The sequence below is a fragment of the Pan troglodytes genome, chromosome 13, assembly GCF_028858775.2.
Source record: "Pan troglodytes isolate AG18354 chromosome 13, NHGRI_mPanTro3-v2.0_pri, whole genome shotgun sequence".
NCBI lineage: Eukaryota > Metazoa > Chordata > Mammalia > Primates > Hominidae > Pan > Pan troglodytes.
Genome location: NC_072411.2, coordinates 7,899,712 through 7,971,800, shown reverse-complemented (window position 1 = coordinate 7,971,800; position 72,089 = coordinate 7,899,712).

Below are 72,089 nucleotides of genomic sequence, written 5' to 3'. Positions count from 1 at the left end.
GCGTTGTAGATATTTCCATGGATATGCAGATGGCGGTGTGGATATTTCCATGTTTATAGAGATAGCGGTGTGGTTATTTCCATGTTTACAGACATAGCGGTGTAGATGTTTCCGTGTTTACATAGATGGCGTTGTAGATATTTCCATGTTTATACCGATAGCGGTGTTTGTATTTCCACGTTTATACAGATAGCGATGTAGATATTTCCATGTTTATACAGCTCGCGGTGCAGATATTTATACCTTTATACAGATGGCATTGTAGATATTTCCTTATTCACACAGATGGCGGTGTAGATGTTTCCATGTTTATACAGATGGCGGAGTAGTTAGCTCCATGTTTATGGAGATGGCAGTGTAGATATTTTCATGTTTATAGAGATGGCTTTGTAGATATTTCCATGTTTATTGAGATAGCAGTGTATATATTTACATGTTTATACAGATGGCTGTGTAGATATTTCCACGTGTATACAGACGGCATTGTAGATATTTCCATGTTTATACAGATGACTGTATAGCTATTTCCATGTTTTTACAGATGGCAGTGCAAATATTTCCATGTTTATAGAGATAGCGGTGTAGATATTTCCATGTTTGTACAGATGGTGGTGTTGATATTTCCATCTATACACAGATGGCCGTGTAGATATTTCCATGTTTATACAGATGGCGGCGTAGATATTTCCATGGATATGCAGATGGCGGTGTAGATATTTCCATGTTTACACAGATAGCGGTGTAGATATTTCCATGTTTACACAGATGGTGGTGTAGATATTTCCGTGTTTATACACATGGCGGAGTAGATACTTCCATTTTTATGGAGATGTCAGTGTAGATATTTTCATGTTTATAGAGATAGCGGTGTAGATATTTCCATCTTTCTACAGATGGCAGTATAGATATTTCCATGTTTATACAGATGGCGGTGTAGATATTTCCATCTTTACAGATAGCGGTCTTGGTATTTCCATGTTTATACAGCTCACGGTGTAGATATTTTCATGTTTACACAGATAGCTGTGTAGATATTTCCGTCTTTCCTCAGATTGCGGTGTAGATATTTCCATCTTTATACCGATAGCGATGTACATATTTCCATGTTTACACAGATAGTTGTGTAGATAGTTCCATGTTTACAGGTAGCGGTGTAGATATTTGCATGTGTATAAAGATAGCGGTGAAGATATTTCCATGTTTATACAGATATCGGTGTAGATATTTCCAAGTTTATACAGATGGCGGTGTACATATTTCCATGTTTACACAGATTGCGGTGTAGATATTTCCAAGTTTATGCAGATAGCGGTGTAGATATTTAAATGTTTTTACAGATAACGGTGTAGATATTTCCATGTTTATACAGATAGCGGTGTAGGTATTTCCATGTTTATAGAGATAGCGATATAGTCATTTCCATGTTTATAGAGGTACCGGTGTAGATATTTCCAAATTTATAAAGATAGCGGTGTAGATATTTCCATGTTTATACAGATAGCGGTGGAGATATATCCATGTTTATACAGATAGTGATGTAGATATTCCCATGTTTATATGGATAGCTGTGTAGATATTTCCATGTGTATACAGATGAGAGTGTAGATATTTCCTTGTTTATAGAGATGGTGGTGTAGATATTTCCATGCTTATACAGATGAGTGTGTAGACATTTCCATGTTTATACAGACTGCGGTGTAGATATTTCCATGTTTGTAGAAATAGCGGTGTAGATATTTCCATGTTTATACAGATAGCGGTGTAGTTATTTCCAGGTTTATAGCGATAGTGGTTTAGATATTTCCATATTCACACAATTATCGGTGAAGGTATTTCCATGTTTATACTGATGGCGGTGTAGATATTTCCATGTATGTAGAGATAGCGGTGTAGATATCTCCATGTTTACACAGATAGTGGTGTAGATATTTCCATGTGTATAAAGATGGCGGTGTAGATATTTCCCTATTTATACAGATGGTGGTGTACATATTTGCATGTTTATGCATATCGCGGTGTAGATATTACCATGTTTATGCAGATGGCGGTGTAGATATTTCCATGTTTATAGAGATGGCGGCGAAGATATTTCTTTGTTTATAGAGATAGCGGTGTAGATATTTCCATGTTTATAGAGATGGCGGTGTAGGTATTTCCATGTTTGTTCAGATGGTGGTGTAGATATTTCCATGTTTATACAGGTAGCGGTGTAGATATTTCCATATTTATACAGATGACTGTGTAGGTATTTCCATGTTTATACAGATGGCGGTACAGATATTTCCATGTATATAGAGATAGCCATGTAGATATTTCCCTGTTTATATGGATAGCGGTATAAACATTTCCATGTTTATAGAGATAGCGGTGTAGATATTTCCATGTTTATACAGATGTGGTTTTAGATATTTCTATGTTTATAGAGATAGCGGTGTAGATAATTCCATGTTTATACACATAGCGGTGTAGGTATTTCCATGTTTATACAGACAGCAGTGTAGATATTTCCATGTATATACAGATAGCGGTATAGATATGTTTATATAGGGAGTTGTATAGATATTTCTATATTTATAGAGATGGTGGTGTATATATTTCCATGTTTATACAGATGGCGGTGTAGATATTTCCATGTTTATAGAGATGGCATTGTAGATAGTTCCATATTTATACTGATAGCGGTGAAGATATTTCCATGTTTATACAGATGGCGGTGTACATATTTCCATGTTCATACAGATAGCTGTGGAGATATTTCCATGTTTATACAGATAGCGATGTATATTTTCCCAGGTTTATACAGATAGTGCTGTGTACATTTTCATGTGTATACAGATGGCAGTTTGGATATTTCCATGTTTATACAGATGACCGTTAAGATATTTCCATGTTTTTACATATGGCGGTGTAGATATTTCCATGTTTATACAGATTTCGGTGTGGCTATATCCATGTTCATACAGAAAGCGGTGTGGATATTTCCATTTTTATATAGATGGCTTTGTAGATATTTCCATGTTTATACAGATGGCAGTGTAGATATTTCCATGTTTATACAGACGTTGGTGTAGTTATTACCATGTTTATACAGATGACTCTGTAGTTGTTACCATGTTTATACAGAAGGCACTTTAGATATTTCCATGTTTACATAGATAACCGTGTAGATATCTCCATGTTTATACAGATAGCGGTGTAGAAATTTCCATGTTTATAGAGATAGCGCTGTAGATGTTTCCATATTTATACAGATAGCGGTGTAGTTATTTCCATATATGTACAGATAGCTGTGTAGATGTTTCCATGTTTATTCAGATGTTGGAGTAGATATTTCCATGATTACACAGATAGTGGTGGGGCTATTTCCATGTTTATACAGATGGCAGTGAATATATTTCCATGTTTTTACAGATAGTGGTGTAGATATTTCCATGTTTATACAAATTGTGGTGTAGGTATTTCCATGTTTATAGAGATAGCGGTGTAGATATTTCAATGTTTATACAGATGACTGCCTAGGTATTTCCATGTTTATAGAGATGGCGGTGTAGATATTTCCATGTTTATATACTTAGCCATGTAGATATTTCCATGTTTATACAGATAGCTGTGTAGACATTTCCATGTTTATAGAGATAGCGGTGTAGATATATCCATATTTATAGAGATAGCGGTGTAGATATTTCCATATTTATACAGATAGCGGTGTAGGTATTCCATGTATAGACAGATAACGGTGTAGGTATTTCCATGTATATACAGATTGCGGTGTAGGTATTTCCTTGTTTATATAGATAGCTCTGTAGATATTTCCATGTTTATACAGATGGCAGTGTAGATATTTCCATGTTTATACAGACGGCATTGGAGATATTTCCATGTTTATACAGATGGAGATGTAGATATATCCATGTTTATACAGATGACTGTGTAGATATTTCCATGTTTTTACAGATGGCGGTGTAGATATTTCCATGTTTATACAGATAGCGCTGTGTGTATTTAAATGTTTATATAGATAGCGGTGAAGATATTTCCATGTTTACACAGATAGCGCTGTGTCTATTTAAATGTTTATATAGAAAGCGGTGTAGATATTTCCATCTTCATACAGATGGCAGTGTAGATATTTCCATGTTTATACAGATGGCATTGTAGATATTTCCATGTTTATACAGACAGCGGTGTAGATATTTCCATATTTACACAGATATCGGTGTAGGTATTTCCATGTTTATAGAGATAGCGGTGTAGATATTTCCATGTTTGTGCAGAAGGCAGTGTAGATATTTCCATGTGTATATAGATGGCAGTGTACATATATGCATGTTTATACCGATGGAGGTGTAGTTATTTCCATGTTTATACAGATGACTGTGTAGATATTTCCATGTTTATACAGATGAGTGTGTAGATATTTCCATGTTTATAGAGATGGCTGTGTAGATATTTCCATGTTTATACATATTTCTATGTTTATACTGATGGAGGTGTAGATATTTCCATGTTTATACAGATGACTGTGTAGATATTTCCATGTTTATACAGATAGTGGTGTAGACATTTCCATCGTTACAGAGATAGCGGTGTACACATTTCCATGTTTACACAGATAGCGGTGTAGATATTTCCATGTTACAACAGCTAGTGTTGTAGATATTTCCATGTTTATACAGATAGCGGTGTAGATATTTCCATGTTTATAAAGATAGCGGTGTAGATATTTCCATGTTTATACAGATAGCGGTGTAGATATTTCCATGTGTTTACAGACGCCGGTGTAGATATTTCCATGTTCATACAGATAGAGGTGTAGACATTTCCACGTTTATAGACATATAGGTGAAGATATTTCCATGTTTATAGAGATAGCCATGTAGATATTTCCATGTTTATAGAGATATTGGTGTAGGCATTTCCATGTTCATAGAGATAGCAGTGTAGATATCTCCATATTTATACAGATATCTGTTTTGATATTTCCATGTTTATACAGATAGCGGTGGACTTATTTCCATGTTTATACAGATGGCGGTGTAGATATTTCCAAGTTTGTACAGATAGCAGTGAAGTTATTTCCATGTTTCTATGGATAGCGGTGTAGATATTTCCATGTTTATACAGAAGGCGGTGTAGGTATTTCCATGTTTATAGAGATAGCGGTGTAGATATTTCCATGTTCATACAGATGGCAGTGTAGATATTTCCATGTTTATACAGATGGCATTGTAGATATTTCCATGTTTATACAGATGGAGGTGTAGATATTTCCATGTTTATACAGATGTCAGTGTAGATATATCCATGTTTTAACAGATTATGGTGTAGATATTTCCATGTTTATACAGATAGCAGTGTAGATATTTTCATGTTTACAGAGATAGCGGTGTAGATCTTCCCATCTTTGCACAGATTGTGTTGTAGATATTTCCATCTTTACACAGATAGCGGTGTACATATTTCCAAGTATACACAGATAGCTGTTTAGGTATTTCCATGTTTACAAAGATATTCTTGTAGATATTTCCATGTTAATATAGATAGCGGTGTAGATATTTCCATATTTATAGAGATTGTGGTGTAGATATTTCCATATTTATACAGATAGCGGTGGAGATATTTCGATGTTTATACACACAGTGTTGTAGATTTTCCATGTTTATACAGATAGCGGTGTAGGTATTTCCATGTTTATAAAGATAGCGGTGTAGATGTTTCCATGTTTATACCGATAGCGGTGGAGATATTTCCATGTTTATACAGATGGCGGTGTAGATATTTCCATGTTTATATAGATAGCGGTGTGGGTATTTCCATGTTTATACAGATAGCAGTGTAGATATTTCCATGTTTATAGAGATGGATGTGTAGATATTTCCATGTTTATACAGATGGCAGTGGAGATATTTCCATGTTTATAGAGATAGTGGTGTAGATATTTCCATTTTTATACAGATGACTTTGTATGTATTTCCATGTTTATACAGTTGGCGTTGTAGATATTTCCCTGTTTATACAGATAGCCATGTAGTTACTTCCATGTTTATACAGATAGCAGTGTAGGAATTTCCATGTTTACAGAGATAATGGTGTAGATATTTCCATGTTTATTTACATGGCAGTGTAGATATTTCCATGTGTATACAAATGGCTGTGTAGGTATTTCCATGTTTATACAGATAGCTGTGTATGTATTTCCATGTTTATAGAGATAGCGGTGTAGATATTTCCATGTTTATACAGATGTCAGTGCAGATATTTCCATGTGTATAGAGATGGCAGTGTAGATATTTCCATGTTTATAGAGATGGCTGTGTATATATTTCCAAGTTTATATAGATGGCAGTGGTGGTAATTCAATGTTTATAGAGATAGCGGTGTAGATATTTCCATCTTTGCACAGATTGCGGTGAAGATATTTCCATCTTTACACAGACAGCGGTGTACATATTACCATGTTTACACTGATAGCGGTGTAGATATTTCGATGTTTACACAGATAGTGTTGTAGATATTTACATGTTTATACAGAGAGCGGTGTAGATGTTTCTATGTTTATAAAGATAGCGGTGTAGATGTTTCCATCTTTTTACAGATAGCGGTGTAGATATTTCCATGTTTATACAGATTGCGGTGTTGGTATTTCCATGTTTATAGAGATAGTGGTGTAGATATTTCCATGTTTATGCAGATGGCAGTGTACATATTTCCATGTGTATACAGATGGCAGTGTGGATATTTCCGTGTGTATACAGATGGAGGTGTAGATATTTTCATGTTTATGCAGATGACAGTGTAGATATTTCCATGTTTTTACAGATGGCGGTGTAGATATTTCCATGTTTATATAGGGAGCCGTGTGGCTATTTCCATGTCTATACAGATAGCAGTATAGATATTTCCATGTTTACAGAGATGGCTGTGCAGATATTTCAGTGTTTACACCGATGGCCGTGTAAATATTCCATGTTTATACAGATAGTGGGGTAGATATTTCCATGTTTATACAGATGACTGTGTAGGTATTTCCATGTTTATACAGATGGTGGTGTAGATATTTCTATGTTTATAGAGATAGCCATGGAGATATTTCCGTGTTTATACAGATAGGGGTGTAGACATTTCCATGTTCATAGAGATAGCTGTGTAGATATTTCCAGGTTTATACAGACCACGGTGTAGATATATCCATGTTTATACAGATAGCAGTGCAGATATTTCCATGTTTGTACAAATGGCGGTGTTGATATTTCCATCTATACACAGATGACCGTGTAGGTATTTCCATGTTTATACAGATGGCGGCACAGATATTTCTATGGATATGTAGATGGCGGTGTAGATATTTCCATGTTTATACAGATAGCGGTGTAGTTATTTACATGTTTATATAGATAGCGGTGTAGATATTTCCACATTTACACAGATCACGGTGTAGATATTTCCATGTTTATACAGATCGCCGTGTAGATATTTCCATGTTTATACAGATCATGGTGTAGACATTTCCATGTTTATACAGATCGCGGTGTTGATATTACCATGTTTGTAGGGATAGCGGTGCAAATATTTCCACATTTATACAGATAGCGGTGTAGTTATTAGCATGTTTATACACATAGCGGTGTAGATATTTCCATGTATAAACAGATGTCTGTGTATATATTTCCATGTTTAAACAGATGGCGGTGTAGATATTTCCTTGCTTATACAAATAGCGGTGTAGATATCTCCATGTTTATACAGATAGCGGTGTAGATATCTCCAAGTTTATACAGATAGCGGTGTATATATTCCCATGTGTATAAAGATAGCGATGTAGATATTTCCCTATTTATACAGATGGCGGTGTAGATATTTCCATGTTTATACAGATGGTAGTGTAGATATTTCCATGTTTATGCCGATGGCGCTGTAAGTATGTCCATGTTTATACAGATAGCAGTGTAGATATTTCCATGTTTATACAGCTCACGGTGTTGATATTTCCATCTTTATACAGATGATATTGTAGATATTTCCATGTTTATAGAGATGGTGGTGTAGATATTTCCATATTTATACAGAAGAATGTGTAGATATTTGCAGGTTTATACAGATGGCGGTGTAGATATTTCCATGTTTATAGAGATAGCGGTGTAGATTTTTCCAGGTTTATATAGATAGCGGTGTTGATATTTTCATGTTTATACAAATAGTGGAGTAGATATTACCATTTTTATGCACATAGCGGTGGAGATATTTCCATGTTTATACAGATGGCGATGTAGATATTTCCATGTTTATACAGATAGCAGTGTAGATATTTCCAAGTTTATACACATAGCGGTGTTGGTATTTCCATGTTTTTACAGATATCGGTATAGACATTTCCATGTTTATACAGAAAGCGGTGTAGGTATTTCCATGTTTATAGAGATAGCGGTGTAGATGTTTCCATGTTTATACTGATAGCTATGTAGATATTTCCATCTGTATACAGATGGCAGTGTAGATATTTCCATGTTTATACTCACGGAGTTGTAGATATTTCCAAGTTTATACAGATGACTGTGTAGATATTTCCATGTTTTTACAAATTGCGGTGTAGATATGTCCATGTTTATACAGATGGCGGTGTGGATTTTTCCATGATTATGGAGACGGCGCTGTTGATATTTCCATGTTTATACAGATAGCGGTGTAGATATTTCCATGTTTATTTACCTCACGGAGTAGGTATTTACATCTTTACACAGATGGCATTGTAGATATTTCCATGTTTATTCAGATGGCGGTGTAGATATTTCCATGTTTATACAGAAAGTGGTGTAGGTAGTAGCCTGATTATGGAGATGGCAGTGTAGATATTTTCATGATTATAGAGATGGCATTGTAGATATTTCCATGTTTATAGAGATAGCGGTGTAGGTATTTCCATGTTTACAGAGATAGCAGTATAGGAATTTCCATGTTTATACAGATGGTTGTGTTGATATTTCCATGTTCATACAGATAGCGGAGTAGGTATTTCCATGTTTATACAGATAGAGGTGTAGATATTTCCATGTTTCCACAGATAACATTGTAGATATTTCCATGTTTATAGAGATAGCGGTTTATGTATTTCCATGTTTACACAGATAGCGTTGTAGATATTTCTAAATTTACAGAGATAGCGGTTTAGATATTTCCAAGTTTATACAGATAGCGGTGTACACATTTCCATGTTTATAGAGATAGCAGTGTAGATATTTCCATATTTAATGATATAGTGGTGTAGGTATTTCCATGTTTATACAGATAGCGGTGTAGTAATTTCCATGTTTATAGACATAGCGGTGTAGATATTTCCATGTTTATACTGATATCCGTGTAGATATTTCCATGTATGTACAGATGGCAGTGTAGATATTTCCATGTTTATAGAGATAGCGGTGTAGATAATTCCATGTTCATATAGATGGCCGTGTAGATATTTCCTTGTTTATGTAGATGGCTGTGTAGGTATTTCCATGTTTATGGAGATGGCAGAGTATATATTTCCATGTTTGTAGAGATAGCGGTGCTGATATTTCCATGTTTATAGAGATAGCGGTGTGGGTAATTCCCTGTGTATAGAGATAGCGGTGTAGATATTTCCATGTTTATACAGAGAGCAGTGTAGATATTTCCATGTTTATACAGGTAGCAGTGTTGGTATTTCCATGTTTATACAGATAGCAGTGTAGATACTTCCTTGTTATACAGTTCGCGGTGTAGACATTTACATCTTTATAAAGATGGAAGTGTAGATATTTCCATGTTTATACAGATGGCGATGTAGATATTTCCATGTTTATACAGATCGTGGTGTAGATATTTCCACGTTTATACAGAAAGTTGTGTAGATATTTCCATGTTTATACAGATAGCGGTGTAGATATTTCCATGTTTACAGGGATAGCGGTATATATTTTTCCATATTTGCACAGACTGAAGTGTAGATATTCCCATCTTTACACAGATAGCGGTGTACATATTTCCATGTTTACACAGATAGCTGTGTAGATACTTCCATATTTACACAGAGAGCGTGGTAGATATTTCCATGTTTACACAGATAGCTGTGTAGATATTTCCATGTTTATAAAGATAGTGTTGTAGATATTTCCATGTTTATAGAGATAGCAGTGGAGATATTTCCTTGTTTATACAGATTGTAATGTATATATTTTTATGTTTATACAGATAACGGAGTAGCTACATCCATGTTTATACAGATCGACATGTAGGTATTTCCATGTTTATACAGATAGCAGTGTAGATATTTCCATGTTTATACAGATAGCGGTGGAGATATTTACATTTTTATACAGATAGCGGTGGAGAAATTTCCATGTTTATACAGATGTCGGTGTAGATATTTGCAAGTTTATACAGATAGCGGTGTAGATATTTCCATGTTTATACAGATAGCGGTGTAGATATTTCCATGTATAGAGATGGCGGTGTAGGTATTTGCATGTTTATAGAGATAGAAGTGTAGATATTTCCATGTTTATACAGATGGCTGTGTACATATTTTCATATGTATACAGATGGCAGTGTAAATATTTCCATGTTTTACAAATGGAGGTGTAGATATTTCCATGTGTATACAGATGACTGTGTAAATATTTCCATGTTTTTACAGATGGCGGTGTAGATATTTCCATGTTTATACAGATAGCGTTGTAGATATTACCATGTTTACAGAGATGGCTGTGTAGATATTTCCATGTTTACACAGATGGCAGTGTAGGTATTTCCATGTTTGTACACATAGTGGTGTAGCTATTTCCATGTTTATGCAGATGACTGTGTAGTTATTTCCATGTTGATACAGATGGGGGTGTAGATATTTCCATGTTTACTGAGATAGCCCTGTAGATATTTCCAAGTTTATGCAGCAAGCTGTGTAGACATTTCCATGTTCATAAAATTAGCCGTGTAGATATTTCCATATTTATACAGATAGCAGTGTAGATATTTCCATGTTTATACAGATAGCGGTGGAGATATTTCCATGTTTATACAGATAGCAGTGTAGATGTTTCAATTTTTAAACAGATAGTGGTGTAGACAATTCCATGTATATACAGAGAGCGGTGTCGATACTTCCATGTTTGTACAGATTGCGGTGTAGGTATTTCCATGTTTATATAGATAGCCGTGTATATGTTTCCATGTTTATACAGATGACTGTGTAGATCTTTCCATGTTTATACAGATGGAGGTGTAGTTATTTCCATGTTTATAGAGATATCATTGTATGTATTTACATGTTGATACAGATAGCGGTGTAGACATTTCCATGTTTATAGAGATAGGCATGTAGATGTTTCCATGTTTATACAGATAGCGTTGTAGACATTTCCATGTTCATAGAGATAGCGGTGTAAATATTTCCATATTTATACTGATAGGTGTGTAGGTATTTCAATGTTTATACAGGTAGAGGTGTAGATATTTCCATGTTTATTCAGATCTCGGTGTAGGTATTTCCATCTTTCAACAGATGACAGTGTAGATGTTTCTATGTTTATATAGATTGCAGTGTAGATATTTCCATGTATATACACATGGCTGTGTAGATATTTCCATGTTTATACCGATATCTTTGTAAGTATTTCCATGTTTAAACAGATGGCGGTGTAGATATTTCAACGTTTATAGACATAGCATTGGAGATATTTCCATGTTTATAGAGATAGCGGTGTAGATTTTTCCACGTTTATACTGATTGCGCTGTAGATATTTCCATGTTTATAGAGATGGCGGTGTAGATATTTCCATGTTCATAGAGATAGCGGTGTTGATTTTTCCATGTTTATAGAGATAGCGGTGTGGGTATTTCCATGTTTATACCGATATGGGTGTAGATATTTCCATGTTTATACAGACGACTTTGTAGGTATTTCCATGTTTATACAGATTGCGGTGTAGATATTTCCATGTTTATAGAGATAGCAGTGTAGATATTTCCATGTTTATAGCGATAGCGGTGTCGATATTTCCATATTTATACAGATAACGGTGTAGATATTTCCATGTTTATACAGATAGCGGTGTAAATATTTCCATGTTTATACAGATCACGGAGTGGTTATTTCCATGTTTATAGAGATAGTGGTGTAGATATTTCGATGTTTATACAGATAGCGGTTTAGATATTTCCATGTTTATACAGACTGCGGTGTAGATATTTCCATGTTTACACAGATAGCGGTGCAGATATTTCCATGTTTGTACAGATGGCGGTGTTGATATTTCCATCTATACACAAATGACCGTGCAGATATTTCCATGTTTATACAGATGGTGGCACAGATATTTCCATGGATATGTAGATGGCGGTGTAGATATTTCCATGTTTATGCAGATAGCGGTGTAGTTATTTCCATGTTTATGTAGATAGCGGTGTAGATATTTCCATGTATATACACATGGCTGTTTAGATATTTCCATGTTTATACAGATGGCGGTGTAGATAATACCATGTTTATTCAGATAACTTTGTAAGTTTTTCCATGTTTATACAGATGGCTGTGTATATATTTCGATATTTATAGAGATAGCAGTGTAGATATTTCCATGTTTATACAGATGGCGGTGTAGATATTTCCATGTTTATAGAGATAGCGGTGTACATATTTCCATATTTATACAGATAACGGTGTAGATATTTCCATGTTTTTACAGATAGCAGTGTAAATATTTCCATGTTTATACAGATCACGGTGTAGATATTTCCATGTTTATAGAGATAGCGGTGTAGATGTTTCCATGTTTATACAGATAGCGGTTTAGATATTTCCATGTTTATACAGATGGCGGTGCAGATATTTCCATGGATATGTAGATGGCGTTGTAGATATTTCCATGTTTATACAGATAGCGGTGTAGTTATTTCCATGTTTATATAGATTGCAGTGTAGATATTTCCATGTATATACACATGGCTGTGTAGATATTTCCATGTTTATACCGATATCTTTGTAAGTATTTCCATGTTAAACAGATGGCGGTGTAGATATTTCAACGTTTATAGACATAGCATTGGAGATATTTCCATGTTTATAGAGATAGCGGTGTAGATTTTTCCACGTTTATACTGATTGCGCTGTAGATATTTCCATGTTTATAGAGATGGCGGTGTAGATATTTCCATGTTCATAGAGATAGCGGTGTTGATTTTTCCATGTTTATAGAGATAGCGGTGTGGGTATTTCCATGTTTATACCGAAATGGGTGTAGATATTTCCATGTTTATACAGACGACTTTGTAGGTATTTCCATGTTTATACAGATTGCGGTGTAGATATTTCCATGTTTATAGAGATAGCAGTGTAGATATTTCCATGTTTATAGCGATAGCGGTGTCGATATTTCCATATTTATACAGATAACGGTGTAGATATTTCCATGTTTATACAGATAGCGGTGTAAATATTTCCATGTTTATACAGATCACGGTGTGGTTATTTCCATGTTTATAGAGATAGTGGTGTAGATATTTCGATGTTTATACAGATAGCGGTTTAGATATTTCCATGTTTATACAGACTGCGGTGTAGATATTTCCATGTTTACACAGATAGCGGTGCAGATATTTCCATGTTTGTACAGATGGCGGTGTTGATATTTCCATCTATACACAGATGACCGTGCAGATATTTCCATGTTTATACAGATGGTGGCACAGATATTTCCATGGATATGTAGATGGCGATGTAGATATTTCCATGTTTATGCAGATAGCGGTGTAGTTATTTCCATGTTTATGTAGATAGCGGTGTAGATATTTCCATGTATATACACATGGCTGTTTAGATATTTCCATGTTTATACAGATGGCGGTGTAGATAATAGCATGTTTATTCAGATAACTTTGTAAGTTTTTCCATGTTTATACAGATGGCTGTGTATATATTTCGATGTTTATAGAGATAGCAGTGGAGATATTTCCATGTTTATACAGATCGCGGTGTAGATATTTCCATGTTTATACCGATCACGGTGTAGATATTTCCATGTTTATACAGATCATGGTGCAGATATTTCCATGTTTATACAGTTCGCGGTGTGGTTATTACCATGTTTATAGGGATAGCGGTGCATATATTTCCACATTTATACAGATAGCGGTGTAGATATTTCCATGTATAAACAGATGTCTGTGTAGATATTTCCATGTTTAAACAGACGGTGATGTAGATATTTCCTTGTTTATACAAAAGCGGTGTATTTATTTCCATGTTTATACAGATAGCGGTGTATTTATTTCCATGTATATACAGACGGCTGTGTAGATATTTCCATGTTTAAACAGATGGCTGTGTAGATATTTCCATGTTTATACAGATGACTTTGTAGCTATTTCCATATTTATACAGATGGCTTTGTAGATATTTCCATGTTTATAGAGATATCGGTGTAGATATTTCCATGTTTATACAGATACCGGTGTAGACATTTCCATGTTTATACAGACAGAAGTGTAGATATTTCCATGTTTATACAGATAGCGGTGTAGATATTTCCATGTTGGTACAGATGGCGGTGTTGATGTTTCCATCTATACACAGATTGCGTGTGGATAATTCCATGTGTATACAGATGGCATTGTAGATATTTCCATGTTTATACAGATGGTGGTGTAGATATTTCCATGTTCATACACATGACTGTAGAGGTATTCCCATGTTTTTACAGAAGGCATTGTAGATATTTCCACGTTTATAGAGATAGCAGTTTAGATATTTCCATGTTTATACAGATGGCGGTGTAGATATTTCCATGTTTATAGAGATAGCGGTGTAGATATTTCCATATTTATAGAGATAACGATGTAGATATTTCCATGTTTACACAGATAGAAGTGTAAATATTTCCATGTTTATACAGATCACGGTGTAGATATTTCCATGTTTTTAGAGATAGCGGTGTAAATATTTCCATTTTTATACAGAGAGCGGTTTAGATATTTCCATGTTTATACAGACCGCGGTGTAGATATTTCCATTTTTATACAGATGGCGGTGTTGATATTTCCATCTATACACAGATGACCGTGTAGATATTTTCATGTTTATACAGATGGTGGCGCAGATATTTCTATGGATATGTAGATGGCGATTTAGATATTTCCATGTTTATACAGATAGCGGTGTAGTTATTTCCATGCTTATATAGATAGCGGTGTAGATATTTCCATGTATATACACATGGCTGTGTAGTTATTTCCATGTTTATACAGATGGCGGTGTAGGTATTTCCATGTTTATACCGATATCTTTGTAAGTATTTCCATGTTTATACAGATGGCAGTGCAGATATTTCAATGTTTATAGACATAGCAGTGGAGATATTTCCATGTTTATAGAGACAGCGGTGTAGATACTTCCAGGTTTATACTGATTGCGCTGTAGATATTTCCATGTTTATAGAGATGGCGGTGTAGATATTTCCATGTTCATAGAGATAGCGGTGTTGATTTTTCCATGTTTATAGAGATAGCGGTGTGGATATTTCCATGTTTATACAGATAGCGGTGTAGGTATTTCTATGTTTATAGAGATGGTGGTGAAGATATTTCCATGTTTATACAGATCACGGTGTAGATATTTCCATATTTATACAGATCACCGTGTAGATATTTCCATGTTTATACAGATCATGGTGTAGATATTTCAATGTTTATACAGATCGCGGTGTTGATATTACCATGTTTATAGGGATAGCGGTGCAAATATTTCCACATTTATACAGATAGCGGTGTACTTATTAGCATGTTTATACAGATAGCTGTGTAGATATTTCCATGTATAAAGATGTCTGTGTAAATATTTCCATGTTTAAACAGATGGCGATGTAGATAATTCCTTGTTTATACAAATAGCGGTGTAGTTATTTCCATGTTTATACAGATCACTGTGTAGATATTTCCTTGTTTATTCAGATAGCGGTGTAGTTATTTCAATGTTTATACAGATAGTGGTGTAGATATTTCCTTGTCTATACAAATAGCGGTGTAGATATTTCCATGTTTATACAGATCACGGTGTAGATATTTCCTTGTTTATACAAATAGCGGTGCAGTTATTTCCATGTTTATACAGATAGCGGTGTAGATATTTCCATGTATATGCAGATGGCTGTGTACATATTTCCTTGTTTACAAATAGCGGTGTAGTTATTGCCATGTTTATACAGATAGCGGTGTAGATATTTCCATGTATATACAGATGGCTGTGTATATATTTCCATGTTTATATAGATGGCTGTGTAGATATTTCCATGTTTATACAGATGACTTTGTAGGTTTTTACATGTTTATACAGATGGCGGTGTAGGTATTTCTATGTTTATAGAGATAGCTGTGTAGATATTTCCATGTTTATACAGATAGCGGTGTAGATATTTCCATGTTTATACAGATCGCGGTGTAGATATTTCCACGTTTATGCAGATCGCGGTGTAGATATTTCTATGTTTATACAGATAGCGGTGTATATATTTCCATGTTTTTACAGATACTAGTGTAGATATTTCCATGTTTACACAGATTGCGTTGTAGATATTTCCATCTTTCTACAGATTGCATTGTAGATATTTCCATATTTATACAGATGGCGGTGTAGATATTTCCATGTTTATATAGATGGGGTGTAGATATTTCCATGTTTATACAGATAGCGGTGTAGATATTTCCATGTTTATACAGATAGCAGTGTTGATATTTCCATTTTAATAGAGATAGCGGTTTTGATATTTCATATTTATACAGATAGCGGTGTAGATATTTCCATGTTTATACAGATTGCGGTGTAGATATTTCCATGTTTATACAGATAGCGGTGTAGATATTTCCACGTTTATACAGATGGTGGTGTAGATATTTCCATCTTCCTACAAATGGCAGTGAAGATATTTCCAAGTTTATAGAGATGGCGGTGTAGATATTTCCATGTTTATATAGATGGCAATGTAGATATTTTCTAGTTTATGTAGATGGCGTTGCAGATATCTCCATGTTTAAAGAGACGGCGGTGTATATATTTCCATGTTGTTGGAGATAGCAGTGTAGATATTTCCATGTTTATAGAGATAGCGGTGTAGTTATTTCCATGTTTATACAGATATCGGTGTAGATATTTCCATATTTGTACAGATGACTGTGTAGATATTTCCATGTTTGTAGAGATGGCGGTGTAGATATTTCCATGTTTATACTGATCGCGGTGTAGATATTCATGTTTATAGACATGGCGGTGTAGATATTTCCAGGTTCATAGAGATAGCGGTGTTGATTTTTCTATGTTTATAGAGATAGCGGTGTGGACATTTCCATGTTTATACAGATAGGGGTGTAGACATTTCCATGTTTATAGAGATGGCGGTGTAGATATTTCCATATTTATTCAGATAACGGTGTAGAGGTTTCCATGTTTATACAGATCATGGTGTAGATATTTCCATGTTTATACAGATCGCGGTGTACTTATATACATGTTCATAGAGATAGCAGTGAGGATATTTCCATGTTTATACAGATAGCCTTGTAGATATTTCCATTTTTATAGAGATAGCAGTTTAGATATTTCATATTTATACAGATAGCGGTGTAGATATGTCCATGTTTATACAGATTGCGGTGTAGATATTTCCATGTTTATACACATGACTGTGTAGATATTTCCATGTTTATACAGACGGCTTTGTAGATATTTCCATGTTTATAGAGATAGCGGTGCAGATATTTCCATGTTTATACAGATAGCGCTGTAAATATTTCCAGGTTTATACAGATCGTGCTGTAGATATTTCCATGTTTATACAGATACCGGTGTAGATATTTTCATGTTTATACAGACCGCAGTGTAGTTGTTTCCATGTTTATAGAGATAGCGGTGTAGATATTTCCACGTTTGTACAGATGGCGGTGTTGATGTTTCCAACTATACACAGATTGCCGTGTAGGTATTTCCATGTGTATACAGATGGCATTGTAGATATTTCCATGTTTATAGAGATGGTGGTGTAGATATTTCCATGTTTATACAGATGAGTGTATAGGTATTTCCATGTTTTTACAGATGGCGTTGTAGATATTTCCATGTTTATAGAGATAGCAGTGTAGATACTTCCATGCTTCTGCATATGGCGATGTAGGTATTTCCATGTTTATACAGATAACGGTGTAGATATTTCCATGTTTATACAGATTGCGGTGTAAATATTTCCATGTTTATACAGATCACGGTGTAGATATTTCCATGTTTATACAGATAGCGATGTAGATATTTCCATGTTTATACAGACCGCGGTGTAAATATTTCCATGTTTATACAGACCGCGGTGTAGATATTTCCATGTTTATACAGATTGCGGTGCAGATATTTCCATGTTTGTACAGATGGCGGCATTGATATTTCCATCTATACACAGATGACAGTGTAGATATTTCCATGTTTATACAGATGGTGGTGCAGATATTTCCATGGATATGTAGATAGCGGTGTAGATATTTCCATGTTTATACAGATATCGTTGTAGTTATTTCCATGTTTATATAGATAGCGGTGCAGATATTTCCATGTATATACACATGGCTGTGTAGATATTTCCATGTTTATACAGATGGCGGTGTAGATATTTCCATGTTTATACAGATAACTTTTTAAGTATTTCCATGTTTATACAGATGGCGGTGTAAATATTTCGATGTTTATAGAGATAGCAGTGGAGATATTTCCATGTTTGTACAGATGGCGGTGTTGATATTTCCATGTTTATACTGATCGCGGTGTAGATATTTCCATGTTTATAGACATGGCGGTGTAGATATTTCCATGTTCATAGAGATAGCGGTGTTGATTTTTCCATGTTTATAGAGATAGCGGTGTGGATATTTCCATGTTTATACAGATAGGGGTGTAGACATTTCCATGTTTATAGAGATGGGGGTGTAGATATTTCCATATTTATTCAGATCACGGTGTAGAGGTTTCCATGTTTATACAGATCATGGTGTAGATATTTCCATGTTTATACAGATCGCGGTGTTGATATTACCATGTTTATAGGGACAGCGGTGCAAATATTTCCACATTTATACAGATAGCGGTGTAGTAATTATCATGTTTATACAGATAGCGGTGTTGATATTTCCATGTATAAACAGATGTCTATGTATATATTTCCATGTTTAAACAGATGGCGGTGTAGATATTTCCTTGTTTATACAAATAGCGGTGTAGTTATTTCCATGTTTATACAGATAGCGGTGTAGATATTTCCATGTATGTACAGATGGCTGTGTAGATATTTCCATGTTTATACAGATGGCTGTGTAGATATTTCCATGTTTATACTGATCGCGGTGTAGATATTTCCATGTTTATAGACATGGCGGTGTAGATATTTCCATGTTCATAGAGATAGCGGTGTTGATTTTTCCATGTTTATAGAGATAGCGGTGTGGATATTTCCATGTTTATACAGATAGGGGTGTAGACATTTCCATGTTTATAGAGATGGGGGTGTAGATATTTCCATATTTATTCAGATCACGGTGTAGAGGTTTCCATGTTTATACAGATCATGGTGTAGATATTTCCATGTTTATACAGATCGCGGTGTTGATATTACCATGTTTATAGGGACAGCGGTGCAAATATTTCCACATTTATACAGATAGCGGTGTAGTAATTATCATGTTTATACAGATAGCGGTGTTGATATTTCCATGTATAAACAGATGTCTATGTATATATTTCCATGTTTAAACAGATGGCGGTGTAGATATTTCCTTGTTTATACAAATAGCGGTGTAGTTATTTCCATGTTTATACAGATAGCGGTGTAGATATTTCCATGTATGTACAGATGGCTGTGTAGATATTTCCATGTTTATACAGATGGCTGTGTAGATATTTCCATGTTTATACAGATGACTTTGTAGGTATTTCCATGTTTATAGAGATAGCTGTGTAGATATTTCCATGTTTATACAGATAGCGGTGTAGATATTTCCATGTTTATACAGATCGCGGTGTAGATATTTCCATGTTTATAAAGATCGCGGTGTACATATTTCCATGTTTATACAGATCGCAGTGTAGATATTTTCATGTTTATACAGATAGCGGTGTAGATATTTCCATGTTTATACAGAGAGCGCTGTAGATATTTCCATGTTTATACAGATGGCGGTGTAGATATTTCCATGTTTATAGAGATGGCGGTGTAGCTATTTCCATGCTTATAGAGATAGCGGTGTATTTATATACATGTTCATAGAGATAGAAGTGAGGATATTTCCGTGTTTATACAGATAGCCCTGTAGATATTTCCATTTTTATAGAGATAGCAGTTTAGATATTTCATATTTATACAGATAGCGGTGTAGATATTTCCGTGTTTATACAGATTGCGGTGTAGATATTTCCATCTTTATACACATGACTGTGTAGATATTTCCATGTTTATACAGACGGCTTTGTAGATATTTCCATGTTTATAGAGATAGCGGTGCAGATATTTCCATGTTTATACACATAGCGGTGTAAATATTTCCATGTTTATACAGATCATGCTGTAGATATTTCCATGTTTATACAGATACCGGTGTAGATATTTTCATGTTTATACAGACCGCAGTGTAGTTGTTTCCATGTTTATAGAGATAGCGGTGTAGATATTTTCACGTTTGTACAGATGGTGGTGTTGATGTTTCCAACTATACACAGATTGCCGTGTAGGTATTTCCATGTGTATACAGATGGCATTGTAGATATTTCCATGTTTATGGAGATGGTGGTGTAGATATTTCCATGTTTATACAGATGACTGTATAGGTATTTCCATGTTTTTACAGATGGCGTTGTAGATATTTCCATGTTTATAGAGATAGCAGTGTAGATACTTCCATGCTTCTGCATATGGCGATGTAGGTGTTTTCATGTTTATACAGATAACGGTGTAGATATTTCCATGTTTATACAGATAGCGGTGTAAATATTTCCATGTTTATACAGATCACGGTGTAGATATTTCCATGTTTATACAGATAGCGATGTAGATATTTCCATGTTTATACAGACCGCGGTGTAAATATTTCCATGTTTATACAGACCGCGGTGTAGATATTTCCATGTTTATACAGATTGCGGTGCAGATATTTCCATGTTTGTACAGATGGCGGCGTTGATATTTCCATCTATACACAGATGACAGTGTAGATATTTCCATGTTTATACAGATGGCGGTGCAGATATTTCCATGGATATGTAGATAGCGGTGTAGATATTTGCATGTTTATACAGATACCATTGTGGTTATTTCCATGTTTATTTAGATAGCGGTGCAGATATTTCCATGTATATACACATGGCTGTGTAGATATTTCCATGTTTATACAGATGGCGGTGTAGATATTTCCATGTTTATACAGATAACTTTCTAAGTATTTCCATGTTTATACAGATGGCGGTGTAAATATTTCGATGTTTATAGAGATAGCAGTGGAGACATTTCCATGTTTATACAGATAGCGGTGTAGATATTTCCATGTTTATACTGATCGTGGTGTAGATATTTCCATGTTTATAGAGATCGCGGTGTAGACATTTCCATGTTCGTAGAGATAGCGGTATTGATTTTTCCATGTTTATAGAGATAGCGGTGTGGATATTTCCATGTTTATACAGATAGGGGTGTAGATATTTCCGTGTTTATAGATATGGCATTGTAGGTGTTTCCATGTTTATACAGATCACGGTGTAGATATTTCCTTGTTTATACAAATAGCGGTGTAGTTATTTCCATGTTTATAAAGATAGCGGTGTAGATATTTCCATGTATATACAGATGGCTGTGTAGATATTTCCATGTGTATACAGATGGTATTGTAGCTATTTCCATGTTTATACAGATGGTGGTGTAGATATTTCCATGTTTATTCAGATGACTGTGTAGATATTTCCATGTTTTTACAGATGGCAGTGTAGATATTTTAATGTTTATAGATATGGCGCTGTAGATATTTTCATGTTTATTCAGATAACGGTGGAGATATTTCCATGTTTATACAGAGAGCAGTGGAGATATTTCCATGTTTATACACATAGCGGTGTTCAAATTTCCATGTTTATAGAGACAGCGGTGTAGGTAATTCCATGTTTATACAGATAGCGGTGCAGATATTTCCATGTTTATACAGATGCTTATGCAGATATTTCCATATATATACAGAGGGCTGTGTAGATATTTCTAAGTTTATACAGATGGCAGTGTAGATATTTCCATGTTCCTACACATGACTGTGTAGGTATTTCCATGTTTATACAGATGGCTTTGTAGATATTTCCATGATTATAGAGATACCAGTGCAGATATTTCCATGTTTATACAGCTCGCGGTGCAGATATTTCCATGTTTATACAGATGCATATGCAGATATCTCCATATTTATACAGAGGGCTGTGTACATATTTCTATGTTTATACAGATGTCAGTGTAGATATTTCCATGTTCCTACACATGTCTGTGTAGGTATTTCCATGTGTATTCAGAAGACCTTGTAGATATTTCCATGGCTATAGAGATAGCGGTCCAGATATTTCCATGTTTATATAGATAGCGGTGTATATATTTCCATGTTTATACAGATCGTGGTGTAGATATTTCCATGTATATACAGATACCGGTGTAGATATTTCCATGTTTGTACAGATGGCGGTGTTAATGTTTCCATCTATACACAGATTGCCGTGTAGTTATTTCCATGTGTATACAGATGGCACTGTAGATATTTCCATGTTTATAGAGATGGTGGTGTAGATATTTCCATGTTTACACTGATGACTGTATAGGTATTTCCATGTTTATACAGATGGCGGTGTAGATATTTCCATGTTTATACAGATAGCGGTGTAGATATTTCCATATTTATACAGATAACGGTGTAGAAATTTCCATGTTTATACAGATAGCGGTGTAAATATTTCCATGTTCATACAGATCACGGTGTAGATATTTCCATGTTTATAGAGATAGCGGTGTAGATATTTCCATGTTTATACAGATAGCGGTTTAAATATTTCCATGTTTATACAGACCGCGGTGTAGATATTTCCATGTTTTTACAGATAGCGGTGCAGATATTTTAATGTTTGTAGAGATGGCGGTGTTGATATTTCCATCTATACACAGATGACCGTGTAGTTATTTCCATGTTTATATAGATAGCGGTGCAGATATTTCCATGTATATTCACATGGCTGTGTAGATATTTCCATGTTTATACAGGTAGATTTGTAGATATTTCCATGTTTATGCAGATCTCGTTGTAGGTGTTTCAATCTTTCAACAGATGACAGTGTAGTTGTTTCTATGTTTATAGAGATGGCGGTGTAGATATTTACATGTTTATACAGACGGCGGTGTAGATATTTCCATGTTTATGCTGATGGCGGTGTAGATATTTACTTGTTTATAGAGATGGCGTTTTAGATATTTCTATGTTTATAGAGATAGCGGTGTAGATATTTCCATGTTTATAGAGATAGCGGTGTAGGTATTTCCATGTTTATACAGATAGCATTGTAGATATTTCCATGTTTATACAGATAGCGGTCTAGATATTTCCATGTTTATTCAGATAGTGGTGTAGATATTTCCATGTTTCTGCAATTGACTGTGTAGTTATTTCCATGTTTATACAGATGGCGGTGTAGATATTTCCATGTTTCTAGAGATAGCCAAGTAGATATTTCCACGTTTATACAGCTAGCGGTGGAAATATTTCCATGTTTATAGAGATAGCGGTGTAGATATTTCCATATTTTTACAGATAGCGGTGTAGATTCTTCCATGTTAATACACATAGCGGTGTAGACATTTCCATGTTTATACAGATTGCGGTGTAGATATTTCCATGTTTATAAAGATAGCGGTGTAGATATTTCCATGTTTATACAGATAGTGGTGTACATATTGCCATGTTTATACACATGGAGGTGTAGATATTTCCATGTTTATGCAGATGGCTGTGTAGATATTTCCATGTTTTTACAGATGGCGGTGTAGATATTTTCATGTTTATACATATAGCGGTGTGGCTATTTCCATGTTTATACAGATAGCAGTGTAGATATTTCCATGTTTATAGAGATGGCTGTGTAGATATTTCCATGTTTATACAGATGGCAGTGTAGATATTTCCATGTTTATACAGATGGAAGTGTAGATATTTCCATGTTTATACAGATAGTGGTGTAGATTTTTCCATGTTTATAAAGATGACTTTGTAGGTATTTCCATGTTTATACACATGGCGATGTAGATATTTCCATGTTTATGGAGATAGCCATGTAGATATTTCCATGTTTATGCAGATAGCAGTGCAGATATTTCCGTGTTTATACAGATAGCGGTGTAGATATTTGCATGTTTACAGAGATAGCTGTGTGGATATTTCCATAATTGCGCATATTGCGGGGTAGATATTTCCATCTTTACGCAGATAGTGGTGTACATATTTCCATGTTTTCACAGATAGCTGTGAAGGTATTCCCATGTTTACACAGATAGTGTTGTAGATATTTCCATGTTTATACAGGTAGCGGTGTAGATATTTCCATGTTTACAAACATAACGGTGTAGAAATTTCCATGTTTATAGAGATCGCTCTGGAGATATTTCCATGTTTATACAGATAGCGACGTAGATATTTCCATGTTTATACAGATAGCTGTGTAGATATTTCCATGTTTATACAGATAGCGGTGGAGATATTTCCATATTTATACAGATAGCGTCGTAGATATTTCCATGTTTATACAGATAGCGTCGTAGATATTTCCATGTTCATACAGATAGCGGTGTAGATATTTCCATGTTTATAAAGAAAGCAGTGTAGATATTTCCATGTTTATACAGATAGCGGTGTAGATATTTCCATGTTTACACAGATATTGTTGTAGGTATTTCCATGTTTATACAGATAGCAATGTAGGTATTTCAATATTGATAGACATAGCGGTGTAGATATTTCCATGTTTATGCAGATAGTGGTGTAGACATTTCCATGTTTATACAGATAGCGGTGTAGACAATTCCATGTTTATACAGATCGTGGTGTAGATATTTCCACGTTTATACAGATAGCGGTGCAGATATTTCCATGTTTATACAGATAACGGGGTAGATATTTCCATGTTTACAGAGATAGCGGTTTAGATATTTTGATATTTGCACAGATTGGGGTGTACATATTTTCATCTTTACACAGATAGCGTTGTACATATTTCCATGTCTACACAAATAGCTGTGTAGATATTTCCATGTTTACACAGATATTGTTGCATATATTTCCACGTTTATACAGATAGCGGTGTAGATATTTCCACGTTTTACAGATAGCGGTGTAGATATTTACATGTTTATGCAGATAGCGGTGTAGATATTTCCATGTTTACAGAGATAGCGGTGTAGATATTTCCATCTTTGCACAGATTGCGGTGTGGATATTTCCATCTTTACACAGATTGCTGTGTAGATATTTCCAAGTTTACACAGATAGCTGTGTAGGTATTTCCATGTTTACACTGATAGCATTGTAGATGTTTCCATGTTTATACAGATAGAGGTGTTGGTATTTCCATGTTTTTACAGCGAGCGGTGTAGATATTTTCAAGTTTATACAGCTCGCGGTGTAGATATTTCCATCTTTATACAGATTTGCGGTGTAGATATTTCCATCTTTATGCAGATAGTGGTGCAGATATTTCCATGTTTACAGAGATAGCGGTGTAGATATTTGCATCCTTCCAGAGATTGTAGTATAGATATTTCTATCTTTACACAGATAGCTATGTAGATATTTCCAAGTTTACACAGATAGCTGTGTAGATATTTCCATTTTTACACAGATAGCATTGTAGATATTTCCATGTTTATACAGATAGCGGTGTAGATATTTCCATGGTTATAGAGATGGCGGTGTAGATATTTGCATGTTTATAGAGATTGCGGTGTAGATATTTCCATGTTTATAGGATGGCGGTGTAGGTATTTCCATGTTTATAGAGATAGCGGTGTAGATATTTCCATATTTATACAGATAGCGGTGTAGGTATTTCCATGTATATACAGATGGCGTTGCAGATATTTCCATGTTTATACAGATGGTGGAGTAGTGATTTCCTTGATTATACACATAGCAGTGTAGATATTTCCATGTTTATACAGATAGTGGTGTAGATATTTCCATGTTTATACAGATATCGGTGTTGGTATTTCCATGTTTATACAGCTCGCGGTGTAGATATTTCAATCTTTATATAGACGGCAGTGTAGATATTTCCATCTTTATACAGATAGCGGTGTAGATATTTCCATGTTTATACAGATAGCGGTGCAGGTATTTCCATGTGTATACAGATGGCAATGTAGATATTTCCAGGTTTATACAGATGACTGTGTAGATATTTTCATGTTTTTACACATGGCGGTGTTGATATTTCCATGTTTATACAGATACGGTGTCGCTATTTCTATGTTTATACAGACAGCAGTGTAGATATTTCCATGTTTATAGAGATAGCTGTGTAGATTTTCCCATGTTTGAACAGATAGCGGTGTAGATATTTCCTTGTTTATACAGATGGCAGTGTAGATATTTCCATGTTTATACAGATAATGGTGTAGATGTTTCCATGTTTATACAGATGACTGTGTAGGTATTTCCATGTTTATACAGGTGGTGGTGTAGATATTTCTATGTTTATGGAGTTAGCCATGTGGATATTTCCATATTTATAAAGATAGCGGTGTAGGCATTTCCATGATTATAGAGACAGCGTTGTAGGTATTTCAATATTTATACAGATAGCTGTGTAAATTTTTCCATGTTTATAGAGATGGCTGAATAGATATTTCCATGTTTATACAGATGGCTGTGTAGATATTTCCATGTTTATACCGATGGCGTTGTAGATGTTTCCATGTGTATACAGATAGTGGTGTAGATTTTTCCATGTTTATACTGATGACTGTGTAGGTATTTCCATGTTTATACAGATGGCGGTGTAGATATTTCCATGTTTACAGAGATAGCGGTGTAGATATTTCCATCTTTGCACAGATTGCGGTGTGGATATTTCCATCTTTACACAGATTGCTGTGTAGATATTTCCAAGTTTACACAGATAGCTGTGTAGGTATTTCCATGTTTACACTGATAGCATTGTAGATGTTTCCATGTTTATACAGATAGAGGTGTTGGTATTTCCATGTTTTTACAGCGAGCGGTGTAGATATTTTCAAGTTTATACAGCTCGCGGTGTAGATAGTTCCATCTTTATACAGATTGCGGTGTAGATATTTCCATCTTTATGCAGATAGTGGTGCAGATATTTCCATGTTTACAGAGATAGCGGTGTAGATATTTGCATCCTTCCACAGATTGTAGTATAGATATTTCTATCTTTACACAGATAGCTATGTAGATATTTCCAAGTTTACACAGATAGCTGTGTAGATATTTCCATTTTTACACAGATAGCATTGTAGATATTTCCATGTTTATACAGATAGCGGTGTAGATATTTCCATGGTTATAGAGATGGCGGTGTAGATATTTGCATGTTTATAGAGATTGCGGTGTAGATATTTCCATGTTTATAGGATGGCGGTGTAGGTATTTCCATGTTTATAGAGATAGCGGTGTAGATATTTCCATATTTATACAGATAGCGGTGTAGGTATTTCCATGTATATACAGATGGCGTTGCAGATATTTCCATGTTTATACAGATGGTGGAGTAGTGATTTCCTTGATTATACACATAGCAGTGTAGATATTTCCATGTTTATACAGATAGTGGTGTAGATATTTCCATGTTTCTACAGATATCGGTGTTGGTATTTCCATGTTTATACAGCTCGCGGTGTAGATATTTCAATCTTTATATAGACGGCAGTGTAGATATTTCCATCTTTATACAGATAGCGGTGTAGATATTTCCATGTTTATACAGATAGCGGTGCAGGTATTTCCATGTGTATACAGATGGCAATGTAGATATTTCCAGGTTTATACAGATGACTGTGTAGATATTTTCATGTTTTTACACATGGCGGTGTTGATATTTCCATGTTTATACAGATACGGTGTCGCTATTTCTATGTTTATACAGACAGCAGTGTAGATATTTCCATGTTTATAGAGATAGCTGTGTAGATTTTCCCATGTTTGTACAGATAGCGGTGTAGATATTTCCTTGTTTATACAGATGGCAGTGTAGATATTTCCATGTTTATACAGATAATGGTGTAGATGTTTCCATGTTTATACAGATGACTGTGTAGGTATTTCCATGTTTATACAGGTGGTGGTGTAGATATTTCTATGTTTATGGAGTTAGCCATGTGGATATTTCCATATTTATAAAGATAGCGGTGTAGGCATTTCCATGATTATAGAGACAGCGTTGTAGGTATTTCAATATTTATACAGAAAGCTGTGTAAATTTTTCCATGTTTATAGAGATGGCTGAATAGATATTTCCATGTTTATACAGATGGCTGTGTAGATATTTCCATGTTTATACCGATGGCGTTGTAGATGTTTCCATGTGTATACAGATAGTGGTGTAGAGTTTTCCATGTTTATACTGATGACTGTGTAGGTATTTCCATGTTTATACAGATGGCGGTGTAGATATTTCCATGTTTACAGAGATAGCCATGTAGATATTTCCATGTGTATACAGATAGCAGTGCAGATATTTCCATGTTTATACAGATAGCGGTGTAGATATTTCCATGTTTACAGAGATAGCGATGTAGATATTTCCATATTTGCGCATATTGTGGTGAAGATATTTCCATCTTTACACAGATAGAGGTGTACATATTTCCATGTTTACACAGATAACTGTGAAGATATCCCCATGTTTACACAGATAGTGTTGTAGATATTTCCATGTTTATACAGGTACTGGTGTAGATATTTCCATGTTTACAAAGATAGTGGTGTAGATATTTCCACGTTTATAGAGATAGCGCTGGGGATATTTCCATGTTTATTCAGATTGCGATGTAGGTATTCCCATGTTTATATAGATAGCGGTGTAGATATTTCCATGTTTATACAGTTAGCGTTGGAGATATTTCCATGTTTATACAGATAGAGGTGTAGATATTTCCATGTTTATACAGATAGTGGTGTAGATATTTCCATGTTTATGCAATTGACTGTGTAGTTATTTCCTTGTTTATACAGATGGCGGTGTAGATATTTCCATGTTTATAGAGATATCCATGTAGATATTTCCATGTTTATACAGCTAGCGGTGTAGATATTTCCATGTTTAAATTAATGGTGGCGTAGATATTACCATGTTTATACAGATAGCGGTGTAGATATTTCCATGTTTATACAGATCGTGGTGAAGATATTTCCATGTTTATACAGATCGCAGTGTAGATATTTCCATGTTTATACAGATAGCGGTGTAGATATTTCCATGTTTTCACAGATGGTGGTGTAGATATTTCCGTGTTTATACACATGGCGGAGTAGATACTTCCATCTTCATGGAGATGGCAGTGTAGATATTTTCATGTTTATAGAGATGTCGGTGTAGATATTTCCATATTTATAGAGATAGCGGTGTAGATATTTCCATCTTTCTACAGATGGCAGTGTAGATAATTCCATGTTTATACAGATGGCGGTGTAGTTATTTCCATATTTATACAGATGACTGTGTAGATATTTCCATGTGTATACAGATGGTATTGTCGTTATTTCCATGTTTATACAGATGGTGGTGTAGATATTTCCATGTTTACTCAGATGACTTTGTAGATATTTCCATGTTTTTACAGATGGCAGTGTCGATATTTCAATGTTTATAGAGATGGCACTGTAGATATTTCCATGTTTATACAGATGGCGGTGTAGATATTTCCATGTTTATAGAGATAGCTGTGTAGATATTTCCAAGTTTATACAGATCGCGGTGTAGATATTTCCATGTTTATACAGATCGCGGTGTAGATATTTCCATGTTTATACAGATAGCGGTGTAGATATTTCCATGTTTTTACAGATATCGTTGTAGATATTTCCATGTTTACACATATAGCGGTGTAGATATTTCCATCTTTTTACAGATGGCATTGTAGATATTTCCATGTTTATACAGATGGCGGTGTAGATATTTCCATGTTTAAATTGATGGTGGTGTAGATATTACCATGTTTATACAGATAGCGGTGTAGATATTTCCATGTTTATACAGATCGTGGTGAAGATATTTCCATGTTTATACAGATCGCGGTGTAGATATTTCCATGTTTATACAGATAGAGGTGTAGATATTTCCATGTTTTCACAGATGTTGGTGTAGATATTTCCGTGTTTATAAACATGGCGGAGTAGATACTTCCATCTTTATGGAGATGGCAGTGTAGATATTTTCATGTTTATAGAGATGGCGGTGTAGATTTTTCCATATTTATAGAGATAGCGGTGTAGATATTTCCATCTTTCTACAGATGGCAGTGTAGATAATTCCATGTTTATACAGATGGCGGTGTAGTTATTTCCATATTTATACAGATGACTGTGTAGATATTTCCATGTGTATACAGATGGTATTGTAGTTATTTCCATGTTTATACAGATGGTGGTGTAGATATTTCCATGTTTATTCAGATGACTTTGTAGATATTTCCATGTTTTTAGAGATGGCAGTGTAGGTATTTCACTGTTTATAGATATGGCGCTGTAGATATTTCCATGTTTATACAGATGGCGGTGTAGATATTTCCATGTTTATAGAGATAGCGGTGTAGACATTTCCATATTTATACAGATAACGGTGTAGCAATTTCCATGTTTATACAGACAGCGGTGTAAATATTTCCATGTTCATACAGATCACGGTTTAGATATTTCCATGTTTATAGAGATAGCGGTGTAGATATTTCCATGTTTATACAGATAGCGGTTTAGATATTTCCATGTTTATACAGACCGCGGTGTAGATATTTCCATGTTTATACAGATAGTGGTGCACATATTTCCATGTTTGTAAAGATGGCGGTGTTGGTATTTGCGTCTATACACAGATGACCGCGTAGATATTTCCATGTTTATACAGATGGCGGCGCAGATATTTCCATGGATATGTAGATGGCGTTGTAGATATTTCCATGTTTATACCGATAGCGGTGTTGTTATTTCCACGTTAATACAGATAGCGGTGTAGATATTTCCATGGCTACAGATAGCGGTGTAGATATTTCCATGTTTATACAGACCGCGGTGTAGATATTTCCATGTTTATACAGATAGCGGTGCAGATATTTCCATGTTTCTAAAGATGGCGGTGTTGATGTTTCCATCTATACACAGATCACCGCGTAGATATTTCCATGTTTATACAGATGGCGGCGCAGATATTTCCATGGATATGTAGATGGTGTTGTAGATATTTCCATGTTTATTCCGATAGCGGTGTTGTTATTTCCACGTTAATACAGATAGCAGTGTAGATATTTCCATGTATATACAGATGGCTGTGTAGATATTTCCATGTTTATACAGATTGCTTTGTAGATATTTCCATGTTTATACAGATGACTTTGTAGGTATTTCCATGTTTATACAGATGGCGGTGTAGATATTTCCATGTTTATAGAGATTGCTGGGTAGATATTTCCATGTTTACAGATAGCGGTGTAGATATTTCCATGTTTATGCAGATGACTTTGTAGTTATTTCCATGTTTATACAGATGGCGGTGTAGATATTTCCATGTTTATAGAGATAGCTGTGTAGATATTTCCATGTTTATACAGACCATGGTGTATATAATTCCATGTTTATACAGATAGCGGTGAAGATATTTCCATGTTTGTACAGATGGAGGTGTTGATATTTCCATCTATACACAGATGACCGTGTAGATATTTCTATGTTTATACAGATGGCGGTGCAGATATTTCCATGGATATGTAGATGGCGGTGTAGATATTTCCATGTTTATACAGATAGCGGTGTAGTTATTTCCATGTTTATATAGATAGCGGTGTAGATATTTCCATGTATATACACATGGCTGTGTAGATATTTCCATGTTTATACAGATGGCGGTGTAGGTATTTCCATGTTTATACAGATAACTTTGTAAGTATTTCCATGTTTATACAGATGGCGGTGTAGATATTTCGATGTTTATAGAGATAGCAGTGGAGATATTTCCATGTTTATACAGATAGCGGTGTAGATATTTCCATGTTTATACTGATCGTGGTGTAGATATTTCCATGTTTATAGAGATGGCGGTGTAAATATTTCCATGTTCATAGAGATAGCGGTGTTGATTTTTCCATGTTTATAGATATAGCGGTGTGGATATTTCCATGTTTATACAGATAGGGGTGTAAATATTTCCATGTTTATAGAGATGGCGGTGAAGATATTTCCATGTTTATACAGATCACGGTGTAGATATTTCCTTGTTTATACAAATAGCGGTGTAGTTATTACCATGTTTATACAGATGGCGGTGTAGATATTTCCATGTATATACAGATGGCTGTGTAGATATTTCCATGTTTATACAGATGGCGGTGTAGATATTTCCATGTTTTTAGAGATAGCTGTGTAGATATTTCCATGTTTATACAGATCGCAGTGTAGATATTTCCATGTTTATACAGATCGCGGTGTAGATATTTCCATGTTTATACAGATAGCGGTGTAGATATTTCCATGTTTTTACAGATATCGGTGTAGATATTTCCATGTTTACACAGATTGCGGTGTAGATATTTCCATCTTTCTACAGATGGCATTGTAGATATTTCCATGTTTATACAGATGGCGGTGTAGATATTTCCATGTTTAAATTGATGGTGGTGTAGATATTACCATGTTTATACAGATAGCGGTGTAGATATTTCCATGTTTATACAGATAGCGGTGTAGTTATTTCCATGTTTATATAGATAGCGGTGTAGATATTTCCATTTATATACACATGGCTGTGTAGATATTTCCATATTCATACAGACCGCGGTGTAGATATTTCCATGTTTATACAGATAGCGGTGAAGATATTTCCATGTTTGTACAGATGGAGGTGATGATATTTCCATCTATACACAGATGACCGTGTAGATATTTCCATGTTTATACAGATGGCGGTGCAGATATTTCCATGGATATGTAGATGGCGGTGTAGATATTTCCATGTTTATACAGATAGCGGTGTAGTTATTTCCATGTTTATATACATAGCGGTGTAGCTATTTCCATGTTTTCACATATGGTGGTGTAGATATTTCCGTGTTTATACACATGGCGGTGTTGATACTTCCATCTTTATGGAGATGGCAGGGTAGATATTTTCATGTTTGTAGAGATGGCGGTGTAGATATTTCCATATTTATAGAGATAGCGGTGTAGATATTTCCATCTTTCTACAGATGGCAGTGTAGATAATTCCATGTTTATACAGATGGCGGTGTAGTTATTTCCATATTTATACAGATGACTGTGTAGATATTTCCATGTGTATACAGATGGTATTGTAGTTATTTCCATGTTTATACAGATGGTGGTGTAGATATTTTCATGTTTATTCAGATGATTTTGTAGATATTTCCATGTTTTTACAGATGGCAGTGTAGATATTTCAATGTTTATTGAGATGGCGCTGTAGATATTTCCATGTTTATACAGATGGTGGTGTAGATATTTCCATGTTTATAGAGATAGCGGTGTAGACATTTCCATATTTATACAGATAACGGTGTAGAAATTTCCATGTTTATACAGATAGCGTTGTAAATATTTCCATGTTTATACAGATCACGGTTTAGATATTTCCATGTTTATAGAGAGAGCGGTGTAGATATTTCCACGTTTATACAGATAGCGGTTTAGATATTTCCATGTTTATACAGACCGTGGTGTAGATATTTCCATGTTTATACAGATAGCGGTGTAGAAATTTCCATGTTTATAGAGATCGCTCTGGAGATATTTCCATGTTTATACAGATAGCGACGTAGATATTTCCATGTTTATACAGATAGCTGTGTAGATATTTCCATGTTTATACAGATAGTGGTGGAGATATTTCCATATTTATACAGATAGCGTCGTAGATATTTCCATGTTTATACAGATAGCGTCGTAGATATTTCCATGTTCATACAGATAGCGGTGTAGATATTTCCATGTTTATAAAGAAAGCAGTGTAGATATTTCCATGTTTATACAGATAGCGGTGTAGATATTTCCATGTTTACACAGATATTGTTGTAGGTATTTCCATGTTTATACAGATAGCAATGTAGGTATTTCAATATTGATAGACATAGCGGTGTAGATATTTCCATGTTTATGCAGATAGTGGTGTAGACATTTCCATGTTTATACAGATAGCGGTGTAGACAATTCCATGTTTATACAGATCGTGGTGTAGATATTTCCACGTTTATACAGATAGCGGTGCAGATATTTCCATGTTTATACAGATAACGGGGTAGATATTTCCATGTTTACAGAGATAGCGGTTTAGATATTTTGATATTTGCACAGATTGGGGTGTACATATTTTCATCTTTACACAGATAGCGTTGTACATATTTCCATGTCTACACAAATAGCTGTGTAGATATTTCCATGTTTACACAGATATTGTTGCATATATTTCCACGTTTATACAGATAGCGGTGTAGATATTTCCACGTTTTACAGATAGCGGTGTAGATATTTACATGTTTATGCAGATAGCGGTGTAGATATTTCCATGTTTACAGAGATAGCGGTGTAGATATTTCCATCTTTGCACAGATTGCGGTGTGGATATTTCCATCTTTACACAGATTGCTGTGTAGATATTTCCAAGTTTACACAGATAGCTGTGTAGGTATTTCCATGTTTACACTGATAGCATTGTAGATGTTTCCATGTTTATACAGATAGAGGTGTTGGTATTTCCATGTTTTTACAGCGAGCGGTGTAGATATTTTCAAGTTTATACAGCTCGCGGTGTAGATATTTCCATCTTTATACAGATTTGCGGTGTAGATATTTCCATCTTTATGCAGATAGTGGTGCAGATATTTCCATGTTTACAGAGATAGCGGTGTAGATATTTGCATCCTTCCAGAGATTGTAGTATAGATATTTCTATCTTTACACAGATAGCTATGTAGATATTTCCAAGTTTACACAGATAGCTGTGTAGATATTTCCATTTTTACACAGATAGCATTGTAGATATTTCCATGTTTATACAGATAGCGGTGTAGATATTTCCATGGTTATAGAGATGGCGGTGTAGATATTTGCATGTTTATAGAGATTGCGGTGTAGATATTTCCATGTTTATAGGATGGCGGTGTAGGTATTTCCATGTTTATAGAGATAGCGGTGTAGATATTTCCATATTTATACAGATAGCGGTGTAGGTATTTCCATGTATATACAGATGGCGTTGCAGATATTTCCATGTTTATACAGATGGTGGAGTAGTGATTTCCTTGATTATACACATAGCAGTGTAGATATTTCCATGTTTATACAGATAGTGGTGTAGATATTTCCATGTTTATACAGATATCGGTGTTGGTATTTCCATGTTTATACAGCTCGCGGTGTAGATATTTCAATCTTTATATAGACGGCAGTGTAGATATTTCCATCTTTATACAGATAGCGGTGTAGATATTTCCATGTTTATACAGATAGCGGTGCAGGTATTTCCATGTGTATACAGATGGCAATGTAGATATTTCCAGGTTTATACAGATGACTGTGTAGATATTTTCATGTTTTTACACATGGCGGTGTTGATATTTCCATGTTTATACAGATACGGTGTCGCTATTTCTATGTTTATACAGACAGCAGTGTAGATATTTCCATGTTTATAGAGATAGCTGTGTAGATTTTCCCATGTTTGAACAGATAGCGGTGTAGATATTTCCTTGTTTATACAGATGGCAGTGTAGATATTTCCATGTTTATACAGATAATGGTGTAGATGTTTCCATGTTTATACAGATGACTGTGTAGGTATTTCCATGTTTATACAGGTGGTGGTGTAGATATTTCTATGTTTATGGAGTTAGCCATGTGGATATTTCCATATTTATAAAGATAGCGGTGTAGGCATTTCCATGATTATAGAGACAGCGTTGTAGGTATTTCAATATTTATACAGATAGCTGTGTAAATTTTTCCATGTTTATAGAGATGGCTGAATAGATATTTCCATGTTTATACAGATGGCTGTGTAGATATTTCCATGTTTATACCGATGGCGTTGTAGATGTTTCCATGTGTATACAGATAGTGGTGTAGATTTTTCCATGTTTATACTGATGACTGTGTAGGTATTTCCATGTTTATACAGATGGCGGTGTAGATATTTCCATGTTTACAGAGATAGCGGTGTAGATATTTCCATCTTTGCACAGATTGCGGTGTGGATATTTCCATCTTTACACAGATTGCTGTGTAGATATTTCCAAGTTTACACAGATAGCTGTGTAGGTATTTCCATGTTTACACTGATAGCATTGTAGATGTTTCCATGTTTATACAGATAGAGGTGTTGGTATTTCCATGTTTTTACAGCGAGTGGTGTAGATATTTTCAAGTTTATACAGCTCGCGGTGTAGATAGTTCCATCTTTATACAGATTGCGGTGTAGATATTTCCATCTTTATGCAGATAGTGGTGCAGATATTTCCATGTTTACAGAGATAGCGGTGTAGATATTTGCATCCTTCCACAGATTGTAGTATAGATATTTCTATCTTTACACAGATAGCTATGTAGATATTTCCAAGTTTACACAGATAGCTGTGTAGATATTTCCATTTTTACACAGATAGCATTGTAGATATTTCCATGTTTATACAGATAGCGGTGTAGATATTTCCATGGTTATAGAGATGGCGGTGTAGATATTTGCATGTTTATAGAGATTGCGGTGTAGATATTTCCATGTTTATAGGATGGCGGTGTAGGTATTTCCATGTTTATAGAGATAGCGGTGTAGATATTTCCATATTTATACAGATAGCGGTGTAGGTATTTCCATGTATATACAGATGGCGTTGCAGATATTTCCATGTTTATACAGATGGTGGAGTAGTGATTTCCTTGATTATACACATAGCAGTGTAGATATTTCCATGTTTATACAGATAGTGGTGTAGATATTTCCATGTTTCTACAGATATCGGTGTTGGTATTTCCATGTTTATACAGCTCGCGGTGTAGATATTTCAATCTTTATATAGACGGCAGTGTAGATATTTCCATCTTTATACAGATAGCGGTGTAGATATTTCCATGTTTATACAGATAGCGGTGCAGGTATTTCCATGTGTATACAGATGGCAATGTAGATATTTCCAGGTTTATACAGATGACTGTGTAGATATTTTCATGTTTTTACACATGGCGGTGTTGATATTTCCATGTTTATACAGATACGGTGTCGCTATTTCTATGTTTATACAGACAGCAGTGTAGATATTTCCATGTTTATAGAGATAGCTGTGTAGATTTTCCCATGTTTGTACAGATAGCGGTGTAGATATTTCCTTGTTTATACAGATGGCAGTGTAGATATTTCCATGTTTATACAGATAATGGTGTAGATGTTTCCATGTTTATACAGATGACTGTGTAGGTATTTCCATGTTTATACAGGTGGTGGTGTAGATATTTCTATGTTTATGGAGTTAGCCATGTGGATATTTCCATATTTATAAAGATAGCGGTGTAGGCATTTCCATGATTATAGAGACAGCGTTGTAGGTATTTCAATATTTATACAGAAAGCTGTGTAAATTTTTCCATGTTTATAGAGATGGCTGAATAGATATTTCCATGTTTATACAGATGGCTGTGTAGATATTTCCATGTTTATACCGATGGCGTTGTAGATGTTTCCATGTGTATACAGATAGTGGTGTAGATTTTTCCATGTTTATACTGATGACTGTGTAGGTATTTCCATGTTTATACAGATGGCGGTGTAGATATTTCCATGTTTACAGAGATAGCCATGTAGATATTTCCATGTGTATACAGATAGCAGTGCAGATATTTCCATGTTTATACAGATAGCGGTGTAGATATTTCCATGTTTACAGAGATAGCGATGTAGATATTTCCATATTTGCGCATATTGTGGTGAAGATATTTCCATCTTTACACAGATAGAGGTGTACATATTTCCATGTTTACACAGATAACTGTGAAGATATCCCAATGTTTACACAGATAGTGTTGTAGATATTTCCATGTTTATACAGGTACTGGTGTAGATATTTCCATGTTTACAAAGATAGTGGTGTAGATATTTCCACGTTTATAGAGATAGCGCTGGGGATATTTCCATGTTTATTCAGATTGCGATGTAGGTATTCCCATGTTTATATAGATAGCGGTGTAGATATTTCCATGTTTATACAGTTAGCGTTGGAGATATTTCCATGTTTATACAGATAGAGGTGTAGATATTTCCATGTTTATACAGATAGTGGTGTAGATATTTCCATGTTTATGCAATTGACTGTGTAGTTATTTCCTTGTTTATACAGATGGCGGTGTAGATATTTCCATGTTTATAGAGATATCCATGTAGATATTTCCATGTTTATACAGCTAGCGGTGTAGATATTTCCATGTTTAAATTAATGGTGGCGTAGATATTACCATGTTTATACAGATAGCGGTGTAGATATTTCCATGTTTATACAGATCGTGGTGAAGATATTTCCATGTTTATACAGATCGCAGTGTAGATATTTCCATGTTTATACAGATAGCGGTGTAGATATTTCCATGTTTTCACAGATGGTGGTGTAGATATTTCCGTGTTTATACACATGGCGGAGTAGATACTTCCATCTTCATGGAGATGGCAGTGTAGATATTTTCATGTTTATAGAGATGTCGGTGTAGATATTTCCATATTTATAGAGATAGCGGTGTAGATATTTCCATCTTTCTACAGATGGCAGTGTAGATAATTCCATGTTTATACAGATGGCGGTGTAGTTATTTCCATATTTATACAGATGACTGTGTAGATATTTCCATGTGTATACAGATGGTATTGTCGTTATTTCCATGTTTATACAGATGGTGGTGTAGATATTTCCATGTTTACTCAGATGACTTTGTAGATATTTCCATGTTTTTACAGATGGCAGTGTCGATATTTCAATGTTTATAGAGATGGCACTGTAGATATTTCCATGTTTATACAGATGGCGGTGTAGATATTTCCATGTTTATAGAGATAGCTGTGTAGATATTTCCAAGTTTATACAGATCGCGGTGTAGATATTTCCATGTTTATACAGATCGCGGTGTAGATATTTCCATGTTTATACAGATAGCGGTGTAGATATTTCCATGTTTTTACAGATATCGTTGTAGATATTTCCATGTTTACACATATAGCGGTGTAGATATTTCCATCTTTTTACAGATGGCATTGTAGATATTTCCATGTTTATACAGATGGCGGTGTAGATATTTCCATGTTTAAATTGATGGTGGTGTAGATATTACCATGTTTATACAGATAGCGGTGTAGATATTTCCATGTTTATACAGATCGTGGTGAAGATATTTCCATGTTTATACAGATCGCGGTGTAGATATTTCCATGTTTATACAGATAGAGGTGTAGATATTTCCATGTTTTCACAGATGTTGGTGTAGATATTTCCGTGTTTATAAACATGGCGGAGTAGATACTTCCATCTTTATGGAGATGGCAGTGTAGATATTTTCATGTTTATAGAGATGGCGGTGTAGATTTTTCCATATTTATAGAGATAGCGGTGTAGATATTTCCATCTTTCTACAGATGGCAGTGTAGATAATTCCATGTTTATACAGATGGCGGTGTAGTTATTTCCATATTTATACAGATGACTGTGTAGATATTTCCATGTGTATACAGATGGTATTGTAGTTATTTCCATGTTTATACAGATGGTGGTGTAGATATTTCCATGTTTATTCAGATGACTTTGTAGATATTTCCATGTTTTTAGAGATGGCAGTGTAGGTATTTCACTGTTTATAGATATGGCGCTGTAGATATTTCCATGTTTATACAGATGGCGGTGTAGATATTTCCATGTTTATAGAGATAGCGGTGTAGACATTTCCATATTTATACAGATAACGGTGTAGCAATTTCCATGTTTATACAGACAGCGGTGTAAATATTTCCATGTTCATACAGATCACGGTTTAGATATTTCCATGTTTATAGAGATAGCGGTGTAGATATTTCCATGTTTATACAGATAGCGGTTTAGATATTTCCATGTTTATACAGACCGCGGTGTAGATATTTCCATGTTTATACAGATAGTGGTGCACATATTTCCATGTTTGTAAAGATGGCGGTGTTGGTATTTGCGTCTATACACAGATGACCGCGTAGATATTTCCATGTTTATACAGATGGCGGCGCAGATATTTCCATGGATATGTAGATGGCGTTGTAGATATTTCCATGTTTATACCGATAGCGGTGTTGTTATTTCCACGTTAATACAGATAGCGGTGTAGATATTTCCATGGCTACAGATAGCGGTGTAGATATTTCCATGTTTATACAGACCGCGGTGTAGATATTTCCATGTTTATACAGATAGCGGTGCAGATATTTCCATGTTTCTAAAGATGGCGGTGTTGATGTTTCCATCTATACACAGATCACCGCGTAGATATTTCCATGTTTATACAGATGGCGGCGCAGATATTTCCATGGATATGTAGATGGTGTTGTAGATATTTCCATGTTTATTCCGATAGCGGTGTTGTTATTTCCACGTTAATACAGATAGCAGTGTAGATATTTCCATGTATATACAGATGGCTGTGTAGATATTTCCATGTTTATACAGATTGCTTTGTAGATATTTCCATGTTTATACAGATGACTTTGTAGGTATTTCCATGTTTATACAGATGGCGGTGTAGATATTTCCATGTTTATAGAGATTGCTGGGTAGATATTTCCATGTTTACAGATAGCGGTGTAGATATTTCCATGTTTATGCAGATGACTTTGTAGTTATTTCCATGTTTATACAGATGGCGGTGTAGATATTTCCATGTTTATAGAGATAGCTGTGTAGATATTTCCATGTTTATACAGACCATGGTGTATATAATTCCATGTTTATACAGATAGCGGTGAAGATATTTCCATGTTTGTACAGATGGAGGTGTTGATATTTCCATCTATACACAGATGACCGTGTAGATATTTCTATGTTTATACAGATGGCGGTGCAGATATTTCCATGGATATGTAGATGGCGGTGTAGATATTTCCATGTTTATACAGATAGCGGTGTAGTTATTTCCATGTTTATATAGATAGCGGTGTAGATATTTCCATGTATATACACATGGCTGTGTAGATATTTCCATGTTTATACAGATGGCGGTGTAGGTATTTCCATGTTTATACAGATAACTTTGTAAGTATTTCCATGTTTATACAGATGGCGGTGTAGATATTTCGATGTTTATAGAGATAGCAGTGGAGATATTTCCATGTTTATACAGATAGCGGTGTAGATATTTCCATGTTTATACTGATCGTGGTGTAGATATTTCCATGTTTATAGAGATGGCGGTGTAAATATTTCCATGTTCATAGAGATAGCGGTGTTGATTTTTCCATGTTTATAGATATAGCGGTGTGGATATTTCCATGTTTATACAGATAGGGGTGTAAATATTTCCATGTTTATAGAGATGGCGGTGAAGATATTTCCATGTTTATACAGATCACGGTGTAGATATTTCCTTGTTTATACAAATAGCGGTGTAGTTATTACCATGTTTATACAGATGGCGGTGTAGATATTTCCATGTATATACAGATGGCTGTGTAGATATTTCCATGTTTATACAGATGGCGGTGTAGATATTTCCATGTTTTTAGAGATAGCTGTGTAGATATTTCCATGTTTATACAGATCGCAGTGTAGATATTTCCATGTTTATACAGATCGCGGTGTAGATATTTCCATGTTTATACAGATAGCGGTGTAGATATTTCCATGTTTTTACAGATATCGGTGTAGATATTTCCATGTTTACACAGATTGCGGTGTAGATATTTCCATCTTTCTACAGATGGCATTGTAGATATTTCCATGTTTATACAGATGGCGGTGTAGATATTTCCATGTTTAAATTGATGGTGGTGTAGATATTACCATGTTTATACAGATAGCGGTGTAGATATTTCCATGTTTATACAGATAGCGGTGTAGTTATTTCCATGTTTATATAGATAGCGGTGTAGATATTTCCATTTATATACACATGGCTGTGTAGATATTTCCATATTCATACAGACCGCGGTGTAGATATTTCCATGTTTATACAGATAGCGGTGAAGATATTTCCATGTTTGTACAGATGGAGGTGATGATATTTCCATCTATACACAGATGACCGTGTAGATATTTCCATGTTTATACAGATGGCGGTGCAGATATTTCCATGGATATGTAGATGGCGGTGTAGATATTTCCATGTTTATACAGATAGCGGTGTAGTTATTTCCATGTTTATATACATAGCGGTGTAGCTATTTCCATGTTTTCACATATGGTGGTGTAGATATTTCCGTGTTTATACACATGGCGGTGTTGATACTTCCATCTTTATGGAGATGGCAGGGTAGATATTTTCATGTTTGTAGAGATGGCGGTGTAGATATTTCCATATTTATAGAGATAGCGGTGTAGATATTTCCATCTTTCTACAGATGGCAGTGTAGATAATTCCATGTTTATACAGATGGCGGTGTAGTTATTTCCATATTTATACAGATGACTGTGTAGATATTTCCATGTGTATACAGATGGTATTGTAGTTATTTCCATGTTTATACAGATGGTGGTGTAGATATTTTCATGTTTATTCAGATGATTTTGTAGATATTTCCATGTTTTTACAGATGGCAGTGTAGATATTTCAATGTTTATAGAGATGGCGCTGTAGATATTTCCATGTTTATACAGATGGTGGTGTAGATATTTCCATGTTTATAGAGATAGCGGTGTAGACATTTCCATATTTATACAGATAACGGTGTAGAAATTTCCATGTTTATACAGATAGCGTTGTAAATATTTCCATGTTTATACAGATCACGGTTTAGATATTTCCATGTTTATAGAGAGAGCGGTGTAGATATTTCCACGTTTATACAGATAGCGGTTTAGATATTTCCATGTTTATACAGACCGTGGTGTAGATATTTCCATGTTTATACAGATAGCGGTGCAGATATTTCCATGTTTGTAAAGATGGCGGTGTTGATATTTCCATCTATACACAGATGACCGCGTAGATATTTTCATGTTTATACAGATGGCGGCGCAGATATTTCCATGGATATGTAGATGGCGTTGTAGATATTTCCATGTTTATACCGAGAGCGGTGTTGTTATTTCCACGTTAATACAGATAGCTGTGTAGATATTTCCATGTATATACAGATGGCTGTGTACATATTTCCATGTTTATGCAGATGGCTTTGTAGATATTTCCATGTTTATACAGATGACTTTGTAGGTATTTCTATGTTTATACAGATGGCGGTGTAGATATTTCCATGTTTATAGAGATAGCTGTGTAGATATTTCCATGTTTACAGAGAGCGGTATAGATATTTCCATGTTTATACAGATGGCGGTGTAGATATTTCCATGTTTATACAGATCGTGGTGTAGATATTTCCATGTTTATACAGACAGCGGTGTAAATATTTCCATGTTTATACAGATCACGGTGTAGATATTTCCATGTTTTTAGAGATAGCGGTATAGATATTTCCAGGTTTATACAGATAGCAGTGTAGATATTTCCATGTATATACAGACCGCGCTGTAGATATTTCCATGTTTATACAGATAGCGGTGAAGATATTTCCATGTTTGTACAGATGGAGGTGTTGATATTTCCATGTTTATACAGATGGCTTTGTAGATATTTCCATGTTTATACAGATGACTTTGTAGGTTTTTCCATGTTTATACAGATGGCGGTGTAGATATTTCCATGTTTATAGAGATAGCTGTGTAGATATTTCCATGTTTACAGATAGCGGTGTAGATATTTCCATGTTTATACAGATGGTGGTGTAGATATTTCAATGTTTATACAGATCGTGGTGTAGATATTTCCATGTTTATACAGATAGCGGTGTAAAAATTTCCATGTTTATACAGATCACGGTGTAGATATTTCCATGTTTATACAGATAGCGGTATAGATATTTCCATGTTTATACAGATAGCAGGGTAGATATTTCCATGTATATACAGACCGCGGTGTAGATATTTCCATATTTATACAGATAGCAGTGAAGATATTTCCATGTTTCTACAGATGGAGGTGTTGATATTTCCATCTATACACAGATGTCCGTGTAGATATTTCCATGTTTATACAGATGGCGGTGCAGATATTTCCATGGATATGTAGATGGCGGTGTAGATATTTCCATGTTTATACAGATAGCGGTGTAGTTATTTCCATGTTTATATAGATAGCGGTGTAGATATTTCCATGTATATACACATGGCTGTGTAGATATTTCCATGTTTATAAGACTGCGGTGTAGATATTTCCATGTTTATACAGATAACTTTGTAAGTATTTCCATGTTTATACAGATGGCGGTGTAGATATTTTGATGTTTATAGAGACCGTGGTGTTGATATTTCCATGTTTATACAGATACCGGTGTAGATATTTCTTATGATTATACAGACCGCAGTGTAGATATTTCCGTGTTTATAGAGATAGCAGTGTAGATATTTCCAAGTTTGTACAGATGGCGGTGTTGATGTTTCCATCTATACACAGATTACCGTGTAGGTATTTCCATGTGTATACAGATGGCATTGTAGATATTTCCATGTTTATACAGATGGTGGTGTAGATATTTCCATGATGCACAGATGACTTTATAGGTATTTCCATGTTGATACAGATGGCGGTGAAGATATTTACATGTTTATACGGATAACGGTGTAGATATTTCCATGTTTATACAGATCGTGGTGAAGATATTTCCATGTTTATACAGATCGCGGTGTAGATATTTCCATGTTTATACAGATCGCGATGTTGATATTTCCATGTTTATACAGATAGCGGTGTAGATATTTCCATGTTTATACAGATAGCGGTGTAGATATTTCCATGTTTATAGAGATAGCGGTGTAGGTATTTCCATGTTTATAGACATAGCGGTGTAGATATTTCCATGTTTATATAGATAGTGTTGTAGATATTTCCATGTTTATACCGATAGCGGTGTTGGTATTTCCAGTTTATACAGATAGCGATGTAGATATTTCCATGTTTATACAGCTCGCGGGGCAGATATTTATATCTTTATACAGATGGCATTGTAGATATTTCGTTATTCACACTGATGTCGGTGTAGATGTTTCCACGTTTATATAGATCGCGGTGTAGATATTTCCATGTTTATACAGATGGCGGTGTAGATATTTCGATGTTTATACAGATCGTGGTGTAGATATTTCCATGTTTATACAGACACCGGTGTAGATATTTCTTATGATTATACAGACCGCAGTGTAGATATTTCCATGTTTATAGAGATAGCAGTGTAGATATTTCCAAGTTTGTACAGATGGCAGTGTTGATGTTTCCATCTATACACAGATTGCTGTGTAGGTATTTCCATGTGTATACAGATGGCATTGTAGATGTTTCCATGTTTAAACAGATGACTGTATAGGTATTTCCATGTTTGTACAGATGGCAATGTAGATATTTCCATGTTTATAGAGATAGCGGTGTTGATATTTCCATGTTTGTACAGATGGCGGTGTTGATATTTCCATCTAAACATAGATGGCCGTATATATATTTCCATGTTTATACAGATGGCGGCGTAGATATTTCCATGGACATGCAGATGGTGGTGTAGATATTTCCATGTTTATACAGATAGCGGTGTAGATATTTCCATGTTTACACAGATGGTGGTGTAGATATTTCCGTGTTTATACACATGGCGGAGTAGATACTTCCATCTTTATGGAGATGGCAGTGTAGATATTTTCATGTTTATAGAGATGGCCGTGTAGATATTTCCATCTTTCTACAGATGGCATTGTAGATATTTCCATGTTTATACAGATGGCGGTGTAGATATTTCCATGTTTAAATTGATGGTGGTGTAGGTATTACCATGTTTATACAGATAGCGGTGTAGATATTTCCATGTTTATACAGATCGTGGTGAAGATATTTCCATGTTTATACAGATCACGGTGTAGATATTTCCATGTTTATACAGATAGCGGTGTAGATATTTCCATGTTTTCACAGATGGTGGTGTAGATATTTCCGTATTTATACACATGGCGGAGTAGGTCCTTCCATCTTTATGGAGATGGCAGTGTAGATATTTTCATGTTTATAGAGATGGCGGTGTAGATATTTCCATATTTATCGAGATAGCGGTGTAGATATTTCCATCTTTCTACAGATGGCAGTGTAGATAATTCCATGTTTATACAGATGGCGGTGTAGTTATTTCCATATTTATACAGATGACTGTGTAGATATTTCCATGTTTATACAGATGGTATTGTAGTTATTTCCATGTTTATACAGATGGTGGTGTAGATACTTCCATGTTTATTCAGATGACTTTGTAGATATTTCCATGTTTTTACAGATAGCAGTGTAGATATTTCAATGTTTATAGAGATGGCGCTGTAGATATTTCCATGTTTATACAGATGGCGGTGTAGATATTTCCATGTTTATAGAGATAGCGGTGTAGACATTTCCATATTTATACAGATAACGGTGCAGAAATTTCCATGTTTATACAGATAGTGGTGTAAATATTTCCATATTTATACAGATCACGGTTTAGATATTTCCAAGTTTATACAGATAGCGGTGTAGATATTTCCATGTTTATACAGATAACGTTTTAGATATTTCCATGTTTATACAGACCGCGTTGTAGATATTTCCATGTTTATACAGATAGCGGTGCAGATATTTCCATGTTTGTAAAGATGGCTGTGTTGATATTTCCATCTATACACTGAAGACCGCGTAGATATTTCCATGTTTATAAAGATGGCGGCGCAGATATTTCCATGGATATGTAGATGGCGTTGTAGATATTTCCATGTTTATACCGATAGCGGTGTTGTTATTTCCACGTTTATACAGATAGCGGTGTAGATATTTCCATGTATATACAGATGGCTGTGTAGATATTTCCATGTTTATACAGATGGCTTTGTAGATATTTCCATGTTTATACAGATGACTTTGTAGGTATTTCCATGTTTATACAGATGGCGGTGTTGATATTTCCATGTTTAGAGAGATAGCTGTATAGATATTTCCATGTTTACAGATAGCGGTGTAGATATTTCCATGTTTATACAGATGGCGGTGTAGATATTTCCATGTTTATACAGATCGCGGTGTAGATATTTCCATGTTTATACAGATAGCAGTGTAAATATTTCCATGTTTACACAGATCACGGTGTAGATATTTCCATGTTTATAGAGATAGCGGTGTAGATACTTCCATGTTTATACAGATAGCAGTGTGGATATTTCCATGTTTACACAGACCGCGGTGTAGATATTTACATGTTTATACAGATAGCGGTGAAGATATTTCCAGGTTTGCACAGATAGCGGTGTTGATATTTCCATCTATACACAGATGAACGTGTAGATATTTCCGTGTTTATACAGATGGCGGTGCAGATATTTCCATGGATATGTAGATGGCAGTGTAGATATTTCCATGTTTGTACAGATAGTGGTGTAGTTATTTCCATGTTTATATAGATAGCGGTGTAGATATTTCCATGTATATACACATGGCTGTGTAGATATTTCCATGTTAATACAGATGGCGCTGTAGATATTTCCATGTTTATACAGATAACTTTGTAAGTATTTCCATGTTTATACAGATGGCGGTGTAGATATTTTGATGTTTATATAGATAGAAGTGGAGATATTTCCATGTTTATACAGATAGCAGTGTAGATATTTCCATGTTTATACTGATCGTGGTGTAGGTATTTCCATGTTTATAGAGATAGCGGTGTAGATATTTCCATGTTCATAGAGATAGCGGTGTTGATTTTTCCATGTTTATAGAGATAGCGATGTGGATATTTCCATGTTTATACAGATAGGTTTCTAGATATTTCCATGTTTATAGAGATGGCGGTGAAGTTATTTCTATGTTTATACAGATCACGGTGTAGCTATTTCCTTGTTTATACAAATAGCGTTGTAGTTATTACCATGTTTATACAGATGGCGGTGTAGATATTTCCATGTATATACAGATGTCTGTGTAGATATTTCCATGTTTATGCAGATGGCTTTGTAGATATTTCCATGTTTATACAGATGAATTTGTAGTTATTTCCATGTTTATACAGATGGCGGTGTAGATATTTCCATGTTTATAGAGATAGCTGTGTAGATATTTCCATGTTTATACAGATAGCGGTGTAGATATTTCCATGTTTATACAGTTCACGGTGTAGATATTTCCATGTTTATACAGATCGTGGTGTAGATATTTCCATGTTTTTACAGATATCGGTGTAGATATTTCCATGTTTACACAGATTGCGATGTAGATATTTCCATCTTTCTACAGATGGCACTGTAGATATTTCCATGTTTATACAGATGGCGGTGTAGATATTTCCATGTATATACAGATGTCTGTGTAGATATTTCCATGTTTATGCAGATGGCTTTGTAGATATTTCCATGTTTATACAGATGAATTTGTAGTTATTTCCATGTTTATACAGATGGCGGTGTAGATATTTCCATGTTTATAGAGATAGCTGTGTAGATATTTCCATGTTTATACAGATAGCGGTGTAGATATTTCCATGTTTATACAGTTCACGGTGTAGATATTTCCATGTTTATACAGATCGCGGTGTAGATATTTCCATGTTTTTACAGATATCGGTGTAGATATTTCCATGTTTACACAGATTGCGATGTAGATATTTCCATCTTTCTACAGATGGCACTGTAGATATTTCCATGTTTATACAGATGGCGGTGTTGATATTTCCATGTTTATATAGATGGTGGTGTAGATGTTACCATGTTTACACAGAAAACGATGTAGATATTTCCATGTTTATACAGATCGTGGTGAAGATATTTCCATGTTTATACAGATAGGGGTGTAGATATTTCCATGTTCATACAGATCGCGGTGTAGATATTTCCATGTTTATACAGATAGCGGTGTAGATATTTCCATGTTTATACAGATAGCGGTGTAGATATTTCCATGTTTATAGAGATAGCGGTGTACGTATTTCCATGTTTATAGCCATAGCGGTGTAGATATTTCCATGTATATATAGATGGCGTTGTAGATATTTCCATGTTTATACCGATAGCAGTGTTGGTATTTCCACGTTTATACAGATAGCGATGTAGATATTTCCATGTTCATGCAGCTCGCGGTGCAGATATTTATATCTTTATACTGATGGCATTGTAGATATTTCCTTATTCACACTGATGGCGGTGTAGATGTTTCCATGTTTATACAGATGGCGGAGTAGTTAGTTCCATGTTTATGGAGATGGCAGTGTAGATATTTTCATGTTTATAGAGATGGCGGTGTAGATATTTCCATGTTTATAGAGATAGCAGTGTAGATATTTCCATGTTTATACAGATGATGGTGTAGATATTTCCATGTTTATACAGATCGTGGTGTAGATATTTCCATGTTTATACAGATAGCGGTGTAAATATTTCCATGTTTATACAGATAGCGGTGTAAATATTTCCATGTTTATACAGATCACGGTGTAGATATTTCCATGTTTATAGAGATAGCAGTATAGATATTTCCATGTTTATACAGAGAGCAGTGTAGATATTTCCATGTTTATACAGACCGCGGTGTAGATATTTCCATGTTTATACAGATAGAGGTGAAGATATTTCCATGTTTGTACAGATGGAGGTGTTGATATTTCCATCTATACACAGATGACCGTGTAGCTATTTCCATGTTTATGCAGATGGCGGTGCAGATATTTCCATGGATATGTATATGGCAGTGTAGATATTTCCATGTTTATACAGATAGCAGTGTAGTTATTTCCATGTTTATATAGATAGCGGTGTAGATATTTCCATGTATATACACATGGCTGTGTAGATATTTACATGTTTATACAGATGGCGGTGTAGATATTTCCATGTTTATACAGATAACTTTGTAAGTATCTCCATGTTTATACAGATGGCGGTGTAGATATTTCGATGTTTATAGAGATAGAAGTGGAGATATTTCCATGTTTATACAGATAGCGGTGTAGATATTTCCATGTTTATACTGATCGTGGTGTAGGTATTTGCATGTTTATAGAGATGGCGGTGTAGATATTTCCATGTTCATAGAGACAGCGGTGTTGATTTTTCCATGTTTATAGAGATAGCGGTGTGGATATTTCCATGTTTATACAGATAGGGGTGTAGATATTTCCATGTTTATAGAGATGGCGGTGAAGATATTTCCATGTTTATACAGATCACGGTGTAGCTATTTACTTGTTTATACAAATAGCATTGTAGTTATTACCATGTTTATACAGATGGCGGTGTAGATATTTCCATGTATATACAGATGGCTGTGTAGATATTTCCATGTTTATACACATGGCTTTGTAGATATTTCCATGTTTATACAGATGACTTTGTAGTTATTTCCATGTTTATACAGATGGCGGTGTAGATATTTCCATGTTTATAGATGCTGCGGTATAGATATTTCCAAGTTTATACAGATAGCGGTGTAGATATTTCCATGTTTGCAGAGCTAGCAGTGTAGATATTTCCATCTTTGCACAGATTGCTATGTAGATATTTCCAATTTTACACAGATAGCTGTGTAGATATTTCCAAGTTTACACAGATAGCTGTGTAGATATTTCCATGTTTATACAGATAGCTGTGTAGATATTTCCATGTTTATACAGATAGCTGTGCAGATATTTCCATGTTTATAGAGATAGCGGTGTAGGTATTTCCATGTTTATAGACATAGCGGTGTAGATATTTCCATGTTTATATAGATGGCGTTGTAGATATTTCCATGTTTATACCGATAGTGGTGTTGATATTTCCACGTTTATACAGATAGCGATGTAGATATTTCCATGTTTATGCAGCTCGCGGTGCAGATATTTATATCTTTATACAGATGGCATTGTAGATATTTCCTTATTCACACTGATGGCGGTGTAGATGTTTCCGTGTTTATACAGATGGCGGAGTAGTTAGTTCCATGTTTATGGAGATGGCAGTGTAGATTTTTTCATGTTTATAGAGATGGCGGTGTAGATATTTCCATGTTTATAGAGATAGCAGTGTAGATATTTACATGTTTATACAGATGGCTGTGTAGATATTTCCATGTGTATACAGATGGCATTGTAGATATTTCCATGTTTATACAGATGACTGTATAGGTATTTACATGTTTTTACAGATGGCAGTGCAGATATTTCCATGTTTATAGAGATAGCGGTGTAGATATTTCCATGTTTGTACAGATGGCGGTGTTGATATTTCCATCTATACACAGATGGCCGTGTAGATATTTCCATGTTTAAACATATGGTGGCGTAGATATTTCCATGGACATGCAGATGGCGGTGTAGATATTTCCATGTTTATTCAGATAGCGTTGAAGGTATTTCCATGTTTTCACAGATGGTGGTGTAGATATTTCCGTGTTTATACACATGGCGGAGTAGATACTTCCATCTTTATGGAGATGGCAGTGTAGATATTTTCACGTTTATAGAGATGGCGGTGTAGAAATTTCCATATTTATAGACATAGCGGTGTAGATACTTCCATCTTTCTACAGATGTCATTGTAGATATTTCTATGTTTATACAGATGGCGGTGTACATATTTCCATATTATAGAGATGTCTGTGTAGATATTTCCATGTGTGTACAGATGGTATTGTAGGTATTTCCATGTTTATACAGATGGTGGTGTAGATATTTCCATGTTTATTCAGATGACTGTGTGGCTATTTCCATGTGTATACAGCTGGTATTGTAGCTATTTCCATGTTTATACAGATGGTGGTGTAGATATTTCCATGTTTATTCAGATGACTGTGTAGATATTTCCATGTTTTTACAGACGACAGTGTAGATGTTTCAATGTTTATAGAGATGGCGCTGTAGATATTTCCATGTTTATACAGATAACGGAGGAGATATTTCCACGTTTATACAGACAGCAGTGGAGTTATTTCCATGTTTATACACATAGCAGTGTACATATTTCCATGTTTATACAGACAGCGGTGTAGGTATTTCCATCTTTATACAGATAGTGGTGCAGATATTTCCATGTTTTTACAGATGCCTATGCAGATATCTCCATATTTATACAGAGGGCTGTTTAGATATTTCTATGTTTACACAGATGGCAGTGTAGATATTTCCATGTTCCTACACATGACTGTGTAGGTATTTCCATGTTTATACAGATGGCTTTGTAGATATTTCCATGTCTATATAGATAGCGGTGCAGATATTTCCATGTTTCTACAGATAGCGATGTATATATTTCCATGTTTATACAGATCGTGGTGTAGATATTTCCATGTTTATACAGATACCGGTGTAGATATGTCCATGTTTATACAGACCGCAGTGTAGATATTTCCATGTTTATAGAGATAGCACTATAGATATTTCCAAGTTTGTACAGATGGCGGTGTTGATGTTTCCATCTATACACAGATTGCCGTGTAGGTATTTCCATGTGTATACAGATGACTGTATACGTATTTCCATGTTTATACAGATGGCCGTGTAGCTATTTCCATGTTTATAGAGATAGCGGTGTAGATATTTCCATATTTATACAGATAACGGTGTAGAAATTTCCATGTTTATACAGATAGCGGTGTAAATATTTCCATGTTTATACAGATCACGGTGTAGATATTTCCATGTTTATAGAGAAAGGGGTGTAGATATTTCCATGTTTATACAGATAGCGGTTTATATATTTCCATGTTTATACAGACCGCGGTGTAGATACTTCCATGTTTATACAGATAGCGGTGCAGATATTTCCATGTTTGTACAGATGGCGGTGTTGATATTTCCATCTATACACAGATGACCGTGCAGATATTTCCATGTTTATACAGATGGCGGCTCAGATATTTCCATGGATATGTAGATGGCGTTGTATATATTTCCATGTTTATACCGATAGCGGTGTTGGTATTTCCACGTTTATACAGATAGCGATGTAGATATTTCCATGTTTATACAGCTCGCGGTGCAGATATTTATATCTTTATACGGATGTCAATGTAGATATTTCCTTATTCACACTGATGGCGGTGTAGATGTTTCCATGTTTATACAGAGGGCGGAGTAGTTAGTTCCATGTTTATGGAGATGGCAGTGTAGATATTTTCATGTTTATAGAGATGGCGGTGTAGATATTTCCATGTTTATAGAGATAGCAGTGTAGATATTTACATGTTTATACAGATGGCGGTGTAGATATTTCCATGTTTACACAGATGGTGGTGTAGATATTTCCGTGTTTATACACATGGCGGAGTAGATACTTCCATCTTTATGGAGATGGCAGTGTAGGTATTTTCATGTTTATAGAGATGGCGGTGTAGATATTTCTATGTTTATAGACTAAGCAGTGCAGATATTTACATATTTATACAGATGGCTGTGTAGATATTTCCATGGGTATACAGACGGCATTGTAGATATTTTCATGTTTATACAGATGACTGTATAGGTATTTCCATGTTTTTACAGATGGCGGTGCTGGTGTTTCCATCTATACACAGATGGCCGTATAGATATTTCCATGCTTATACCAATAGCGGTATTGTTATTTCCACGTTTATACAGATAGCGATGTTGATATTTCCATGTTTATACAGCTCGCAGTGCAGATATTTATATCTTTACAGATGGCATTGTAGATATTTCCTTATTCACACTGATTGCGGTGTAGATGTTTCCATGTTTATACAGATGGCGGAGTAGTTAGTTCCATCTTTATGGAGATGGCACTGTAGATAATTTCATGTTTATAGAGATGGCGGTGTAGATATTTCCATATTTATAGAGATAGCGGTGTAGATATTTCCATCTTTCTACAGATGGCAGTGTAGATAATTCCATGTTTATACAGATGGCGGTGTAGATATTTCCATATTTATACAGATGACTGTGTAGATATTTCCATGTGTATACAGATGGTATTGTAGCTATTTCCATGTTTATACAGATGGTGGTGTAGGTATTTCCATGTTTATTCAGATGAATTTGTAGATATTTCCATGTTTTTACAGATGGCAGTGTAGATATTTCAATGTTTATAGAGATGGCGCTGTAGATATTTCCATGTTTATACAGATAATGGAGGAGATATTTCCATGTTTATACAGACAGCAGTGGAGTTATTTCCATGTTTATACACATAGCGGTGTACATATTTCCATGTTTATACAGACAACGGTGTAGGTATTTCCATGTTTATACAGATAGCGGTGCAGATATTTCCATGTTTATACAGATGCCTATGCAGATATCTCCATATTTATACAGAGGGATGTGTAGATATTTCTATGTTTATACAGATGGCAGTGTAGATATTTCCATGTTCCTACACATGACGGTGTAGGTATTTCCAAATTTATACAGACGGCTTTGTAGATATTTCCATGTCTATAGAGATAGCGGTGCAGATATTTCCATGTTTATCCAGATAGCGGTGTATATATTTCCATGTTTATACAGATCGTGGTGTAGATATTTCCATGTTTATACAGATACCGGTGTAGATGTTTGCAATTTTATACAGACCGCAGTGTAGATATTTCCATGTTTATAGCGATAGCAGTGTAGATATTTCCAAGTTTGTACAGATGGCGGTGTTGATGTTTCCATCTATACACAGATTGCCGTGTAGGTATTTCCATGTGTATACAGATGGCATTGTAGATATTTCTATGTTTATACAGATGGTGGTGTAGATATTTCCATGTTTATAGAGATAGCGGTGTAGATATTTCCATATTTATACAGATAACGGTGTAGATATCTCCATGTTTATACAGATCGCGGTGCAGATATTTTCATGTTTATACAGATCATGGTGTAGATATTTCCATGTTTATAAACATCGCGGTGTTGATATTACCACGTTTATAGGGATAGCGGTGCAAATATTTCCACATTTATTATACACATTTAAAGATAGCGGTGTAGTTATTAGCATGTTTATACAGATAGCGGTGAAGATATTTCCATGTATAAACAGATGTCTGTGTATATATTTCCATGTTTAAACAGATGGTGGTGTAGATATTTCCTTGTTTATACAAATAGCGGTGTAGTTATTTCCATGTTTATACAAATAGCGGTGTATATATTTCCATGTATATACAGATGGCTGTGTAGATATTTCCATGTTTATACAGATGGCTGTGTAGATATTTCCATATTTATACAGATGACTTTTTAGGTATTTCCATGTTTATACAGATGGCGGTGTAGGTACTTCCATGTTTATAGAGATAGCTGTGTAGATATTTCCATGTTTACAGATAGCAGTGTAGATATTTCCATGTTTATACAGATCACGGTTTAGATATTTCCATGTTTATACAGACAGCAGTGGAGTTATTTCCATGTTTATACACATAGCGGTGTACATATTTCCATGTTTATAGAGACAGCGGTGTAGATATTTCCATGTTTATACAGATTACGGTGTAGATATTTCCATGTTTATACAGACCGCAGTGTAGATATTTCCATGTCTGTACAGATGGCGGTGTTGATGTTTCCATCTATACACAGATTGCCGTGTAGGTATTTCCATGTGTATACAGATGGCATTGTAGATATTAACATGTTTATACAGATGACTGTATAGGTAATTCCATGTTTTTACAGATGGCAGTGCAGATATTTCCATGTTTATATAGATAGCGGTGTAGATATTTCCATGTTTGTACAGATGGCAGTGTTGATATTAACATCTATACACAGATGGCAGTGTAGATATTTCCATGTTTATACACATGACGGCGTAGATATTTCCATGGACATGCAGATGGCGTTGTAGGTATTTCCATGTTTATGCAGATAGCGGTGTAGATATTTCCATGTATTCACAGATGGTGGTGTAGATATTTCCGTGTTTATACCGATAGCGGTGTTGTTATTTCCATGTTAATACAGATAACGGTGTAGATATTTCCATGTTTACAGATAGGGGTGTAGATATTTCCGCGTTTATACAGATGGCGGTGTAGATATTTCCATGTTTATACAGATCGTGGTGTAGATATTTCCATGTTTATACAGATAGCGGTGTAAATATTTCCATGTTTATACAGATCACAGTGTAGACATTTCCATGTTTATAGAGATAGCGGTATAGATATTTCCATGTTTATACAGATAGCAGTGTAGATATTTCCATGTTTATACAGATGGCGGTGCAGATATTTCCATGGATATGTAGATGGCGGTGTAGATATTTCCATGTTTATACAGATAGCGTTGTAGTTATTTCCATGTTTATATAGATAGCGGTGTAGATATTTCCATGTATATACACATCGCTGTGTAGATATTTCCATGTTTATACAGATGGCGGTGTAGATATTTCCATGTTTATACAGATATCTTTGTAAGTATTTCCATGTTTATACAGATGGCGGAGTAGATATTTCGATGTTTATAGAGATAGCAGTGGAGATATTTCCATGTTTATACAGATAGCGGTGTAGATATTTCCATGTTTATAGTGATCGTGGTGTAGATATTTCCATGTTTATAGAGATGGCGGTGTAGATATTTCCATGTTCATAGAGATAGCAGTGTTGATTTTTCCATGTTTATAGAGATAGCGGTGTGGATATTTCCGTGTATATACAGATAGGGGTGTAGATATTTCCACGTTTATAGAGATGGCGGTGAAGATATTTCCATGTTTCTGCAGATCACGGTGTAGCTATTTACTTGTTTATACAAATAGCGGTGTAGTTATTACCATGTTTATACAGATGGCGGTGTAGATATTTCCATGTATATACAGATGGCTGTGTAGATATTTCCATGTTTATACAGATGGCGGTGTATATATTTCCATGTTTATAGAGATAGCTGTGTAGATATTTCCATGTTTATACAGATCGCGGTGTAGATATTTCCATGTTTATACAGATCGCGGTGTACATATTTCCATGTTTATACAGATAGCGGTGTAGATATTTCCATGTTTTTACAGATATCGGTGTAGATATTTCCATGTTTACACAGATTGCGGTGTAGATATTTCCATCTTTCTACAGATGGCATTGTAGGTATTTCCATGTTTATACAGATGGCGTTGTAGATATTTCCATGTTTAAATTGATGGTGGTGTAGATATTACCATGTTTATACAGATAGCGGTGTAGATATTTCCATGTTTATACAGATCACGGTGTAGATGTTTCCATGTTTATAGAGATAGATGTATAGATATTTCCATGTTTATACAGATAGCAGTGTAGATATTTCCATGTTTATACAGAGCGCAGTGTAGATATTTCCATGTTTATACAGATAGCGGTGAAGAAATTTCCATGTTTGTACAGATGGAGGTGTTGATATTTCCATCTATACACAGATGACCGTGTAGATATTTCCATGTTTATACAGATAGCGGTGAAGATATTTCCAGGTTTTCACAGATAGCGGTGTTGATATTTCCATCTATACACAGATGAATGTGTAGATATTTCCATGTTTATACAGATGGCGGTGCAGATATTTCCATGGATATGTAGATGGCGGTGTAGATATTTCCATGTTTATACAGATAGTGGTGTAGTTATTTCCATGTTTATATAGATAGCGGTGTAGATATTTCCATGTATATACACGTGGCTGTGTAGATATTTCCATGTTTATACTGATGGCGGTGTAGATATTTCCATGTTTATAAAGATAACTTTGTAAGTATTTCCATGTTTATACAGATGGCGGTGAAGATATTTCGATGTTTATAGAGATAGAAGTGGAGATATTTCCATCTTTATACAGATAGCGGTGTAGATATTTCCATGTTTATACTGATCGTGGTGTAGGTATTTCCATGTTTATAGAGATGGCGGTGTAGATATTTCCATGTTCATAGAGATAGCGGTGCTGATTTTTCCATGTTTATAGAGATAGCGATGTGGATATTTCCATGTTTATACAGATAGGTTTCTAGATATTTCCATGTTTATAGAGACGGCGGTGAAGTTATTTCCATGTTTATACAGATCACGGTGTAGCTATTTCCTTGTTTATACAAATAGCGTTGTAGTTATTACCATGTTTATACAGATGGCGGTGTAGATATTTCCATGTATATACAGATGTCTGTGTAGATATTTCCATGTTTATGCAGATGGCTTTGTAGATATTTCCATGTTTATACAGATGAATTTGTAGTTATTTCCATGTTTATACAGATGGCGGTGTAGATATTTCCATGTTTATAGAGATAGCTGTGTAGATATTTCCATGTTTATACAGATAGCGGTGTAGATATTTCCATGCTTATACAGTTCACGGTGTAGATATTTCCATGTTTATACAGATCGCGGTGTAGATATTTCCATGTTTATACAGATAGCGGTGTAGATATTTCCATGTTTTTACAGATATCGGTGTAGATATTTCCATATTTACACAGATTGCGATGTAGATATTTCCATCTTTCTACAGATGGCATTGTAGATATTTCCATGTTTATACAGATGGTGGTGTAGATATTTCCATGTTTATATAGATGGTGGTGTAGATGTTACCATGTTTACACAGATAACGATGTAGATATTTCCATGTTTATACAGATCGTGGTGAAGATATTTCCATGATTATACAGATAGGGGTGTAGATATTTCCATGTTCATACAGATCGCGGTGTAGATATTTCCATGTTTATACAGATAGCGGTGTAGATATTTCCATGTTTATACAGATAGCGGTGTAGATATTTCCACGTTTATAGAGATAGCGGTGTACGTATTTCCATGTTTATAGACATAGCGGTGTAGATATTTCCATGTATATATAGATGGCGTTGTAGATATTTCCATGTTTATACCGATAGCAGTGTTGGTATTTCCACGTTTATACAGATAGCGATGTAGATATTTCCATGTTTATGCAGCTCGCGGTGCAGATATTTATATCTTTATACAGATGGCATTGTAGATATTTCCTTATTCACACTGATGGCGGTGTAGATGTTTCCATGTTTATACAGATGGCGGAGTAGTTAGTTCCATGTTTATGGAGATGGCAGTGTAGATATTTTCATGTTTATTGAGATGGCGGTGTAGATATTTCCATGTTTATAGAGATAGCAGTGTAGATATTTCCATGTTTATACAGATAACGGAGGAGATATTTCCACGTTTATACAGACAGCAGTGGAGTTATTTCCATGTTTATACACATAGCAGTGTACATATTTCCATGTTTATACAGACAGCGGTGAAGGTATTTCCATGTTTATACAGATAGCGGTGCAGATATTTCCATGTTTTTACAGATGCCTATGCAGTTATCTCCATATTTATACAGAGGGCTGTTTAGATATTTCTATGTTTACACAGATGGCAGTGTAGATATTTCCATGTTCCTACACATGACTGTGTAGGTATTTCCATGTTTATACAGATGGCTTTGTAGATATTTCCATGTCTATATAGATAGCGGTGCAGATATTTCCATGTTTCTACAGTTAGCGATGTATATATTTCCATGTTTATACAGATAGTGGTGTAGATATTTCGATGTTTATACAGATACCGGTGTAGATATTTCCATGTTTATACAGACCGCAGTATAGATATTTCCATGTTTATAGAGATAGCAGTATAGATATTTCCAAGTTTGTACAGATGGCGGTGTTGATGTTTCCATCTATACACAGATTGCCGTGTAGGTATTTCCATGTGTATACAGATGGCATTGTAGATATTTCCATGTTTATACAAATGGTGGTGTAGATATTTCCATGTTTACACAGATGACTGTATACGTATTTCCATGTTTATACAGATTGCCGTGTAGCTATTTCCATGTTTATAGAGATAGCGGTGTAGATATTTCCATATTTATACAGATAACGGTGTAGAAATTTCCACGTTTATACAGATAGCGGTGTAAATATTTCCATGTTTATACAGATCACGGTTTAGATATTTCCATGTTTATAGAGAAAGCGGTGTAGTTATTTCCATGTTTATACAGATAGCGGTTTATATATTTCCATGTTTATGCAGACCGCGGTGTAGATATTTCCATGTTTATACAGATAGCGGTGCAGATATTTCCATGTTTGTACAGATGGCGGTGTTGATATTTCCATCTATACACAGATGACCGTGTAGATATTTCCATGTTTATACAGATGACTTTGTAGGTATTTCCATGTTTATACAGATGGCGGTGTAGATATATCCATGTTTATAGAGATAGCTGTGTAGATATTTCCATGTTTACAGATAGCGGTGTATATATTTCCATGTTTATACAGATGTCGGTGTAGATATTTCCATGTTTATACAGATCGTAGTGTAGATATTTCCATGTTTATAGAGATAGCGGTGTAAATATTTCCATGTTTATACAGATCACGGTGTAGATATTTCCATGTTTATAGAGATAGCGGTATAGATATTTCCATGTTCATACAGATAGCAGTGTAGATATTTCCATGTTTATACAGACCATGGTGTATATAATTCCATGTTTATACAGATAGCGGTGAAGATATTTCCATGTTTGTACAGATGGAGGTGTTGATATTTCCATCTATACACAGATGACCGTGTAGATATTTCCATGTTTATACAGATGGCGGTGCAGATATTTCCATGGATATGTAGATGGCGGTGTAGATATCTCCATCTTTATACAGATAGCGGTGTAGTTATTTCCATGTTTATATAGATAGCGGTGTAGATACTTCCATGTATATACACATGGGTGTGTAGATATTTCCATGTTTGTACAGATGGCGGTGTAGATATTTCCATGTTTATACAGATAACTTTGTAAGTGTTTCCATGTTTATACAGATGGCGGTGTAGATATTTCAATGTTTATAGAGATAGCAGTGGAGATATTTCCATGTTTATACAGATAGCAGTGGAGATAGTTCCATGTTTATACTGATCGTGGTGTAGATATTTCCATGTTTATAGAGATGGCCGTGTAGATATTTCCATTTTCATAGAGATAGCGGTGTTGATTTTTCCATGTATATAGAGATAGCGGTGTGGATATTTCCATGTTTATACAGATAGGGGTGTAGATATTTCCATGTTTATAGAGATGGCGGTGAAGATATTTCCATGTTTATACAGATCACGGTGTAGCTATTTCCTTGTTTATACAAATAGTGGTGTAGTTATTACCATGTTTATACAGATGGCGGTGTAGATATTTCCATGTATATACAGATGGCTGTGTAGATATTTCCATGTTTATACAGATGGCGGTGTAGATATTTCCATGTTTATAGAGATAGCTGTGTAGATATTTCCATGTTTATACAGATCGCGGTGTAGATATTTCCATGTTTATACAGATAGCGGTGTAGATATTTCCATGTTTACACAGATTGCGGTGTAGATATTTCCATCTTTCTACAGACGGCATTGTAGATATTTCCATGTTTATACAGATGGCGGTGTAGATATTTCCAAGTTTAAATTGATGGTGGTGTAGATATTACCATGTTTATACAGATAGCGGTGTAGATATTTCCATGTTTATACAGATCGTGGTGAAGATATTTCCATGTTTATACAGATCGCGGTGTAGTTATTTCCATATTTATACAGATGACTGTGTAGATATTTCCATGTGTATACAGATGGTATTGTAGTTATTTCCATGTTTATACAGATGGTGGTGTAGATATTTCCATGTTTATTCAGATGACTTTGTAGATATTTCCATGTTTTTACAGATGGCAGTGTAGATATTTCAATGTTTATAGAGATGGCGCTGTAGATATTTCCATGTTTATACAGATGGCGGTGTAGATATTTCCATGTTTATAGAGATATTGGTGTAGACATTTCCAAATTTATACAGATAACGGTGTAGAAATTTCCATGTTTATACAGATAGCGTTGTAAATATTTCCATGTTTATACAGAACACGGTTTATATATTTCCATGTTTATAGAGATAGCGGTGTAGATATTTCCATGTTTATACAGATAGCGGTTTAGATATTTCCATGTTTATACAGACCGCGGTGTAGATATTTCCATGTTTATACAGATAGCGGTGCAGATATTTCCATGTTTGCAAAGATGGCGGTGTTGATATTTCCATCTAAACACAGATGACCGCGGAGATATTTCCATGTTTATACAGATGGCGGCGCAGATATTTCCATGGATATGTAGATGGCGTTGTAGATATTTCCATGTTTATACCGATAGCGGTGTTGTTATTTCCACGTTAATACAGATAGCGGTGTAGATATTTCCATGTATATACAGATGGCTGTGTAGATATTTCCATGTTTATACAGATGGCTTTGTAGATATTTCCAGGTTTTTACAGATGACTTTGTAGGTATTTCCATGTTTATACATATGGCGGTGTAGTTATTTCCATGTTTCTAGAGATAGCTGTGTAGATATTTCCATGTTTACAGATAGCGGTGTAGATATTTCCATGTTTATACAGATGGCGGTGTAGATATTTCCATGTTTATTCAGATCGTGGTGTAGATATTTCCATGTTTATACAGATAGCGGTGTAAATATTAGCATGTTTATACAGATCACGGTGTAGATATTTCCATGTTTATAGAGATAGCTGTATAGATATTTCCATGTTTATACAGATAGCAGTGTAGATATTTCCATGTTTATACAGACCGCAGTGTAGATATTTCCATGTTTATACAGATAGCGGTGAAGATATTTCCATGTTTGTACAGATGGAGGTGTTGATATTTCCATCTATACACAGATGACCGTGTAGATATTTCCATGTTTATACAGATGGCGGTGCAGATATTTCCATGGATATGTAGATGGCGGTGTAGATATTTCCATGTTTATACAAATAGCGGTGTAGTTATTTCCATGTTTATATAGATAGCGGTGTAGATATTTCCATGTATATACATATGGCTGTGTAGATATTTCCATGTTTATACAGATAACTTTGTAAGTATTTCCATGTTTATACAGATGGCGGTGTAGATATTTCGATGTTTATAGAGATATCAGTGGAGATATTTCCATGTTTATACAGATAGGGGTATAGATATTTCCATGTTTATACTGATCGTGGTGTAGATATTTCCATGTTTATAGAGATGGCGGTGTAGATATTTCCATGTTCATAGAGATAGCGGTGTTGATTTTTCCATGTTTATAGAGATAGCGGTGTGGATATTTCCATGTTTATACAGATATGGGTGTAGATATTTCCATGTTTATAGAGATGGCGGTGAAGACATTTCCATGTTTCTACAGATCACGGTGTAGCTATTTCCTTGTTTATACAAATACCGGTGTAGTTATTACCATGTTTATATAGATGGCGGTGTAGTTATTTCCATGTATATACAGATGGCTCTGTAGATATTTCCATGTTTATACAGATGGCTTTGTAGATATTTCCATGTTTATACAGATGACTTTGTAGTTATTTCCATGTTTATACAGATGGCGGTGTAGATATTTCCATGTTTATAGAAATAGCTGCGTAGATATTTCCATGTTTATACAGATGACTTTGTAGGTATTTCCATGTTTATACAGATGGCGGTGTAGATATTTCCATGTTTATAGAGATAGCTGTGTAGATATTTCCATGTTTACAGATAGTGGTGTAGATATTTCCATGTTTATACAGATGGCGGTGTAGATATTTCCATGTTTATACAGATCGTGGTGTAGATATTTCCATGTTTATACAGATAGCGGTGTAAATATTTCCATGTTTATACAGATCACGGTGTAGATATTTCCATGTTTATAGAGATAGCGGTATAGATATTTCCATGTTTATACAGATAGCAGTGTAGATATTTCCATGTTTATACAGACTGCGGTGTAGATAATTCCATGTTTATACAGATAGCGGTGAAGATATTTCCATGTTTGTACAGATGGAGGTGTTGATATTTCCATCTATACACAGATTACCGTGTAGATATTTCCATGTTTATACAGATGGCGGTGCAGATATTTCCATGGATATCTAGATGGCAGTGTAGATATTTCCATGTTTATACAGATAGCGGTGTAGTTATTTCCATGTTTATATTGATAGCGGTGTAGATATTTCCATGTATATACACATGGCTGCGTAGATATTTCCATGTTTATACAGATGGCGGTGTAGATATTTCCATGTTTATACAGATAACTTTGTAAGTATTTCCAAGTTTATACAGATGGCGGTGTAGATATTTCGATGTTTATAGAGATAGCAGTGGAGATATTTCCATGTTTATACAGATAGCGGTGTAGATATTTCCATGTTTATAGAGATGGCGGTGTAGATATTTCCATGTTCATAGAGATAGCGGTGTTGATTTTTCCATGTTTATAGAGATAGCGGAGTGGATATTTCCATGTTTATACAGATAGGGGTGTAGATATTTCCATGTTTATAGAGATGGCGGTGAAGATATTTCCATGTTTATACAGATCACGGTGTAGCTATTTCCTTGTTTATAAAAATAGCGGTGTAGTTATTACCATGTTTATACAGATGGCGGTGTTGATATTTCCATGTATATACAGATGGCTGTGTAGATATTTCCATGTTTATACAGATAGCGGTGTAGATATTTCCATGTTTATACAGATAGCGGTGTAGATATTTCCATGTTTTCACAGATCGTGGTGTAGATATTTCCGTGTTTATACACATGGCGGAGTAGATACTTCCATCTTTATGGAGATGGCAGTGTAGATATTTTCATGTTTATAGAGATGGTGGTGTAGATATTTCCATATTTATAGAGATAGCGGTGTAGATATTTCCATCTTTCTACAGATGGCAGTGTAGATAATTCCATGTTTATACAGATGGCGGTATAGTTATTTCCATATTTATACAGATGACTGTGTAGATATTTCCATGTGTATACAGATGGTATTGTAGTTATTTCCATGTTTATACAGATGGTGGTGTAGATATTTCCATGTTTATTCAGATGACTTTGTAGATATTTCCATGTTTTTACAGATGGCAGTGTAGATATTTCAATGTTTATAGAGATGGCGCTGTAGATATTTCCATGTTTATACAGATGGCGGTGTAGATATTTCCATGTTTATAGAGATAGCGGTGTAGACATTTCCAAATTTATACAGATAACGGTGTAGAAATTTCCATGTTTATACAGATAGCGTTGTAAATATTTCCATGTTTATACAGAACACGGTTTAGATATTTCCATGTTTATAGAGATAGCGGTGTAGATATTTCCATGTTTATACAGATAGCGGTTTAGATATTTCCATGTTTATACAGACCGCGGTGTAGATATTTCCATGTTTATACAGATAGCGGTGCAGATATTTCCATGTTTGCAAAGATGGCGGTGTTGATATTTCCATCTATACACAGATGACCGCGGAGATATTTCCATGTTTATACAGATGGCGGCGCAGATATTTCCATGGATATGTAGATGGCGTTGTAGATATTTCCATGTTTATACCGATAGCGGTGTTGTTATTTCCACGTTAATACAGATAGCGGTGTAGATATTTCCATGTATATACAGATGGCTGTGTAGATATTTCCATGTTTATACAGATGGCTTTGTAGATATTTCCAGGTTTTTACAGATGACTTTGTAGGTATTTCCATGTTTATACAGATGGCGGTGTAGATATTTCCATGTTTCTAGAGATAGCTGTGTAGATATTTCCATGTTTACAGATAGCGGTGTAGATATTTCCATGTTTATACAGATGGCGGTGTAGATATTTCCATGTTTATACAGATCGTGGTGTAGATATTTCCATGCTTATACAGATAGCGGTGTCAATATTTCCATGTTTATACAGATCACGGTGTAGATATTTCCATGTTTATAGAGATAGCTGTATAGATATTTCCATGTTTATACAGATAGCAGTGTAGATATTTCCATGTTTATACAGACCGCGGTGTAGATATTTCCATGTTTATACAGATAGCGGTGAAGATATTTCCATGTTTGTACAGATGGAGGTGTTGATATTTCCATCTATATACAGATGACCGTGTAGATATTTCCATGTTTATACAGATGGCGGTGCAGATATTTCCATGGATATGTAGATGGCGGTGTAGATATTTCCATGTTTATACAGATAGCGGTATAGTTATTTCCATGTTTATATAGATAGCGGTGTAGATATTTCCATGTATATACATATGGCTGTGTAGATATTTCCATGTTTATACAGATAACTTTGTAAGTATTTCCATGTTTATACAGATGGCGGTGTAGATATTTCGATGTTTATAGAGATATCAGTGGAGATATTTCCATGTTTATACAGATAGGGGTGTAGATATTTCCATGTTTATACTGATCGTGGTGTAGATATTTCCATGTTTATAGAGATGGCGGTGTAGATATTTCCATGTTCATAGAGATAGCGGTGTTGATTTTTCCATGTTTATAGAGATAGCGGTGTGGATATTTCCATGTTTATACAGATATGGGTGTAGATATTTCCATGTTTATAGAGATGGCGGTGAAGACATTTCCATGTTTCTACAGATCACGGTGTAGCTATTTCCTTGTTTATACAAATACCGGTGTAGTTATTACCATGTTTATATAGATGGCGGTGTAGTTATTTCCATGTATATACAGATGGCTGTGTAGATATTTCCATGTTTATACAGATGGCATTGTAGATATTTCCATGTTTATAGAAATAGCTGCGTAGATCTTTCCATGTTTATACAGATGACTTTGTAGGTATTTCCATGTTTATACAGATGGCGGTGTAGATATTTCGATGTTTATAGAGATAGCTGTGTAGATATTTCCATGTTTACAGATAGTGGTGTAGATATTTCCATGTTTATACAGATCGCGGTGTAGATATTTCCATGTTTATACAGATCGTGGTGTAGGTATTTCCATGTTTATACAGATAGCGGTGTAAATATTTCCATGTTTATACAGATCACGGTGTAGATATTTCCATGTTTATAGAGATAGCGGTATAGATATTTCCATGTTTATACAGATAGCAGTGTAGATATTTCCATGTTTATACAGACCGCGGTGTAGATAATTCCATGTTTATACAGATAGCGGTGAAGATATTTCCATGTTTGTACAGATGGAGGTGTTGATATTTCCATCTATACACAGATGACCGTGTAGATATTTCCATGTTTATACAGATGGCGGTGCAGATATTTCCATGGATATGTAGATGGCAGTGTAGATATTTCCATGTTTATACAGATAGCGGTGTAGTTATTTCCATGTTTATATAGATAGCGGTGTAGATATTTCCATGTATATACACATGGCTGCGTAGATATTTCCATGTCTATACAGATGGCGGTGTAGATATTTCCATGTTTATACAGATAACTTTGTAAGTATTTCCAAGTTTATACAGATGGCGGTGTAGATATTTCGATGTTTACAGAGATAGCAGTGGAGATATTTCCATGTTTATACAGATAGCGGTGTAGATATTTCCATGTTTATAGAGATGGCGGTGTAGATATTTCCATGTTCATAGAGATAGCGGCGTTGATTTTTCCATGTTTATAGAGATAGCGGAGTGGATATTTCCATGTTTATACAGATAGGGGTGTAGATATTTCCATGTTTATAGAGATGGCGGTGAAGATATTTCCATGTTTATACAGATCACGGTGTAGCTATTTCCTTGTTTATAAAAATAGCGGTGTAGTTATTACCATGTTTATACAGATGGCGGTGTTGATATTTCCATGTATATACAGATGGCTGTGTAGATATTTCCATGTTTATACAGATAGCGGTGTAGATATTTCCATGTTTATACAGATAGCGGTGTAGATATTTCCATGTTTTCACAGATCGTGGTGTAGATATTTCCGTGTTTATACACATGGCGGAGTAGATACTTCCATCTTTATGGAGATGGCAGTGTAGATATTTTCATGTTTATAGAGATGGTGGTGTAGATATTTCCATATTTATAGAGATAGCGGTGTAGATATTTCCATCTTTCTACAGATGGCATTGGAGATATTTCCATGTTTATACAGATGGCGGTGTAGATATTTCCATGTTTAAATTGATGGTGGTGTAGGTATTACCATGTTTATACAGATAGCGGTGTAGATATTTCCATGTTTATACAGATCGTGGTGAAGATATTTCCATGTTTATACAGATCGCGTTGTAGATATTTCCATGCTTATACAGATAGAGGTGTAGATATTTCCATGTTTTCACAGATGGTGGTGTAGATATTTCCGTGTTTATACACATGGCGGAGTAGATACTTCCATCTTTATGGAGATGGCAGTGTAGATATTTTCATGTTTATAGAGATGGCGGTGTAGATATTTCCATGTTTACAGATAGCGGTGTAGATATTTCCATGTTTATACCGATGGCGGTGTAGATATTTCCATGTTTATACAGATCGTGGTGTAGATATTTCCATGTTTATACAGATAGCGGTGTAAATATTTCCATGTTCATACAGATCACGGTGTAGATATTTCCATGTTTATAGAGATAGCGGTATAGATATTTCCATGTTTATACAGAGAGCAGTGTAGATATTTCCATTTTTATACAGACCGCGGTGTAGATAATTCCATGTTTATACAGATAGCGGTGAAGATATTTCCATGTTTGTACAGATGGAGGTGTTGATATTTCCATCTTTACACAGATGACCGTGTAGATATTTCCATGTTTATACAGATGGTGGTGCAGATATTTCCATGGATATGTAGATGGCGGTGTAGATATTTCCATGTTTATACAGATAGCGGTGTAGTTATTTCCATGTTTATATAGATAGCGGTGTAGATATTTCCATGTATATACACATGGCTGTGTAGATATTTCCATGTTTATACAGATGGCGGTGTTGATATTTCCATGTTTATACAGATAACTTTGTAAGTATTTCCATGTTTATACAGATGGCGGTGTAGATATTTCGATGTTTATAGAGATAGCAGTGGAGATATTTCCATGTTTAAACAGATAGCGGTGTAGATATTTCCATGTTTATACTGATCGTGGTGTAGATATTTCCATGTTTATAGAGATGGCGGTGTAGATATTTCCATGTTCACAGAGATAGCGGTGTTGATTTTTCCAGGTTTATAGAGATAGCAGTGTGGATATTTCCATGTTTATATAGATAGGGTTGTAGATATTTCCATGTTTATAGAGATGGCGGTGAAGATATTTCCAAGTTTATACAGATCACTGTGTAGCTATTTCCTTGTTTATACAAATAGCGGTGTAGTTATTACCATGTTTATACAGATGGTGGTGTAGATATTTCCATGTTTATTCAGATGACTTTGTAGATATTTCCATGTTTTTACAGATGGCAGTGTCGATATTTCAATGTTTATAGAGATGGCGCTGTAGATATTTCCATGTTTATACAGATGGCGGTGTAGATATTTCCATGTTTATAGAGATAGCGGTGTAGACATTTCCATATTTATGCAGATAACGGTGTAGAAATTTCCACGTTAATACAGATAGCGGTGTAGATATTTCCATGTATATACAGATGGCTGTGTAGATATTTGCATGTTTATACAGATGGCTTTGTAGATATTTCCATGTTTATACAGATGACTTTGTAGGTATTTCCATGTTTATACAGATGGCGGTGTAGATATTTCCATGTTTAGAGAGATAGCTGTGTAGATATTTCCATGTTTACAGATAGCGGTGTAGATATTTCCATGTTTATACAGATGGCGGTGTAGATATTTCAATGTTTATACAGATCGTGGTGTAGATATTTCCATGTTTATACAGATAGTGGTGTAAAAATTTCCATGTTTATACAGATCACGGTGTAGATATTTCCATGTTTATAGAGATAGCGGTATAGATATTTCCATGTTTATAGAGATAGCAGTGTAGATATTTCCATGTATATACAGACCGCGGTGTAGATATTTCCATGTTTATACAGATAGCGGTGCAGATATTTCCATGTTTGTAAAGATGGCGGTGTTGATATTTCCATCTATACACAGATGACCGCGTAGATATTTCCATGTTTATACAGATAGCGGCGCAGATATTTCCATGGATATGTAGATGGCGTTGTAGGTATTTCCATGTTTATACCGATAGCGGTGTTGTTATTTCCACGTTAATACAGATAGCGGTGTAGATATTTCCATGTATATACAGATGGCTGTGTAGATATTTCCATGTTTATACAGATGGCTTTGTAGATATTTCCATGTTTATACAGACAACTTTGTAGGTATTTCCATGTTTATACAGATGGCGGTGTAGACATTTCCATGTTTATAGAGATTGCTGTGTAGATATTTCCATGTTTACAGATAGCAGTGTAGATATTTCCATGTTTATACAGATGGCGGTGTAAATATTTCCATGTTTATACAGATCACGGTGTAGATATTTCCATGTTTATAGAGATAGCGGTATAGATATTTCCATGTTTATACAGATAGCAGTGTAGATATTTCCATGTTTATACAGACCGCGGTGTAGATAATTCCATATATATACAGATAGCGGTGAAGATATTTCCATGTTTGTACAGATGGAGGTGTTGATATTTCCATCTATACACAGATGACCGTGTAGATATTTCCATGTTTATACAGATGGCGGTGCAGATATTTCCATGGATATGTAGATGGCGGTGTAGATATTTCCATGTTTATACAGATAGCGGTGTAGTTATTTCCATGTTTATATAGATAGCGGTGTAGATATTTCCATGTTTTCACAGATGGTGGTGTAGATATTTCCGTGTTTATACACACGGCGGAGTAGATACTTCCATCTTTATGGAGATGGCAGTGTAGATATTTTCATGTTTATAGAGATGGCGGTGTAGATATTTCCATATTTATAGAGATAGCGGTGTAGATACTTCCATCTTTCTACAGATGGCAGTGTAGGTAATTCCATGTTTATACAGATGGCAGTGTAGTTATTTCCATATTTATACAGATGACTGTGTAGATATTTCCATGTGTATACAGATGGTATTGTAGTTATTTCCATGTTTATACAGATGGTGGTGTAGATATTTCCATGTTTATTCAGATGACTTTGTAGATATTTCCATGTTTTTACAGATGGCAGTGTCGATATTTCAATGTTTATAGAGATGGTGCTGTAGATATTTCCATGTTTATACAGATGGCGGTGTAGATATTTCCATGTTTATACAGATAGCGGTGTAGACATTTCCATATTTATACAGATAACGGTGTAGAAATTTCCATGTTTATACAGATAGCGGTGTAAATATTTCCATGTTTATACAGATCACGGTTTAGATATTTCCATGTTTATAGAGATAGCGGTGTAGATATTTCCATGTTTATACAGATAACGGTTTAGATATTTCCATGTTTATACAGACCGCGGTGTAGATATTTCCATGTTTATACAGATAGCGGTGCAGATATTTCCATGTTTGTAAAGACGGCGGTGTTGATATTTCCATCTATACACAGATGACCGCGTAGATATTTCCATGTTTATACAGATGGCGGCGCAGATATTTCCATTGAAATGTAGATGGCGTTGTA